Consider the following 72,089-nt stretch of genomic DNA (forward strand, 5'->3'; position numbering starts at 1 on the left):
CATGGATTAGATGTATATATGTGGAATTCTATGACAGGCATTTGAGGAGGATTTTAGGCTGAGAAATGTGAATTAAATTTATTTTAAGAGTCAGCTGCACATGTAGTCTCAAAATTCCTATTCACTCTCCATTAACTTAACAACAAATAACTCTCTGCCAATACTGACCTATTATTTACGGAAAGAAGAGGGGAAAATATTCATACACATTTTACCTGTGGACATGACAAATAAAGGAAAGTATAACCACAAGTTAGTGATCAAAGTATACTAACAATATCTGCTACTGGTGGTTGTAGAACTTTAACTGAACCAGCCAGCAGTTTGCTGTGACATTAGGGACTGTCACCTTGAATTGTGAGAATATGCAGAAAAGCTCCAGAGCAGGGATGTCAAAAGTACGGCCCATTTTTATAATATATTATTTATAGCCTGGATTATACTGTATGACTGGAAGATTTGACTTTTATGGTTGACATAACGAAGCATTTGAACCTTTAAGGACATAACTGCTGGTGTTATATATCTGTAGATGTGACACAATATATTACTTTCTGAATGATTTGGTTAAAGACAAGAGCAAGAATAGCAAGTTTTAAACTTAAATGTTAAGAGACTATTACTCATAATAAGCCATGTTTAAAATTAACATGAGGTTCAGATTTGTATCAACTTCATGCAAGTTTAACATATTCCATACAATTTATTCTGTTATCTGACTTCAGATGTGAAAGAAAGGAAGAACTGATTTTTAGATTTGTTCATACCTGATTGGCTTAGATTTGGTTACATTGTCATTAAAATAATAATAATAATTGTGACAATGAAAACAAATTTGTTACAGAACAGTGCATTTGTATGTAACTTTTATTGGTGATTTTTTCATTTTTAAAATGTTAGTGTTCACACTGTCAAATCTGGCCCTCTTGGGACACCCCATGTTCAGCTATTAAAGAGTTTGGCATTATATGCAAATTTAACAGTCAACATTCAACAGTTTAATCTTTTTAAGCTTACAATTTGAATAAACTTAAATAAATAAGAATTTACATCACTGTTATAGAGAACTATTTGTATAAAGTTTGTAAGAAAATTATATAAATAAAAAAATGTATATTATAAATGTATATAAATGTATAAACAAATAAATACATTTTGAAAATGAAAAAGACCACTTCTGTATTTCTACATTTGTTCATTTCTATATTTATTTCTGTATTTCTACATGTGATTCTCGATTTATTTATTTATCTATCTGTTTGTTTTTATTTTTCTATATTTATGCATTTCTACATGAATTTATTTTTGTATTATATTCTATATGTATGTATGTATTAGTTTATGTATTTACACATTAATTCATTAATAGATGTCTGTGTCTGTATGCCAATTGAGGAGGCAATTACACAAAGATGCATGTGAGACTCCAATTGCTGTTTAAGTTTGTTTTCTTGTTTTTATTAAAACAGGTGAATAAAATATATTTTTATTTAATTTATATTTAATTTTAGTTTATCGCCTTGTGCTGTATCAAATCTGTCTGCCCAGCACGTAAAAAGGCAATAATATTAGATACTGTAAGGAGTTAAACCAGTTTGTTATTAACTACTCAACCACTTTAATACTAAACCACATTTCCCACAATGCCTCCCTCCTGAGTGCACGTGTCAACCCTGCCAGCAAACCGGACTGAACGTCACATTCCTGCATTCCCTTTTTCCTCAGTCTGGGACGTCGGAGTTAGCTTCCAGTAGATAGTTAATCCTCTTCCCCGGTTGTCTTTTTGAGAAACGCACCCATGACACGGCGGATTTGATCTCAGGAGGTGATCCCGGGTTCCCAGTCTCACTTCGGGTGAGGATTTATCTCATTTTAAGCCGGTGAAGGTGTCTGTCGGTTGGAGTGCTATAACCGTGGTAACCAGATAACAGTTTTATTTGACGTGCTGGATGATTCGCGGCGACTTGTCGTTGTGAGTGACCCGGTTATGCCTTGACTTTAGCTGGCAGACCTGTTGAGGAAGCCCCAGCTGACGGCTGAGCGGCTCGGATGTGTAAAAGCTTGTGGCCTGTTGTTGTTTACGGTTGTACTTAAAGAGCTAGCTAACGTTAGCCGGCTGCTTAGCCGCAAAGCTTGCGTCACCATTGTTATACCGGGTGATACGCGGGCACCGGGGGTGTGGAGGCGCCTCCAGATGTGGCTTTGTTACTCTGACAGGGACACGGTGCTGAAGGGATTTGAACAACGCTGCTTTAAACGTACTGTCAAGATGAAAAAAAAAACAAAACAAACCAGGCTAACGAGTATACACAGTGCTAGCATCCCAGACGGCATGGGCGTGGTTATAGGTGTAAAACAGGCAAAGCTGTGGTCACGCTTGAATCCTTATGGTCACCGTTTACACTCAGTGTGCTTGTACTCGCAGGGCAGGAATGACAGGACTGGCTGTTGGGGATGTTAAGTGTGTGTTTGTGTGGGAAGGAGCTGAGCTTGCTGCAGCCTGTCTCAGCTGTTGACCCCAACAACAAAGACTGGATCACAGCTACTGATGGTCTGTGGCACAGCAGAGGGAAAGCATTGGTACTCATATAACATAGGATCTGACAAACTCGAACCGCGTTGAATGCTGGAATAAACACATTTATATAGGCTGAAAGTTTACAAACTTTCAGAACTTAAGTGGTGCATCCTACAGGAGTCCTGACTGCTCTTCAGTGTGCTTGTAACATTCCTGAGATTCCCGCTGTTCAGAGCCTGAATGGATCAGAGTGACTTCAGTGAGGGAATGTTTGCGTGCCACCACAAGTCACACACACACACACACAACAGAGGCCCTCCTGACTTGATTAAGAGGATTTTCCGATTTTTTTGCAGACCGAATTTGCATGATTTCTCTTAGGCAGGCAGCTTTTTCACTAGACAATGCGTCAATAGGATTGATAATTGAATGCATTCAATCATGCTGACAGGAAACTGTCTTCCTTGAGTGAAAGGATATCGTCACAAATGTGTGATCCTTTCCCAAGTCGCCCGCCTGTCTCAAGTAGAGGCACATGCTAATTCATGCAGAGTTGCAAGTCAGGTTCAGCCAGTGTCTCATGCTGTATTCATTGTATTATCATTTAACTAGGTTAAGTCCCTGGTATCTAAAGTCTAAGCTCTTTTGTGAACATGGTGGCCACAGTCAAACATGTGTAGGTTAATTTAAATATCTATTATTTCTATGTTAAATGTCAGCAGACGGAATGTAAACATGACCCTATTTGTGATCCTACATGGGCCTAGACATACGTATGTGTGTATGACGTGGGCAATCACATTGTTTGTGAGTAAGTAAGTGCTTGAACATAGGCCTAGACTTGCAGGATTTTTCAGGGTATTTATATAGGTGCCTGTATGGGTATAAGTATGAAAGGAACCACTAAACTCATAGGTTTCCAATTGGTGGTAGAGTTAAACAACCATCAACTAACTCATCTTAAAAGGAAAAAAAAAACCCTTGTGAGATTGTACAATCAACAAACTGATAACAGAAAGCAAAGATGTGACATGTGCTCAGTGGCATGACAAGGCATTATTACAGTCAGGTAATATTTGGTATAAACATTAAGACGTACTACTGTCTCATACAGCTTCACCGAGGTTATCCGCTGAAATACTGCTTTGTAACGATTTGCTAAGATTGTTGTCCGCGTATAAATGAATCATAGGTTTTATCTAAACCTTGTGCCTGATGACTGACGGTCTACTCTGTGATTTAATCTGTGACATGGCTGGTGGTTGATCAATAGGTTGATCAATAGCCTTTTATTTTTAGGAGCTCATCTGACTATATTGGCAATCAAAAGTCCAGTTTACTCTCGTAAGTTAACTAGTGAGCAAAGAAACACAAAAACGACGATGGCCTCGTCAGTGTAATAGAAAAACCAGTGTTGCTGATGTCTAAACATCTTTAGATGTTAGTGCACTGTCATCACCCCTGTGATCTGCGGTCTCAGCACATATGTGTGCCGGATTGATGTGACGAATTGATGAATGAATGAGGCCGTGAACTCTGAACAGAGGTCAAATGGTGACGGGGAAATAAAACAGTGATCCCAGAGAGTAACGATGTAACAGGGTAACAAGTAACGATGCCAGGGCTCATTTGAGTAGCACCATGTAACTCTTACCTCCCTTGTGTTTTTTGCGCTGTGACGCATACCCAGTTCTACGCATGCATGCAGTGTTTTGAAGAATGTGGAGGAGGAGCGCACACAGCTGCATGTTACGGAGAGAGCGCGAGTAGCCTGCAGAAAACTGGAACACCCTGAGTCAGCCTGCGTAGCAGAAATCTCGCCTCTTTTCAGTGGGAACCGCTGCTGCTCATTACGGTGCCTGGAGTGTGTATGGATGAGTGAGCCGGAGAGAGAGATCACGCGGGTTTGTGATTGAAGAAAAGCATACGATAGCTTCGAAGAGAGGAGAGATATCAGGTGATGGCCTAGAACATAAGGCCTTTTAGCTCGGTGCAGGAATGCAGGGGAGTTCTCTAGCAAATCACACAGCCTGTATTTTCTGGAAACAAGCAATTGCAGGACTATTGTCACAGATGTGGTCTTTCTACGGCCGACCTTTTGTTCTCACACTTACTTGTTTTGTCATCATCTTGCGTGTTCAACCCTAACCAATAATGGCCACAGCTCTGATGCAGACCAACCTTTTGTTGCCTCTCCTTTCACTTTTTGTTGCCGTTCAGCTTTGAGGCCTCAGAACTACCTACACTCCAAACATATTGTGAAGCCCGTGAGCTGAATTACACACACTCACTTGTTTGCCAGGATTCTGTATTTGTGTGTGTGGATGTGGACAGAATAGCATTGTTGTACCACAGTACTGCACATGCCCAATCCTCTCCTATTAGGTCACTACAGGGGCATAGAGGGGACAATGGGGCTATTGTTTTAAGTGTGCACACACACACATACACATACACATGCACGTACCCTTGGACCTCCTCTGTGGTATGTACAGGCCGTCTTCTACTGATGTGTTGCTCATAGATCGAGGCCCGCTCAGCTCACGCTGTATGAGTAAACACATTTACTCACGGCAGCATGTTTCAATGAATGGGCGGCAGGAAACTACAGCAGACTGCTTTTGAAGTTGGTGTAGTAATTTTAACTCTACACACACACACAAATTGTACATTTTCTAGTTTAGTGCTTTGCATCGTGTATGTGTACCACCCGAGTCTCTGCATGCTTTTAAAGAGGATGAAGGGAACCTCAATGACACTCTGGATGTGGGAAACAGAGTTGAAAACTTTGCCAGTATTTTAGCAACATTTTTGAGGCACAGCTTCTTTGTCACCTGCTCATATAATATGATCACGTTCATGCATCCTTATGTATACATGGCATATAGTTTTTTCTGTTTGCTGTGTGCATCGTGCAGCAAAATAAAACTCAGTATGTCAACATATATCATAGTAATTAGACTCAAACACACCATGCCGCTTTTCTGCTCTCCGATATAGATTACTCCAAATTATATAAACCAAGTGTGAGTTTGTTAAGCCAGTCAGTAGTAGACCAGATTAAATCAAATCAATTTTATTTGTATAGCCCAAAGTCACAAAGTATATTTGCCTCCGAGGGCTTTACAATCTGTACAGGGAGTGACACCCTCTGTCCTTAGACCCTCGGTTCGAGTGAGGAAAAACTTTAGACGTATTAGACGTAGATTAGACGTATTAGCAGCTCTCGCTGCATGGGGTGGGAACATTGGCTTGTATAGACTGCGTCTCATGTCGTGCTCTGTTTGGGTTGTAACTATAGCTTGTTTTAGTTTGTGTATGATGTATATTGTGTGGTTTTTACTACGCCATGATACAGCCAGTGTGGTTTGTCAGGAGACTTCAGGTGTCTTCTCTTGTGGTAGTCTTTGAACCCCAGGTGTTACGGTTTACACGGTTGTTATGCTTTATGTTGCCTTGATTTTTTTTAGGCATGAAACTTGAGAGTAGAAATGCATCTCATTTTTTTAGAAACACAGCACATACTTCGACTATAACATTTCTGACCTTGCTTAAAGGGAAAGGAGGAAAAAGTTGCCGTACCTAGCCCCATTGTCCCCTCTGTACCTACCTAGTTGAAGACTCAACATGAACTTGTCTTCTGAACTGCCTACTGTGTGTCATGCAGAAATAAAAGTAAAGATTACTGCAGTATTTAAAAGTCATGTCCACCCCCCCCATTTGCAATCAATCTTCTGTCTGCTGTTTTGGCGATTTTTCCTATCATGATTTGCCTCTCAGACAAAGAAACAGTGTGCTGTCCAGTGCCATGCTGTGTCTGTCTGGCCAGTTTTAGTATCCGCCTGGATGGCGCTGGGCTTCGGGCACACTCTTCAGCTCGGTTATACTGTAGTACATGCTGCTTTGCATTTTACAGTCTTGATCTATCCCTGCTGGCCTGTAGTGTCACTGGCTGTCAATGGTTTCCCAGCTCCTAGTTTTAGTGCACCATTCAGTCGACTTAATAACCTACTCTGTATATTCTTAGCCTGGTTTCCAGACCTGTGAATCATTGCTCACATCTCTGGAATAGTTCAGTGGCTCAGATACACACAGCTGCCAGCACAGATAGGCCAAACTAAATCTAAAAGTAATGCAGTTTAACACAGCAACCCTGCAATAAGTTCTACCTTCGTTAAGTTTACGTTCAGTCTTTGTTAAAACTTGTTTGTTTTTAATCATCATTTTGTCTGCTACAGTTACAGCACTGCCGAATGATACTACATTTCAGTGTTTCTTATAATTTCACCCTATTTATATCCGTAAGGTAGACTTGAGCTAGAAACAGCACTCAATATAAGACAGTACACCTAAACAGCACTGTTTCTAATGTAGCCAGTTGTACCTAATAAACCTTGTCAGCCTAACAACCAGCCTACTTACGACAACATACATAACAATGTTTGAGCAAGCACACTAGTCCATTTAATGACCCTAGGGGAGATTTACGATGTTGTCCGAGCGAGATATTTTCAAAAGGGTAAAAGTCAACTTTGATGTCCACAAGCGCTGGATACTGATATGCCACTTCTTCTTCTACAGGACAACAATGAAACTGGCCGCGACGGTGTGGCCAGCAGGTCTTTGTTAGAACAGCTGGTAGAACTGAGGGAGAAGGGAGCGAAAAGGGTGGAGACAGGAAGGAGCAGGGGAGGAGTTGTGAGCTGTGTGGGAAGGAGGACTGAAACATGTGGTTTGAGAAGGGAAAGGAGAGAGAAAGACAAAGGCCTAATGCTACAACCCACAGACAGCCCACATGAAAATGTTCACAGCGTGATGACCACTGCAGCAAATTGCTTCATCAGACCATGACTATTGTCTGTCCGACTGACTCCGTCTTGGTCTGCGGTTTGTTTTAGGCTTTGGTTCTCACTCCAGTCCTGTGACAATTAGTTAATTAAATGAATAACCAATCGACAGAAAATAGTAAGTATTTTGATCATTTAAGCCGTTTCCTTAGTCGTGAATATGTTTTATTATTTTTTCTTTGTCTTCTGTGACATTAAATCAGGTATCTTTGTGTTTTAGACTGATGGTGCGACAACCCGGTATGTCACAATAGGCTTTGAGAAATCATGATGAGCGTTTCTTTGTGTTTCCTGACATTTAATAGTCCAAACAACCTGATTTAGCACCTGTATAAGATCGCAGGCCTCAGAATGGCCAGTTAAAAACGGAACCAGTCACATCATCTCGTTTTCTTCCGCGCATTCATCTTCTTTGTCCCAAACTTGGTCCCCACATTACCCACAATGCAGCTTGACTGCAGACAGTTTTGTCAGAGATTCAGGTCTGTTATGCTAGTAGCAGCCTCAAGCCTCTAGGCTGAAACAGAGATGAGGAACTTTTTTTTCAGAAATCAAGTTCAAACAATGCAGAAGGTAATAATCTCAAAACACATAAGACAACTGTATGACGGTAAATAGGAAAAAATAAAGACCATACTAAAGATTAAGACACTCACTCTGACCACACCAGTCGGCAGCATATCGTTGCGTATAAATCTTGCTGTCATATCGGAGACACCATTTTTTTATCAGCTTCTGGCAAACTGCTCGCTGAAGCTGAGTGTGCAGCATAGCAGGCAGTCAGACTAGGATGTACGCTTGCCGTTGCTCAGCTCATCTGTCCTTCCTCCGCTGCCTCATGCAAGGGTGGGTATTTCTGGACTTCCACAACGTCTCAGATGCCTCGTTAACTGTCCACTTAGGACGACTTGTGTCTTCCACCTTTGTGGCAAACAACATAACATTACTAGCTTAGTATACTGATAATAGGTTAATAGGGCATGGAATAAGTCAAGCTGATAGTGGAGCACTTTCTACAGGAGTACAATTATACATTATAGACTGTAAAACGTAGAATTTTAACAGGTCTTCATATTTTGAATATTAACCATGTTTGAGCAAATGTTTGAATTTCCAATAAAAAATTTAGTTTATGGATATAATTGTTACTTGCAGCCTTAAGTCATTCTGCCTTTCTGTTTTGAGCTTGGAGGGAAAGGCCTAGCGGAATTAAATGCAAACAGCATCATCGTTTGTGTCATCATTTGCATCAGTATCTTGTAATTTGAGAGCCCATATTGCTTTTTCTTAAAGTGTGTGTGTATCGGCAAGACGAGAGTTATGTTTGGTAGCTGTGAGATCCCTTGTGATGCTATTTGTGCTCCTGACCTTGCAGAGTCTGTTACTCTGTTTAGTCACAGCCTGCTGTCCTTACTTGTGTTTGTTTCCCACCATGTACACTTAATACAGTAGCCTTTTCTTTGTCTGGGCCAGATGAAATCCTTGCTTTAGTTCCAGCCCCAACCTCTCTGCTTGTCTCTTGCAGCCTCCGGGGGATGATGGTAGTTTGGGTTGTTGACTCTCACAACCCAAATATGTGCCTCCCTGGAACATCAAGCTGTTATAAAGGAAGGCAAATATCTTTCACCTGCATCAGATGAGCACTGATGTTACTGTGAGAAGCAGAGATAAACCCACAGTGTGAAAGCAAAGCAAACGTAACCACCAGATAACTTCTTTCAAAGAGCACTGCAGGTTTGAAGCGATGTGTTATGAAACACAGCAGATAGGACTTTGAGTCAGGTCTGCGATAAAAACACAGAAGCAGTGTTTACTTTGGGTATTGACGATGATGTTATTAGGGGTGACTATAATGCATGAACATGCCTGGTTTGGATCTAAAAGGCTGAAATAAAAAATAAAAATCCTCAACACTAAGACAAAAAGATAGAGAACTCGATGGGTTGCATTAATTGATGGGTCAATAGCTGTTGGCAGAAGTTTCCCCTCCGGCAGTAATTCTACACTACATGTCAAGGACAACAGTAGGACATCCAACTGAGCTGCAACCACTACCAGTATGCATCAATGTGTTGTAAACATCCAGACTACTATTACTGACTGCTTCTCCATTCATTTAAACTGTGTTGTAATTAATGGAGCTTAAGGGCCATGCAGTGTTATCAATGTTTCTATAATAAAAACCTCTCCGAGATTTAGTGCAGGGCTTTTGCATTGAAGTGTATTACAGTGTAAAGGGGTATATCCTAAACCGGTAACATTTGTGTGTGAGTTTCCACATGTTCTTGGTGGAGATTTGTTTGCCTGCTGACTGTACACAGATCTGTCAGGAGGCCTTTTCCATACACGTGCTAGCTTGTTATGACTCGGTTTGACTTGGCACGTCAGGCCCAGCACACCGGGTGTTTGCATCTCCATTACATCTCTGTTTGTCTTTAACTGATGACATGCTTGTCTTGAGTCAGTGATTCTTAAAGGGCAGTTTGTAGGATCGGGATAGAATTATAGTGCACGAATGTTTAAAAACAATCACAAAATAAAGTACTAATTATCAACAGAATATGAAGGGGTAACTGCAACAATGTTATGTCAAAGTCTCAGTAGTATGCTGCAGAAATCTTTACTGAAATGAACATAATAAATTGCTGCTGGTGGGCAGCTGCTAAAGCTGTGGTTCCCAGCCCCCTATTTTTTTTTTTTTTTTTAGCATGTGGCCAGTAATTAGAAGTAGTGCGCTCTATTGCACTGTGCAATAGTTGTTGGTAGCCAGCTACTTATTACAGATTTTCAGTCTGTTGTTACGAAGTATCTGCTACACACAGCCGATTTAAACAAGTCATTGAATCATCACTGGAAGCTCATCCATTGTCACTGCAACCTGCTTGTAGGCGGGTCGGGCCGAGCTTTGACTTCGACTCCAGAGATCCTCTTCAAACTGGTGACAGAAACGCAAATAAAACAGCATAGTTTGACACGGTGCAACCCTTTTTAGTGGTGATCCTAAGACCACTTAATCGCTCCCGACAAAGATAAATGAATCAAGTGATATTTACTGGCAATTCGGTCTGATAAGCAGGCTTGCTGTACTGGAGAGTGGCCTCACTTGAATGATTGGACAAGATCTCTCTTTTTATTTTTATTTCTTTCTTTTTGAAGCCGAGCTGGGGCAGCGGTTGGTGTTGTGACATGAATGGTCTGATTTTTTTGGGGCAGCACATGATCCAGGAGGAACAGGAAACAAAAACTAGGCCAGTTGAATGTTGTCTTCTGCTCTCAAATTTCTATTAACCCTTAAGTGCAATTTTTAAATTTGTCTTCAAGTGTAACAACAGGAAGAACAAGTAATGAATTAAATGAATAAAGGAGACACATCTAAACTTTAATACAAATAAATTAGTACACAGTATAATAATGCTTTTTACATGTGTAATTACTTGTGATTATTCTGCATCACATGTTCTATTTGTTGTGTTTTCCTGAGGGTAAAGTATGTCTACAAAGCAGCTAGTGTGAGCGCTGATGCGCTGTAAATCACCAGGCTAATCAAAGCCCCAGCATCAATGGATGGATGGATAGATTATACTACTAATACTACAGGAGGTCAGATTAGGACATGTTGACCCCACTACGTAGTATGCAGAGATTAAAGCATTAGTCATAAATGTAAACAAAGAAAAGCAGCAAGGTAGTGAAAGGTAGCAAGGTTCTGATGTGCTAAAATATCCTTGAACAAGAGGTTCAGGTTCCAGTCTCAACATGGTGCTGTCCTGTGGCTGACCCTGAGGTCTGATCTTCCGGTCGAGCATTAGTATTGAGGGTATTAAAAACGGACTATAGATAATTTTTTTCTGTGGAAATAGTTGGTGTGATCTCAATATTTTTTAAGAAAGTCCCTCATGTCCTAAACCAAAACAGAGGGTTTGAAGTGCCCAACTTGCTGGCTGCAAATGCACCGGGCTCCCCAGCAAGTCCCCAAGGCTCAGCAGATACCATTCTGCGTGCTCCAGGGCCATAAATCCTCTTTGCATGGCTGGTAATCAAGCCATGATGTAAAGGAGCTTAGTAGCAATAGACAGACAGACAGGAAGCTGCTTCCCTGTTGGCCGGGGGGGGATCAGGTGATCTTACACACAAACTACACTGACAGGAGAGAGATAGACTGCAGGGAAGAGGTGGAAAAACAAAAGAGGTAAATGGATGAATGGTGACACCAGAGGGAGTTTGAACAGATAAATTAGCAGAGATGAGTCAGAGGTTATTTCAAAAGATGGATTGGATGTCTTATGTGAGTGTTTTTTGACAGCATAAAGACCACTGTCATAACTATTTTAGCAATATAAAATGTAAACAATCTCATCTTGGTTAGCCTTAGGTCTGTTTGACAAATTGTTACTTTAATGTTGGAGATCTTACTGTAAACATAGTCCAGCTCTCTGTTCACAGGAGAAAATGCTCAAACATGGATACTCCTTGTCACTCACTCTTCTCCCTTTGTCGTTCTCTTCCTTCCCGCACAGGTCACTTTCCTCCCTCCCTTCCCCTCCGCCTCCCCCTTCCACCCATATCTGCGCCGGTTGCTATGGAGAACTCTTCGGTGGCGTCCGCATCGTCTGAAGCAGGCAGCACACGCTCCCAGGAGATAGAAGAGCTGGAGCGCTTCATCGACAGCTACGTGCTGGAGTACCAGGTGCAGGGGCTTCTGGGAGACAAGGCAGATGGGGACTTGGAATTGGACAATGGTAGCAAGGTGCCGCAGGTCAGAGCCTTGTTACTTAAACGGATGCTTTCATTAGTCCCATATCTGTTAGCAGCAGTGGTTGTGTTTGGTATAGGCTTGCGGGGCACAGCCTGAATTAGACACTACTGTTGTTGTGATGTACATGTAAACCAACACAAATTTAGAGGATCCACCAACACTGCAGCTATATAAACAACTGTGCACTGAACATTTTTTAAATCGCAAAGAAAAAAAAACAGAGAAACTTGCTGTGTTACTTACTGTTACTTACACCTTACCTACACCTTACCTACACCTTCTCCCTACATTTGTCTCCTCCAGTGGACGGATGACTGCAACAACAAGAAAGATGGCAGCTGGACATCTTCACGGGGGAGAGGCTCATTCAAGCCAGTGAGTGTCGGCGTTGTGCCTATTTCACAGCTTTTTAGGTTTATCTTAATTAATGAATTGAATATCCATCAATCCAAGTAGGTCTAGTTCGCAGAGCACAGTCATGATTCCGCGCAAGGGCTGTAGTGGGGGGAGAAAAGATTGGGAGATAGACCTTTCAGTCTCTAACTCAGAAATGTTTTTTGAATGAAATGCAGTCTTTATTTAAGATAAATGTTTGCACAATAACCGTAGTGAAAGATGGAACATTGGTTTGTTGCATTGTACACAAACACATTTGACATGTAGATCAGCGTTTTATGTTTCACAGCTGATCATGTGCTTATAAGTAGAGAACCTGGCTGCACTCTATAGCACACTATTGCACCGTGCAATGCTTGTTGGTAGCCAGCTACTTAATGCAGTTTTTAACATTGCTTACCGATGTAAGCAATCCGACATGATCATCTTTCTGATCATCCTACATTATCAGAAAATAATAATTGAAATCATGTCGTTCCTAGTCCTCTGCATTAAATCGTGTCAGTCATTTTATAGCAGGTTCCAGTTTTGTGTTTTGAACTTATTTGGATTATGGCTTAAAAACTTACTTAGCTAACTCAACTTAGTTAACATGGGCGCTGGAGCCAAAACATGTACATATAGTTTGCGCTGTTTATTTGTTTAGATCGCACATGTTTTGTAGGTCACTTTTACTTCCGGTAATTTGCACAGGTGGTATGGTTGTAGATGTATCTTACCTGTGCATTGGTGTGGGGAGTTTGGACAAAGAGGGTGACAGGCTCCGGTATTATCTATTGACCGCATCACTATGGATTATCATGCTTCACTTATTATCATGTCATATTGTATAGTTTCGTCTAATAGTTACATTATGTCCATTTAAATTCGTTGTTTTCTTTGGTTAATAAACATAATACCTACAACGTGGACTTTTCTTTGGACTGTTAAAACAACACTAGTATAAATCAGACTTAAGCGCAATTATAGCTAGCTTTTTTGACAGATATATTTGCACATTTCAGACCATGTCCATCCTCTAAAGTCAGGTTCATTCATCTAACCCATGAAAGCAGCTCCTGTCTCCTCACTAGCCTCAGCATGGAGAGTTTTGGTTGGTTTTAGGATATACATCTCACAAATTGGTGGTTACTGGTGTGCAGACACTGATGAAGACGCTCTTCTTGTTTGCTTGTGTGGACCCCTCTGGTCACTGGAGCATCACATTCATTAAAACTAAAGCGAACGTTTGCTCTGCTCTCAGTTCTGTATGTTCAGATTAGTCTTTTCCACTCCATCAGCTGCTCAAGTGTATGATTAGAAGAGACTATAACACCAGCCTGAAGCAATTCACAGTTCATCTGCTTGCTTGTGATAGCTGCAGACAAAGTATGTTCTTAATGACTGACATGGGATGCTGTCAGAATATATTCAGTAATTGAATAACCCTAAATGAATTATCAGTCAGTCTGCTAAATATCAGTGTGTGTGTGCTGCTCTGCTCTCTTATGACCCCACGGTCTGCAGCAATTTCGACTGATAGCTCCTGAGAGATTTACTGGTATGATTCGCCAGGAAGTCAGAGTGAGTGTTGAGGGAGAAACAGTATGTGTGAGAGGTTCAAAGAGAAGAGTGATCCAAAATATGAAAGAAGAAAGAAAGAGACTAGACTTGAAATGTCATTATTTATATCAATACATAAAGTTCATTTTCAGTGCAGCAGAATGAGCTTTTTTTTTTTTAAACATTCAGCTTCTGAAACTATGGTATTCAGCCTGTGGCAACGAAACAAGCATTGTGATTGTGATTGTGACAATTCAGCTATAACAGAAACAAAACTTGGTGCTATTATCTCAGCTCAACAACCACGGTGTTCACCAGATTATGAACAATACAGGTTGTTGTTACACTTAATATGCACACAAAATAAGTCTAAAAGAAGGAGAAATGGCACCCTAGCCGTTGGTTAAAGTGGGTTGAACATGGTTTGTAACATTATTAATATCAGCTAATGTGATAGATAAACACCATGAACACACACTTCAATTTAGACCACCCAGTTTTACTCAAAGATTAAGTGTTGGAGACCTCTTTAGTTGTAGCTGTGGTTTCCTCTGTTAATAACCAGACAGAAAATAAAACGCATAAAATTCTGAATAAAACAGACTCTGTCCTTTTCTTGTATCCCCTCTCTCAACTCTGCAGGATGAGTGGGAACACAGCAGTAACGGCAGTACAGGTTCCAGGCCCAGCTCGGGGTCTAGACCAGGATCTGGCTCACGCTCTGGCAGCAGAGGCAGAAACAACCAGTTCAAAGGCCCTGCCAAGGTAAAGATGCATCTCTGTGTGTACTTGTCTGCTGGCTTGATCATCTCTCAAAGAAATGAAAGGGAACATCTTGGTAGACTTTGATGGACTAATGCTATGGCTATGTCACGCTCAGTGTATTGTTCACTTGGGAATCTTCAGCACAAATCAGATCTTCACCATCATCATGAGCAGCACTACTCAGTCTGTGAACAGTTAACAGTATAATGTCTTCTGTGGCTTTGGAAGGTGCTTAAAAAAACTCTCCAATGATTCTGTAGTGATGTCATAGTGTAGTCATCAGGGAAAGATGTGTGTATTCACCAGGGAAGAATGTCTGACAGACACTATTGGGTTGCATTATGGGAAGTGTAGGATCTATTTATTTATTTTTTTTACTTTTTCACTCACTGGTTTCTGGAAGTGCGGTTGTCACATACTAAAGAGCTATGGTACTCGTCATCATCACAATTGCTAAATCTAAATCTGCTAGAAACCTACTGTTTTCTTTTCATTTCTTTCGAGCTTACTTACTTATTCTCCAAAATACTACATACAAAGCAGTTCCAGTAGTGTGGCTGTTTATAGATTTTAAATACAAGCTAAGTGAGCTTAGATGATGGTTCTGTAAGAGTTGTTTTCAAGTCGAACTGAAATGTTCTGTCTTATTCTTTGTGTGCGGTCTAGAATGGGAACAGAGATGGCTCCTTTGACATCCTGGGAACAGACATATGGGCTGCCAACACAATGGACTCACACGGGTAGGTGCCTTGCTGTTATATAAATCTAATATGTTGTACAGTCTAGTGGGTCTGAATTCCAACCATAGTTTCTGGAGGGTCATAAGACTGATTTAGAGACACATTGAGTCTTAGTCTTTGCCTCCTGCTCTCATACTTTGTAATAGTCCTTTTTGTTTGTCTTCAGTTGCTCTTCTTACTGTCTTTACTTTTCTTAGATAGGTTAGCCTAAATATACCAACATGAAATACAGTTAGAGACATTAAAATAAAATATCCTTCAGCAAGTTGGCTCAGCCAGCTCTGTATCTTCATCCCGAAAGTTAATCAAGAAGCTGAACTGTTGAACTGTGGAGTTGCCAAGTGATGAAAAGTGTTCTGTTTCAGTCTTTTACAACAGCCACGTTAATATTAACTCCACACAGAGCCTCCATGCTTGAAACCTTGTTGGGCTTATGCAAGTGAGGTCTGTGTCAACATCCTAAAAAAAAACATCCCTGTGACAAAGTGACTTCTCAAACAAACGTTTGACCTCAAAGTTAGAGGTGGGGAAGAAAGAAAAAAAAAAAAGGAAATGAGTGAGACATAAATCAGTTACACTGGAGGAAGAATGGGTTGCCATGGTAACAGCCGCACAGCAGCTTCAGCTACCTAAGATCCGGCCACGTTGGCACATCCAAGCACACACAGTGAAGCAGCCGGCACAGTAGGATGATGTAAGCACCGTAACTGTGCCTGCATGCAGGCGGATGTGAAGTTTAGTATGAATTGCATATTGAATCAACAGGGTGTTAATGAGGAGTCATTTCTGCCATTCTGGTTAAAATGGGTGTGAAAGCAATGGCCCTTACAATTGAAAGCTTTGCTGAGTCTCAAAAAAGAAAGTGTTATGCATTGGACCAGTTTTAACTCAGTTGGCTGAGGTTGTAGAGTCAGCCACTTAATGTAGGGTTAGTGGCTTGATGGACAGCTCTGCTGAAGTGTCCTTGAGCACGACATTGGATCATATATATTCTTTTATTTATTGCAGTGAATGAGGCAAGTGTCTCGTCAACCAACCTCATCTAGCTGTGACTCAAGTCTATTGTTGCCTCGTGTGGTCAGTGATTGATAGAGCCTTTTATTAAATGTAGCTGCCGCCCACACATCACCACCTCCCAGACCCAACTTGGCACGCGTTTGATGTAATTTAAAGCCAACAAGTAAAAAAGAACAAATTCCATGATCGATGGTTATCCTCCGCCGCTCAGACACACAATTACATGCACTCTGATGTAATACAAGATGACTGAGATGGCTAGCAACTCACATGCATTTTCTATTTTGGACATCAGCTAGAAAGACGAGACAAAGACCAGCGTGTGACGTTCTCTCCTTCAGTATTCAGATGTTGAAAATGGAAGACACTGAAACCTATTTTCTCAATCAGCTTCTACACACTATGTGTGTTTTTATGTGTGGTTATCTCAGTAGTTTGAAGTGATCCCCGTCCAGTAACAACCAGTCAAATTAAATTTGAAATGGGATTGTTTAGTCATGTAAAATGTGGAAGCTGTTGTTGAGGCCGTCGCTGTGTTTCTTATTTGTAAGCTTGGATGCTTGCTCTAACCTCTAATCTGTCTTGTTGTCTCTTTGTTGTAGAGGTGCAGGTTGGGACGTGCAGCCAGAGAAGCTGGACTTCAGCCACTTCCACAGGAAACACCTAAGAGGAATGCCAAAACACCTGCCCCACATCGACAGAGAGGGGTAAGATCTGGGCTTTGGGTCTTGAGTTTTTAATCTACAGTATGCAGTTCTACTGATGCTGTCCTGCTCTGTTTCAGTATTGTTTTGATTATCCTATACTGTCTCAGTTATAGCTTAAGAATCGCCACTTATTAATACACTTGCTCTCTTTCTCTCTGGCTTCTTCTCTTTCAGCATGAGCAAAAACAAGTTTGAGGAAGATGACGGCATAGACATGAACGACATAGAGAGGTTCCTACCCCATCTGCGCTCTGTAAGTCACAGATTTTTCTCTTTCGGTGAAACTAAATGCTTCTGTGTAGATTATTTGACCAATTTAACTCTGCAGATGAAAAGCCTCTCTCACCTGAACAGCAACCCTATCATTTATTAGTTGTTAGACAGCGACACCTATTGGTGTACTAGAAGAAAAACAAGTTCAGTGTACAGAGTGTGGGTGCTGTAGTGAGGTTCAGAGAAAAAAAAAGAGCTTTCCTGCTGTCCTTAGAATATATATATGTATATAATATAGGTTATATATATATATATATTTTTTTAAAGAACAACAAATACATATGAGATCAGCCTGTATAGATTACATTTATGTTAGAAATTAAACTGGTTGTTTATAAATGAACCTTTGGTGACACCTAGAGGTGAGATGTTGAAGTTGTCACACTCAAGAGAACACAAAATGTATAAAATAAAGTTATACTGACTCCTGGTGGTCAAATGTATGTACAACAATAACAGATTCGGCATGTGAAGCAAAGTGATTTAAAGTTATTTCTAAGGCTGTTTCTTAGTTTCAAACTTCAGCTGCTTTTAAGCTCAACTTAAAAGATAGGTCCATTTTTTTAAATTTAAGTATATCCTAAAACAATACTCATGTCCCTATGTGTACTTGCAGAGTTGTTAGTTGCTGTAATAATGTTTTCCCCTCTAAGAGGGCTGTGAACAGAACCCTACCTAACAGGACATAAAGGATGAATTTTGTACTATAAAGAGTGTAACTTAGTTAAATGTCCATTTGATCTGACTAACTCTAGGAGTGTAGTTCAAGGATTGAAGGTGCAGAGTGCTTCTGTAGTGAGGATATATATAAATATATATGCTGTTACTTCTGCATATGATGTGTCTGGGGTCAATGAAAGGGGGGAAAAATCTGTAGATTCATTTTACAGCTGTGTCTGCCATTGCAGGCGACAAGACATTCTGCATTGTGTTCTCCAAGGTGATTTGTGATTCATTAGGGTGACAGAGTTCACTCTAGGTCACTGATGTTACCCTCCTCTCTTCCTTCCCTGCTTTCTGAGCCAAAATGTCTTCCATCTTTCATAGTGTTTGAGTCACAGTGTCTTCCTCTTTCCTTCCCCTCTTTGCTTTTCAGCCATGCTTGCGTTTCACCTCTCGTAGTGTTTCAGCTAAGATTGGGCCTTGTTGCACTATCCAAGATGGCTTCCTCATTGTATAGTTTCTGAGCCAAGAGTTGCTGTTTCCGTTCATTCAGTTAGGGCCAACAGAAAGATGGGGTCAACTGCGTTTGTCTGGTGTGCTTGGGATCGGATACGTGTTGGCACTGGGACACAGTAAGGTCAGAGACACAGAGCTGCGGAGTGATTGCCACAGTTTCTGTCTTTGTCTTCATCACATCCCTTAGCCGTTTCTGACTTCAGTTATCCTCATGTGGTCAGCCACCATAGTTTCTCCTACACACTTGATTGAGTCAAGGGGTTCCAGTTTTTTCTTTGGGTCTACTACAATCTACTTTGAGGTTAGATTAAACAGGTTTAAATTGTACTTCGTCAGTTCATAGTGATCCAATTGTATTCCTGTTAATTCCAGCCATCCCTGCCTTTCTTTAAATGTTAAGCGTTGAATTTTTTTTTTTACCAATAACTGGTGATTTCTTCGTTTAAGCTTTGCTCATCCTTGTTTCTCTGAGCCCTTTCAGTTGTCAGTCTGGCTGAACCATTGAGAACAAAACATTGTATTATTTGTAAAGATGAATTTCTACAACCTAAAATCATGAAACACGAGAGTACTCCCCTCAGCCATCTTACTGTACCGAATCAAGCTGGTACATTCAAAACTTTCAAACGGTGGTGTATCCCAAAGTGCTGCCAGACAGAGTCATGCAGCAGTGATGCCAGGCCACTGATGCCCAGTTGTTTCTTGGTCTAATGAGGCCATCCACTAACAATACCCTCCTCGGTCTGGGATAGCCCCCGAGACAACTGGCAGGGCACTTAAATTACCATTTTCCACTTTCAGGGCCAGTGGTTTTTAAGAGAGACCACACTGTAACATAAAACACTCAAACCACAATCACTGCAAACTTCAGTTGAACTGAAGTAGAGTGGTTCGCAATCAAGAGTATGGACGACCTCCAGAACTTATTTTTTGACTTATGTCAAATGTTCGAAGGTAATCATTAACAAGTATCAATATCAAATGGATAAAACATAAATTGCATTTTAAGTCATTCACAAATTTTGGGGTCTACTGTTCCTGATTTATTTATTTATTTATTTATTTATTAAGAGTGCACTCTGCAGCAGTGTTATATAGAAAAGCATTAGTATTGGATTGGGACGTACTCTGTGGCCAAAATCGCATGCACATCATGCCAGTACAGAATATCCCATCTCTGGATGTGTTTGTGTGTGTGTGCGTGAGTGAGTGTGTGAGAGACTTGATGCGAAGTGTGCTGGTTGTGTATATTTGGCTGTAAGGATCTCTCCTTTGTGCTGGCACTTTCAGTTCTGTAGCCAGTACAATAATGTATGTGGCAGGGGATTTTTATTTGTTCCTAATAAAACACATGACTGGCTGTCATGTTTCACTTGTTAGCTCGTGGCAGTGTTTAGAGTGTACATTTACTCGAAGTTCATTTTTATTTTCAATTTATGCTACTTCCAACTTCCATACCACTACACTTTCTATTCCGCTACATTTATCTGACCCCATTAGTTTGTGGTTACTTTGTTTATTACAATTTTACATAACGAAATATATGATAAGATCATAAAATACAACACATGGTAAAGATGTAAACTGTTTAAGGCCTTAAGATGTCAAATCTGTCTATAGATATCAAATACTTGACCAAAAAACATCAACAGCAGTAAAATGTTTTGTCATTTACATATTGATGCATCTGCATTAACAATCAAATCATGTCAAATATAATATTATCAGTCACAGGTGACACTTTACTGCTGAACCACTACTTCTAATACTTTTATACTGAGTATAATTTTCTACACTACCTTTTACGACTTACTTGTAATAAAGTATTATTATATTGTTGTACTGATACTTTGACTTAAGTAAAGGATATGAGTGCTTCCTCTACCGTTGGCTTGTCTTCAAAGCTTTATTGTGCATTGTGGATGTTTACTGTTTCTCAGGCGATCATATTTATCATAACAATTACCATCCCACGTTCATACATTCATAATACTTGCATCCAAGCAAAAACAATAACATGTCTCTTTTTCCCAGTCATCACCTCCAGCTACTGTACGGCAGGGCTGCATAATCCAAAATCCCCGGCTACGTTCCACACGTCCAGCCAACATTCACTTCCCCTTTCCAGGAGCCAGAATAGTCTTACAAATAGCCCTGGGATGTGGAAAACATCTCGTTTGTGTGTGTGGGTGTGTGAGCCACACGGTGAGAAAGGGCTTCCTTTTCTTGCCCTCAGATTCTGCTGCACCTCTACTGGCCTCTCTGGAATGTCAACCTGCGCATACAATAACCCCGCTGTCACGTCTAGTGTCAGGTTGTAATGACAGAGGCATTCAGTGGTCAGAGGACAAGTATTTCATCTGTGGATTCATGCCAGGTATCGCATGGATTCTAGATAACCTCAAGTGCTCATCGAGTACACAATTAGTTAATTAGTAATAATTAGCTTTATTTGTTTACTACTTTTTTAAACTAATGTTACAAAGTAAGTCACACAAAACAACCAATATATAATAATATAACAATAGGCCAGTCAATGACGGTGAATTTTAGGAGTTTAACTCTATGGTTTATTTAATTTGAATTAAAAATGTAATTTGAACACCCTTTGCTGAACATAAAATGCATCCTAGACATCATCCTCACAATTAAGTAATTGTCATTTGTAGTTTGATAAACCCAAACACCATCAAGAAATGGAGTATTATTTATATTTTGTCCCAAAAAAAAAAGAACACATAACACATAAACAATAGTTAATTTAACTTAATAATACACTTTGAACTTGAAGTTTTTCCAGGAAGTAAAAATTTAAAGATTAAATGTATCCTGAAGAGAGATGATAATACCAGCTATTGATTTGACAATATAGACTAAGGTTGGATCAACTAAAAATATAAATATTTATTTTTAGTCATGTAGAGAATCTATCTAAATGTTCATTCGATTTGCTGTTCTGCCTGGAAAAACAACAAATCTCAACAGTTTTCCTCAAGAGGAGCTTTGTATACCCCCGCCACCATTCCTCTGTCATGACACATACTGTACTGTAGCATGGACACTCAATCTCACTCACATGCTGTTTGGCTCATCAACATGATCGTGTCAGCGTGATCCTTGGTGTTGTGACAGCCACAACTCGTGTGTGTGTGTGTGTATATGCGCGGGTTCTCAATGCCTACTATGTCTGAAATATTGCCAGCAAACGTTTGCATATCCACACATCAACAGCTTTGTGTGAGTACGTGTGAAAGGCATGACATTTATTTTGACGAAAACATATCTAAATCATGTTTGGGACAAATATGTTACCAGCTGATGGTGCGCACACATCTTTCTTCTTTCACCACATCTTTCTAGACCCAACTTTAGTCAAAGTTTGTATTTCACCATAATGCTGTCACCTGTGGGAGTCAGAAACCGAGTGGGTGCTTCTACTTCTGGTATGACCGTTATGACCTGATGTTCTTTCCCATGAGGTAATGTATTTCCTTCCAACCTCAGTGGTGATCTCACAATTGGAGACAACTTCAAATGTCTTTTGTCTGACCAACAGTCGCAACCACAAAATGATTCAGTTTACTGACCTTTTACGCATGGAAAGGCAGCAAGTGTTCGCATATGTAAGCCTGAAACCGTTAATGTTTTCACATGAAAAATGACTTCTTCATGACCGTCACCTTAAATGAGCTTAATAACAATATTATTAGTATATGGTATGTTCGAGGAGTAGTTCAACATTTTGGGAAATGGGGTCATAATAATTTGATGACAAGATAGATACCACACGTAACTCTCATGAGTACAATAAATATGAAGCTACGGCAAACATCTGGTTAGCCTTCCAAGTCAAAAGGTAAGCGTGTTCAGTGAGTTTTTGTACAGATATAAACAACAATTAGTAACCGGTTAATTAGTGTGCTTTAGAGGTGCTGGTAGGTGTATTTTTTTTTAAATCTTCGGATAGAGAAAAGCTAGCTTTTCATCCCTGCTTCCCATCGTTACAGTCGTCTCATCTTAAGTCTGAGCTAGAAAGTGAAATTTCCCAAAATGTCAGTTCCTTTAAAGCATGGCCACAGTAAATTAGTTTTATCTGTGATATAGTGTATATTGTGTATATATATATACCATGTGTTTTGATGATATGCTGCCAGTGACAAAATGTAAAATTTGGAGACTGGAGGGCACCAGAGAAGAAACACATCGGGGAAGGGTTAGACCACATAGAGAGGGAGAAAGCGGCTAGTCATTTAGGACATCCGGTCTCTGGTCTGTGAACAAAGCCGTCCAGCAGGGGAACAAAGCAGGAGTCTGGAGCTGAGATATTACAGACTGGTTGGCCCCTCTGTCTGGAAGTGTACGTGCCGCAGAGCAGGACTCCGGTTGTGAAGGGACGTTGGGGGTGGAGTGGGCTTTTTTGGCTGTCTGTCTGTCTGTCTGTCTGTCCGTCCGTCAGCTGTCAGTTTGTGTGCATTCCACTCATAGTATTTACTCACACACATTTACTGTTCCTGCATATTTCTGCTCACCCTCAAACACACTTGTTTGTCTTCTGCAGCTCGTTTCTATCATCTTTTAGCTTGTCTCCCTTTGCTTCTTCCTATTTGCTGTTTCCTTTTTCCTATTCTCCTCTGACCACCGTCATTATGCTCCATCCTCCTCCCCCTCCTCGTCTCATGTCGTCCTTCACTCCTCCCCTCCATCCTTCAAATGTTGGTGGGCAGCAGAACAATAACCAGGGGGTCATGGCGACCGACAACCCCCTCCCTGCGGTCTCTTCCTGCTATTGTCCCTGGTCCTACTGCTGCTTGGCTCCTGCACTCTATTAACCGCACACATACTGTCTTAATCACCACGGCACACAGTTCTGCTCTGGCTTCAATCATGGGAGAAACACTGGAGACTTGAGTACATGCAGGAAGGCAGGATACCTTGGGAAATTTGTGACTTATTCCATAGAGGTATTAATAATAATAGTTCATGAGTGACCTGTCACATCTGTATGACAGCCAGAATATGCAAATATATACAGACTAAACAGGATTAAGCAAATTTATTCTACTACAAATATCTAATAATGAAATGCGCATTGTAAAACAGTTTAGAACTTGATTTTATGCCACCTTTTTCCCTTTTTCCTCCACTTTAATTATTGAAGTGATTTATATACAGTACTTGGCACATTACTGATGCTGAATCCCAAGAAATGAGGTAACCTCAAGCTTGTCGCATGATTGAATTCATTTTCTCTCCCTAGTATGTTCATGATAGGTTGACTGCTCCCCACAGTGTCAATTTATGGTGATAATAAGATAGTAAAATCAAGCTTGTTTTACTGTAAAGAGCAGACAAAATGTCCTCATAAGAATACCGGTCATTAAATGGTCGGCCTTCATAAATATAAGGTAAACCAGACCCCACACAAGCACGCATGCACAAAGCACCAGGCTTGATCCTGAAGAGAAGATAAGGTGACTGCTAATGTAATGTAACACAGAGAGCACATAGTGCCTTTTTCATCATTCAGAGATGACTCGAACAGAGCTGTAAACACATGAAACCTGCTGCAGCAGCAGTGGATGTCACGATTATGTTTCTATAGGATCCTACAGGTTTTTCCTTTGACACTTTGATCCCACAATGGCTCCATCTCCTCCTGTAGTTAGAACCCAGAGTTCTTTGATGTACCTGTCTATCTGTCGCTGCTCTGCTGTGGCCCAGCCTCAGATCGCTTATTAAATGAGACACTGATGTCAGGACCTCACATCTTTGCCTTAAATCTCATCTTTTGGCATTCGCCGCAAAGTAAGTCACATGAAAGGCCTAAAGAAGGGATCATGAAACATTGGAGTTAATGCTTTACTACGGGGGATTTGACAGAGTAACTATGTGAGGAAGTAAATACAAATGTTAACTTGATTTCTGATACGAGAGAGATAGACACATCCAAGTTAGCAGCATGACAGCAGCATGTCAGAGCCGATGTCGAATGGTGTAGCACTTCCTGTCACTTCATCCTCAGGGAAAAACAGACCTCATTACAGCTCCCCGCAGTGCTTATGAATCCTAAAACGTAGTTTTTTAATGATTTTGAATTCAACACAGTGAGCACAAAGGACATTTTAAATGAGATGCTATCGGGCACAAAAGAGAGCGTAACTTCAAGGTAAATTCCACTACAGCTACGCAACCAAAAATATTTTGTAGCAGACTGAGTTGGCAATTTATTTAGATGAACATGGAAAATCTCTGCTCTAATGTTTTTATGCATCAGGTTGTCTTTCATTTATATGAAGCCATCTCTAACAAAACAAAACCAAGAACAGGTAGACCTAAGGCTTAAAGCTGGACACAGGAAAAAAAAGAGAATTACAGATCTTAGGCCACATAAATACCACATTATTCATTTTCGGTTTGGTAAGTGGGCAAAATGTCCAAATTATCTCAGCCAGTGTTTCTGCTTCCCTCTCAGTATTTTATGTGCTTGCTATCTTGTATTTACAGTCTCTCTCAGTGTCATACTTGCTCTTTCTCTCCTCTGCTCTCAACAACCTGTCCTGTAATGCCACCCCTGGGTCAGTTTTAAATTTATTGCTTTTGGCTAAGGGCCCTCGCAACATAAATAAGCCGAGAGAAACAATGGACTGACTGAATGAGCATCATACCAGAATTGTTATATACTAGAAGGGACAGGAAGACGTGTGCCGCGCTTTCTATGCTACTGCAGAGAAAGTTCTGTAATTGTTATGCCTCATTTCTGTTCTTCACATTTCCATCCCCGTTCGCCTTTCTCATTTCCTTACTTTCTTTCCTTTATACTTCTACCCTTTTCACACTAAAGCAGCGTCATTGTTATGAATGGATCAACAATGGTATCTGACCCAGGTCAATGACCCTTCTGGTAAAACCATTTGGAAAAATAAAACCTTATTTAGATACTACCCGGGGATAGGTTGTAAGATTGGCAGTTTGGTAGTCAGGGTCAAACCATCAAAAGCTAAATCATGCATTATGTGCTAAGATGTTGTTGCTGCTTGGGAGCTACGTGGCTACGTGGAGTGGCTGTAAAAAAGGACACATCCTCTCTGTTAGCATCCCAGGTAGCCTCTCCCAGTGACCTGTGATTTTTCACTGGAATGCTGCAGGGTATGTCAACTTCCTTTCAAGGCCGTTGTGCACACCCAAGCACGTAATACAATGCAGACACAAGCACACACCTCAGTCAGGGCTGTAATATTTGAACTTGGCAGCAAATCGATTTGTTTTTTGGTTGTCGGGTGAGCTGAACTGAGGCAAGTTATTGAAACACATTTGTTGTTGTTATCCGTGTCAAAAATGTATCTCTACATTAAAACTGTCATCTTTTAGGATAGGCTTTGGTTAAAACAATTTCTTTTTAGTCTTACCACCTGCTCCATCGTCTTTATCTCAAAGATATAACAACCTGGATGAAAACATTTTCTGACAGTCAATTGTCATGAATCTGATGTCATCATTATCGGTCTTCAGTCCCTCGACAAGCACATTCAAAGCTTTTCCCTCTGTGTTGACAGTTTCAGTCGTTTTCTTCGTGCATTCTGATTCTCTTCTTTCCTTCAAACCTCACATGAATCACATTGTCAAAACTGTCTTCTTTTTTTTTTTTTTTTTTTCCCCCGGTGAAAAAAAAAACTCTACATCCATTTCATCCTTTTCCTTTTCTGCTCCCACAACTTTCATCTTCTCATTAATCTCCTCTGTGGTCTTTCTTCCGGATCTCCTCCAGAATCCTGCCTCAGCGATGGCCAACCGAATGCGTGCAAAAACACACGTCGATGGTAGATTGCTTTGTAGCATTAATGGGGTAATTTTAGTGTTTGGCTTGTGATTGGCGAGATGGAGGATAAATGATGACTGTGATAATTTTCCAGCTTTATAAAATCCTGTCAGCGTTATTAAAACTGCGCAGTGTTTTTGTGTGATTTTATATTCTCATCCTGCAGCCACACATCAGTGCCATCTTTTTGAATACCACTTTTGCATTTTGGACCCAGCCTCTTCACAATCTTTTTAGTCTTTACTCTTTGTGCTCATCCTGCAAACCTACAAATATAAACAAAACCCACGGACAACAGCTCCCTCTTTTTCTATTTCTACACTCAGTCACACTCCTCGCTTACACAACCAGCCCCCCTCGCCATCCTTGTCACGTCCACAGGGCTCGAGCTGCCTGCCGCGAGGTGAGAGGTCCTCTGGCTGGGGACCAGGACAGCACACGCCTCTCTTTGATCTATTCCGTGTTGGCTGCTACCTGCAGATAGCATATTCACACACACACAGCGCTCCCTTTCAGCCACAAAGGCAGTTCTACATCTCTCGCTTCCTCCCTCTCCAGTTCTGCATTACAAACTGTGCGTGCGGTTGCAGGTCTATGACTTTTCGCTGATGAGCTGCTGCTGTTCAAAATGTTTTTTTTGGGTTTTTTTTTTTTCGGATGTAGATTTGAGACTCAAAGGGCCAATTTTTCATTACAGCAAAAATATCTGATGCTTTAATGCAATCTGAAATAGTGGTGGAAAAATACAACAACTTAAAGGGTTTGGGTGTAAGTGTGTAATGTGCATTGCTTGACCCTTGTGTGTGTATGTGTGTGTGTGTGTGTTCTTGTTTGCGCGCATGTGTGTGCGTTCACTGTCATCTGGTTACCATTTGAAGGCAGAATTACAGCTAATGATATCCTAGAGGAAAACTACAGTAGCTAAACATGCAACAGTTCCTCCGTTTCTTTCTTTTTCTTTCTCCACCTACTTTTTCTCCCTGTCAGATGCAAGTAGTTGAAGTCTGGAGGGGGAAAAAAAGGAGCTGCATTTTTACAGATATTAAAAGTTTTGGGTGTATATGTGAAGTGTTTTTAATCGCTCTGTTCAGAGTAAAGCTTTGTCCTAATAGACAGTTTAAGCGTGCGTCTGCCTTTTTTGGATATTACTGTGCCACACGAATACAGTGCCCCCCCCATCCAACTCATCACCCCACATACACACACTTTCTGCCTCACATCTGGATTCAATCAGAACCCAACGATCCCCCAGCAGCCTCTCTTAGAGAGAAGTAGGTTAGAGCAGCAGTGTCAAATATCAGGCTCTCTCTCAAACTCATTAGAATATCTACAGTGTTTCTGGAAGTCTGAATATACAATGTGTTTGTGCAAAAGAGAAAAATCACAGAAATCCATAGGCACTTGCTGCAAACAAAAAATATTTGCAGCATTTTTACTCCAGTGCTGTGCAAGTATGGTGTATAGTCTCTATGTACACACAAATGCTGCCCTTGTGGATTAGTAAAAGACTGCCGTAAGCCAAAGCAGCACTACAGAACAGTTTACAATCATTTTCTTCTTTCTCTTTCTTTCCTATATTTAACTGTAAACCACAGTGAAAAAAAACAGACTTTCTTGTGACTGTACAAAATCCACCGCAAGCTCTTGTTACTTCTCAACCAATGGAAACCAAAAATACAAGCGAAAAAAAGCAAAACAAAAGCACTTTCTGATTAAAGAGCAAATAAGAAAAGAGCGTTGCGTGGGTATAAAAAGATTTGCATTGGGACCGTGGCTTCCAGATCCACTAAAGATGCACTTTAGATTAAACTCTTGTTTAAGTTGTCTGTTTTTTTGTTTTTGTTTTTTTGTTAGACATTTATGAAGAAAACAAAAAAAGGGAAGGAGTGAATGATCCTGTACCAAGAGCAAACAGCCCACAGAGCCCCACCTCCCTCTCACAGACTGTGGTCACCTTCTTGCACAATGCATTTGGTTGAGAGTTTGGGGAAATTTGGGTTTCTTTTTGTTTTGCATCAGCCTGCAACTATTCGCTGCACAACACACACACACACACACACACACACACACACACACACACACACACACACACACACGCATTCCTGATCACAACTTGACATTGATGCTAACCGACTTTGGTTGTTGCTGAGGCAGGTGGGCGCTTATGCTGTGCAGAGCGTCTGCTTCTAACACAGTGTAAACCCAATGCACGGCACTTCGACAACACGTACATAGTCACACACATTTATATACCATTGCTGTATGTATATAAAACAATGATGGTCCTAGGGCACCTATAACCATGGTAACAGCAGCACATAGTGATGCTGAGCAAAGAGGGGGGGGCTGTTTGATTGACAGGGCTGATGTTTAATGGATGACAGATGGTGTTATTCCCTTTTCATGGCAATGGAAGTGGTGATACCTGACAAGCTGCGCGTTCCATGAAAATCTCATAGATCACAGCCACATGCCAACAAAATGCCATATGTAACCAAATTGTTTATTTACTGCAATTGCTCGTTTTGATCTCACTTGTCTATTTCTTGTCATTAAATATGGTTCCTGTACCCAAGAGTGCCTGTCACTTGGGTTGCTAGGCAATATCAAATTAAACAGGAAGGAGTATGTTTCAGTTCCAAGAGTTTAAATTAACGTTTAAATCAGGAGAGAAAAATATTTAACTGATTCCCTGAAGTCTTGAACATACACAGCCTACATCCTGCTACATAAGCTAAAAAACATTTTCTGATTTCATCTTCTCAAATGTGAAAAAACACGCTGCTTTTTAATGGTAAAAATAAATTTGGGTTTTAAATAGTTGGTTAAATAAAACAAGCAATTAAAGAAACCATCTCTCGGAAATTATGTATAGTTTCTTTTACAGACTAATCAACAGTTTTATTAAATACAATCCTACTCTCCCTTTTGCATTCCTGCAACTTCTCTTAATCTCTAAGACTGCGTCCAAAATCACTACCGGCCGCCACATTTGAGGCCCTATTTTCATGCAGTGCAAGCAGTGCTCTGACTGTTTTGGTGAGAATTTGTTAATTCCTTAAAATTTGCTTTGCCCGTCAATGTAGTATTTTGGTTCCCAGCACAGCATCCACAAGGGGAGGGTATAAACAGGTGGGAGGTTCATTAAAGTACAAACTTGATTACTTGATGACCAAAAGAAAAAAAATACTTTTAACATTCTCTAAACTGTAGATGTGTCTAAATCTGCATCAAATTACATTTAATGGTTAAACTAGGATTTCTGGTAAATTCTAAATTTCTCTTACAGTATTTATTCTGTGCAGCTGCTTCAGACTGTATGGAAACCTTCTCCGATCTTAAGGCAGCAAGGCAGATGTTGATAAATCTGCAGCTTCTAATTTGAGAAGCTCCATTACGCTGTCCACTGTGTTTACCTTGATTAAATCGTGTATAAATGACATCAGGTTACTATAAAATAATCCCACACAATAATCTACACACATCAGACTGTATTTTGTTGTTTATTTGCTGTGAGATGCATCATCATAAATGGTTTCGTCAGCATTTTTTTATTGCTCGTTTCCGTCATCATTGTACAAATCGAATCAAAAATGTCACACCACGTGCCTTTGGCTGCAGACTTACGGTGTGTTATTGTTGTATTGCTTCACTGTGATCGATGTGATTGAAACACAGCTGTTTCAGAGCTATTAGACCAGAAATGTGTGTGACTGAGAGTGCACGTATTACTCACCACACCCTCTCAGATTCATATTCCACTTCACCCAGCTCATTTGCGCTTTGCGCTGCTGCACCTTCATGAACAAAAACAGCAGGTGTGCTCAGAGCTGCACCCACACAGTCTGCGCACCCAAGACCACCACGGTTCACTTGTCATTGCACTCGCACAGTGAAAACAGAGTCCTGGAGTTTGTAAATACTACATCAGTGGTTCTCAACTCACTAAAATTAGTAGGTTGTTGTTAACGTGTTAAAAACAGGGTATTCAGACTATAGTACATAGTGATTTTTAGTTCAGTTCTTTTCCTGTAACCCCCGGTTTAAAACTACTGCACTGTATAGTCCCCTCAAAAGTTTCTGTACTGTAATAAAAAAACACTGTCATGGTATCAATAGTACTTTTTGCAACATTTTAGAAATGTAAAAAAATATATAATTTTGGCCAAACGTCTACATAACAGTTCTCTGGTTGCTAAATGTTAATTAAGACCTGCCAGCCAATCAGAAAAGAGACTCAGTGGCCATGGTAAAAGTGCAGTCATGGAACAGTTTTACATGGTCGTTAAGGACCTTTCTAATAGTAAATTGTAATGCAAATGTACATACTGTACATATCAACGTACAACATCGTCATCGCTGTGGACGATAAGAGGAGGAAAGCATTCATACACAAAGCACATAGCAGATATTTTTGAATATATGCAAGAACACTGCTGATTTTAAGTCTTAACTTGGTATGTAGCTTGTTTGTTTGTGCAAATAATACATGGCACCGTAAAGTGCTTCCTCAAGAAAAATGCTAGAATTTGTCTGTCACTAGAAGCAAGCTCTCCACTTTTTTATTGCGTTAAAGCATTCTATAGAAACTTTCCACAGAGTGATTTATATTGCTGGTCTTGACAGCAGCTGTCTCTTAATCTATGATTTGTCTCCTACAGGTCTTCCCACCCCTTCCTAACGAAGCTGAGATCGCACACACCAAAAAGCTCTTCCGACGCAGGAGGAATGACCGACGGTAATTACACATGCATCTTGCACGCGTGCACACACACGCACGCACGCACACACACACACACGCACACGAACACACACACACATACCTACCACAGTGAGAGGGAATGTTTTTTTTTCTGTTGATGTCAGATGTCAGTGCACAGCCAGTCCTATAGCCTTAACATCTCTCCCCAGCCAAAGCAATGTCAAGACAGGAATGCAGGCTCCACACTTCATTGCAGACAGGAAAAAGAAAAAACACTTGAGGAGACATTCAAGGTTTTTTCATGTTTAATAGGTCACTCAACAAAATTAATCTAGTTATTCAGTCACCCTTGTTTGTCTACAATAGTCGATCTTTTTTCCGATCAAGGATTTTCTTGCCGTGTTTTGCAATATTTAACCTATCGCCCTTTCCCAAAACCCCCAACTCTGCCACTCTGGCACTACATTTTGTACTGGCACATCTGCTCCAATTGTACACACTCCGAAATCTAATTTCGCCCAAGTCTGACTTCATTGAAACCAGGTCCTTAAGAGAAAGAAAAAACATCTCTCCCTCTCTCGTTCTCTCGCTCCCTGCCCTGATGTCACTGGAAAACTGCTCTTCAGTTGCTAAGAGACAGGCAAAGAGAAAATATTTGGGCTGTATTTGTAGTTGAAAAGAGGAAAATTTAGCTATACCAAATGGACAAAAGCACTTTCATCCTTGTTTTTAAGTACAGGGAATAATTGGTTCTGTCCAAAGCTATTGTGTTTATGTGCAATGGGCGCAGTGCAGGCCTGGCAAAAAGAAAAGAACAAATATATAAACTTGGACCAACAGCAGTTTGCTTAGGTTTCAGTCCATTTGTTTTGTGAACTGGAAATATTAACAAGAGACCATCCTGTAGCTTCCAAGCACACTTTATCACTTTTTTACTTCGTATTAAACGGCGTGTGTATGTCTGGTTATGAGCTAAAAGGTCCAAGGCTGCTACCAAGAACTGCTTTATCCCTTTTGAACTTTGACTCGACACCAACAGTCAAACCGAGTGGTGCAAATATTCATGTAGATGCTTCACTTATGTCAGAGTTGCACATGATCAGCTACACATTGACTAAAGATTTAGTCCACTCTGTTTGAGAGAGGCATGGCTTGCATCAAAGCATACCAGGCTAATTTGGAGTCCAGGGACACGCAATTTTAAAAGGAAGTACTGTCTTGCATGACTTTCCCTCCACAGACACTCCAGCCTGTTCCTTTTTCTGTCATTAGGAATGGTTGAAAGGGAAAGATTTGTAACATACTATAGCATAACAAGACACTGGATAGGATTCTCAGGCAGTGCAGGAGAATAACTAATACCAGGACTTCAACCTGTGATTAATGTACATCATATAGTTTCTTCTTAATTACTTCTTTGTTGTGGACTTTTAAATAGTTGTACTGGAGATGTCTTTCCCAATCTTCTGCTAATGTTAAATCTGTTCCAGTGGTGAATGAATACCGTTCAGGATTATGGCTCAGGCTACAATATGAACCCAACATGAGCATTGTATTAGCATTCATCTCTTATATGGTTATGTTAAGATGCAGCCTTGGAAAGCATATTAACCTCATACCGCCTTTTTTAAAAGATAGTTTTCCTAGGGTGTCATTTAGCTCAGTTGGTAGAGCAGCCGCCCCACGTACGCAGGCTCAGTCCTTGCCGCAGCAGCCCAGGGTTCGAATCGGACCTGTGGCTCTTTCCCGCATGTCATTGAAAAATAAAGCTTGAAAAGGCCAATCTTTAAAAATAGTTTGTCCAAATGTATTTGCACTGCGGAGATGGAGAAAGCAGCATGAGGAGGAGATGTAGAGGATAAAAAGACTAATCTGACCTGAAAAGGTGGTCAGTGCAACTCTATAAGCAGACTTTTAAAAAGAAATGAAGCCATGCCTGTTATTCCAATGCAGATGTCGACAACTGGCTAAATCATTAATCAAACAGATCTCTTACAATAAGCAACAATTACAAAGAAGTGAGGGCAGTAGAAATTAGAATACATCTTTATTTTTTTATGGCAGATCATTAAAACCTTAAACATTCATACACATAAAACCGCCTCTGGCAGAGTTTAAATTGTTTCTTTCAGAGTTGGCATCGTGTCTCAGGCTACAGAGAAGTCGGCACCAGAGTACCAGTGTTTAGTTTTAAGTTCAAGTTTAATTATCACCTATAATCATGAAGGTCCAATCACAGTGAAATGTCTTTACATAACCTCCTATTTGTTCAATAAATATCAAATAATGACAGAATAGTAATTCAAACTAATGCATATTTCAAAGAACCAAGGTAAAATATAAATGTGATGTCAAAGATTCATCGCTACTCTCCAACCTGGACAAAGGAACTTGCTACACAGCAAAGTATATAAAAGACTTGTTATGAAAGCCTGGAAACAAGTTAATGTAGTAGAGAGATGGTACAAAGAAAATGGCCTTCACACTGTTCTTCACATTGAAACTTAGCATGTTTGCTCATAAAATATATTAAATCCAGACTATTTTAACTTAAAATAACTTCTTGATGCTACACTGACGTGTAACAGAGAGACTGGTGCCTCTGTCATTCCCACTCTGCATCCCAAATGCATCTTCTCCCACCATGTAACTTGGGTACGATCTCCTTTTTACAGCACTTTGTTAGACAACACTAACTACGGGTCTTAGCCTATGGTCTTGGCTCGGTATTTTCAGTGCAGACATCATGGCAGGGGCAAAGATGACGCTGGAAGCTAAAGAGAAAGAGCAAGATTTACAAAAGTAAAGCTCATACCCGGATATGTTTGTCTATCAAACATACTAATCCTCTTACGTCTATGTCAATAAATACTCACTGTAATGAGCAACCACACAGATAATGTTATACTTTGTGTAGTATTGTATGTAATGCAGCAACACGGCTGGGTGAAGAAAAGAAAAATCTTTAAGTAAGCTTGTTGGAAGATAAGTCATGATATATGGGAATAAATATTGATCGTTCGACTGTATGTGCAAAGCTTGAGTTTGTATTGAATAAGGCACAAGAAAGAGAAATGCTGTGAGACTGAGAAATTGAGTAAAGGAAAAGTGTAGGCTGGCTGTGGCAGGAAGGAAAAGAAAGGGGAGGTAGTGCATGTGTTTCTACTTTAGTATGCACGTCAAGCAGGGCTGAAATTAGTTGTGATTTACTGGAATGTGCTGCTTACCGCTGCTCCGCTCCAAAACAGAAAAGGGGCAAAGAAGGCGCTAATATGCTCCTTCATCGTCCCTTTCTTTTCTTTTCTTTTCTTTTCTTTTCTTTTTTGCTCTTTATAAATAAAGATCTGTCAGTTACTGAGTAGCTTTTGTACAGCTAGACTTGATGACTCGCGTCTTGCAATTGAAGAAAGGTGATTTTAATACAACACATTAAGCCTACCTGCCTGGTTTAAGCATCCACTTTCCACACATTGTTGTTATAAACTAATAAGCTGAACGAACAAGTACTTAAATATGATTGATTTGAGAGGGATAGTGCCACACAGACTCTTTAAGAAAAAAAAGAAAAAAAGGACTAACTGCCACCACATGGAGCGTCAAATCTGTTTTATGATCAAGATGACGTCTGCTGTGTGTATGTGTGTGTGTGTTTGTGTGTGTACAAATGCACTTGAGGAAAAGCACACAGCAGGTCTGCTTGTTTTTCTGCACCTACATTGAACCGCCTGGTTTTCTGCTCATATCCTCTGACTACGATGACTCGAAGTTGTTGACTTGTAATCTCCAATTTGTACATGCACACACATTCAGTGAGTTCCTGAGTTTTGAAAACTTGTAGAGGGGAAAAAGTCTCCACACAGTCCATTAAACCAGTGTGTTGTGTGAAGCTCTGGCAGTGTTATTGACTGTCTAGCCTGAAGGCATCTCTTCCCCCCGGGCCAATTGATCTGCTAGTCTGGGTCAACCAATGGTCCATTGAGTCCATGAGTTCTCCATCCAAATACATGCACATCCACAGCAACAGCCATGATCGATCACCTAGTATCCTGCCTCCTGTCACGATCATACCTGCCAATTCATTTCATCTTTTCAGTTCCTGTAGTTCTGTGCATGTTGTTTGATTGACATAGTTATCAACCTATAGTTTTTTTTTGTTTCCCTCTTTGCTTCCCTGCTTATTTCCTCCTTTTATATTCTATAATGTCCCATCTCCTCCTTCATGTTATCTACAAAAAATTACGTGATATTTCCTACAAATTGTTCTATCCCTTCGTCTTCTCCATCCTTTCCAATCGTCTGCATTGTGGCACACCCTCCTCTCCTGCTTGTAGAGTGGTTGATCAGTTCACCCGAGACCAGTTAACCGTACTTCTGCCTACTGGCCCTGGGGGAAAGCGACAAGTCTCAGCCAGGTTAGTAACAACGTAAGCCAGACCCTGAGCACAAAATGGGACTGGAAGACATTTTGGACATGTGACACAGATTTGGTTTATTCTATTATTTGGTATTTACTGAATAAAATATTTCCTTTGTTCTTGTTTCGCCAAATATTACAGTAACGGACCATCACATTGGCTAATAGCTGAAAATAATAAGTAGGTAAGATGCAAATGGGGAGATTTAAATAAAGAAAGAAAGAAAGAAAGAAAGAAAGAAAGAAAGAAAAGAAAAGAGGACTCAGCCAGGCAACGTCAAACACTAATTTAAATATGATTAATGCCACATTGTTATCAGATTTATCACCTCAACCAAAACCAAAAAAACAGTTTCTCATTTGATTACGTGATTGATCGTGCCAGAGACGATTGAATGAAATTTCATCAGCGGCCCCATCATTTATCCTCGATGCAAACCTCTCCCTGGATGGTCAATCCAAGCAACACTCAAGCTACTGCAGAGCTCGCAGTCATTAAATATAATTAACATTTTATTACTGTCTCACTTTCACCTCTCCGCATCATCAGTAGATCAGGGGATGGGCTTATTAGAGCTGAGCCTAAACTAACAGCTAGTGTAGAGATCAAATTAATCATCAGATGAGTGAATGTGTGTTTGAAGAGAGAGAGAGAGACGCAGTGTGTCTCTGAGCAGTCTGCAGCTTTGCAGAAGATTATGAAATCTCATCCTGCATTCCTATTAAATGAGATCTAACGATTTCTGTCAGTCAACGTTAAGCTATTATACTTTATTATTAAACACTGGTTAAAAATGTGAAACCTTGATAAGCAGCTATGCAGTAATTAAATGTTTGCTGTAGAAATGAACAGATACTGAAGGATGCTGATCGGAGTTGCCTGACATAAAGGTGTTCTTTAATCGTTGTGTCCTACAGAAGCGCCGACTATAGACATGTGATTAAAGACTTGTGTCTGACAGATGAGAAAGATGCTGAGAATATTTCCACTGAGTTGGAGGCAAGCTGTTGGATAGAGTACATACTGAGAAGATGAACTGTCTCTCAGACTCCCCAAGAGAGTGGAGGAGAGGGGCCAGGCGACACATCAACCAAGGCACACACACACACATAAAGACTATATATACACTTGGACACATTCACTTTCTGTAATTGTGTAGGAGGGATGGAGCATTATTCCTCCAAAAGATAGACTTTTCTTTAAAGTAGTGTTTTGATAACGTTGGTGGAGAGAGATGTCTAACTAGCCTGATTATCAGACTGAACTGTCGTTTCTTTTCGCTTCATTCCTTTAGTCTGGCAGTGTGTTTATGTCTCGTTGGGGTCTTTCTATTTTACAGACATGTTGGATTTAGAGTTATTTATCTGCCATTATGCCCAAGGTCACATTATCAAATATCCTGTTTTGTGCAACCAGCAATCCAAATCCCAAAGATATCCAAATCACTCCAAAGACAAGCATTTTGGACTGAAACAATTCTCCAATTATCCAAATACTTCAGATTAATTTTCTGGAACAACAGCAGAATTTACTTTTGAATTGCTGAAGAAATCAGAGATATGAACAGTTTAGGGGTCTGGGAGCAAATTAAAAATATTTCCTCCTGCAAGAGAGCACTCTCTTTTCTTGTATTGATTTATAGTGACCAACTTGACCCAGATGTTCCTGAGAAAATCCCTCCTTCAGTGTGTTGTATTGGAATGCTTTATATTGTAAATTAAACCTATGGCCTTAAAACTTCACTTTTTAAATATTTATTTTTTTGACAATAAAAACCATTATCTTTGCCATCTCACAGTGCCATAGTCTAAATTCTGATCATCGTTAATATATTTGACTTCTTTTAAGCTTGAAGAACATTTCCAAGGTTGTTCTTACCTAACTTTGCAGATTAACTTTTGCCACACAGTCCTCTTTCACAAGGTAGAACAGTTTCTATGCTTTTGTGATGCCGCCTCGAAAAATATCTGCCGCACAAATTAATTTTTCATATTGTTGTCTAAAAAAGAATCAAGCATTTGAAGGCTGTTTAATTAAAAAAGTGCAAGGAAACGTTTTGTGTGGAAGGATGAAGCCCACATTTGCAGTCTTGCCACTGATGAACTTGTACTCATTTTGACTTTCTTTGGACGTCAATCCAGCCTCCAAAACCCAGTAGATGTCGCAGGTTTTGCTTTTGTGTTGTTACCTCTATTATTCAAAGAGGGACCAAAGCTTGAATGCAAGAAGCATTTTGTACTGTTTAACATACAAAGTCTCACTCACTGCATTGCCACTGAGTGCATTTGCAAACAGAACGAACCTGGGCACAGACACATTCTCTGATTTACTGCTTATTATGCTTTTAAATGGTTTATTGATTAGTCAACGTTTGTACATTTTCTCTCAACTGTGAACTTGTGTCCAAGGTGATGCACATTGCGTGTGGTTGGAAACGCGTGTGTGCGTTTATGCACTAATGTCTTGTTTCTACGTCCAGTCGAAGTGTTCAGGGCTAATTCTCATGGTCAGTAGCTGACTACTGATTTCAAACTTAACAGTTGGATTTTTTATCTCCAGGTTTTGATAGTTCGTGTATCATGTAATTCAGAAATAGTGGCTTAACCAATTATCTGTCTGTCAACATGCACTGCGACTCCTTGTAAGCATTTATATCACGAGTTATAGGCCAGTAGTGTCTTTTTTGTTGGTCTGTTTCATTGAATACATTTGTCTGGGACCTTGTAAAAAAAACAAAAAAACACAGCATGTCAAGCAAAGAGAGGAGATGCTTTTTTAGCAACTAGCTATTTTCCATCTGCTGCCCCTGTCAGGTGAAATGAAGTGGATAAAGTTGGTGGTGAACTACAGTATCTGGCTAAATAAAAGTGTGCTAGCTGCTGCTAGTCGAGTTTTTTTGCGAGTTCACAGGCTCAGGCAGATAATAGGTTGCCTCCTAGGTGCCAGGGTGACTAATCCCCTGGACCATATGTCAGTGGCTTGTCAAGCCCAGAGCCAGTGCAGCAGCAGGACACAGCTATGCAGGACAGGAAAACACAGACACACTGTGCATCCACATGTAAGCAGTCATCGGGCTTTTGATTTTTTTTTATAGCTGCTTAAAGATTGTGTCAGTAGATGATAGGTTAGAGTATGTGTCTGGTTGTGAATTGTCATAGTCATATTTGCAAAACAGCATTGAGACAGTTGAAGAAGAAATACAAATGGTATATTTTAAATGATCTAACAATGAATTAAAGGGAGATTTTTAGGTGGTACACAGGGGCAGGAGGAGGATGTAGAACATCATGGTGCCATGTGGGGTGGTCAAAGTGGACCAGAGCAGTTTATGGTCAAATCCAGCTGCTGCTGCTGCTGCTACATCACAATAAACTGAAACCTGTCCTCATTCCAGGAAACAGCAGCGGCCTCAGGGAGGAGGAGGTGGTGTTGGAGGGAAGAACCAACCTCAGATGATACAACAACAGTCACCACAACGCCAGAGGGATCAAAGCCAACAACAGTCTCCAAACCAACAGCATCAAAGTTTAACAGAACTAGGAGATAACAGAAACAGTAGTGCCGGTCAGCCGCCTCGTCAGTATCAAGGAGGACATGGGCAGCGCCAAGGAGGACCACAACACCACGGATACAGCCAGAACCGGCGTTGGCACCACAATCAGAAAGGTCAGGGGCATGGACAGACAAACGCTACAGGTGATAAAGGAATGCCCCCAAGAACAACCAAAGACAGAGAGACTGAGAATGTAAAACCAGGCAATGACCACATCAGACCACCTCATGACTTCGGCAGCAAGATTCCCAACGAATCACCCCGGCCCGAGTCAATATCCAACACGAATGCTTTCCCAGATCTGACAGTCAAGGAATCTGTCAACACACCAGGAAGTGGAAAGGCAAGCGAGGGCCAGTCGGAGCAGCCCAAAATCAGCTTGCTGCAGTCGTCAAAGGAGAGGCTGAGGAGGAGACTAAAGGACAAGGTACTGAAAAGCTGCTTAGTGCCTGTCAGTTTGTATTATGGGAAGCAGGACTAATGTCTATGTGTACACACACGCTACCATTTTAGCCTCATAATTACTTTCGTTATGTTCAAACACGTACAGTCATTAATATGTAGACACACTTAGATATTTAGCATTCAGAGTGACACACCGAGACTGGCGGGGGGGGGGGGTGGGGGGGGCTTCATGTTCTCACTGAGGAGGTGAAGAAACTAACGCGGCATTAGCTTAACAGTTTTTGATGTTTTCCACTGTGTGCATTAAACTGACGAGTCAGCCAACTGTGTCGCTTCTCTCAGCTCTGTCTTTCTACAGCTAAGTCATTACCACCAGGGAAGGTTTGATTTGACAGCACAGGACCCCAGCAAGGCCGCAAGGCAGGAATTAATAAACATATCCTCAGTGACACCAGTGAATCAATAGATCCGGTCTTAGAGCTAGCGCTTGCTTGATTAGGATGTACTACATACGAGAGAAAAAAAACATGATTCTCAAAAATAAATTTCCACATACAGTGAGTCAGCACTAACAGCTGAACATGAAACAATGAAACCTTGTTAGTAAATTTGGCAGAGAAATTGACAATCTAATGGATAAATGGTTGAAATAGTTAGTAAGAGTAATGGATAAACTATTGAAAATTACTGAAACAATACACACTTTTATGTAATTAACAGTGCTAAACATCCTCCAGTTGAAAATGTATTCAAATGAACACATTTGGAACATGATGGGGGGTCTTGCTGAAAGGTAGAGTGTAAATAAATTAAATTTCAACAACACATTAAACAGATAATAGCCTTTAATCGTTCTATCTACTGTATTTATCCATATTTTTCTAACTAGAGCAACTGTGAAATGGACGTTTTCTAAATTTTATTGGGCCTAATTGACTTGCTCCATTGTAATATTTGTGACAAATTAGCCTAGCATTCATTTTTCCTTCATTGAAATTACTTCCTGAGTTGTGTTCAAATTGCTTACTCTTGCCTACCACTCATGTCTCGTCTCATCTCCCACCTCAGGAGGAGGCACGAGTGGCGGCGTCAGGCTCCGGATCACAGAGCATGGACCGACTGGTGGACCTTCTGAACAGCATGAGAAGCAACAGCAGCGGGGTGGAGCAGCAGCTGGCCTCTTTCATGGAGGAGGCTCAGAGTTCGGCGCGGTCCGAGGAGACCCTGGCTCAGGTGGTCAGCACGATCTACTCCAAAGCCGTGTCAGACAGAAGCTTCGCCGCCACAGCCGCCAAGCTCTGCGACAAGATGGCGCTGTTCATGGTGGAGGGGACCAAATTCAGATCGCTGCTCCTCAACATGCTGCAGGTGAGAGGGAATTATTGAGCTGCAGTCTTTACTGACTGGATTTCTTCTAAACTATAGAACATTGTTAGATGATGGTTTTATTTTGAGTTATGTGGCTGATTAGACCTGTTCAGATTACGCAAAGCTTTGCTGCTTTTACTTAAGCAATAGATCTGAGCACTTCTTCACACTGTAGGAGACTGCTTACTGATTGTGCAACAAGCTGCTGTCTTGATAATGAGCTGACAGAGCATCTACTGCGTGGTTAAAAAATGAACACACTGATATGACTGTCTCTACTTTTGTCTGTGCAAGCGCCACTGTTTTGAGTCTCAGTGGATCTTGTTAGCATCAGTTTTGAATTAGAAAAAGTGTTGTCTTCTTTGAATAATTTTCTGCACTGATTCTGATATATATATTTTTTTTTCTTTCTTTTTTTTATTCAGTCTGTGTTAGCTCCATTAGAGCTTGAAGTGGGATCTCTCTCACGGGACTTGTACTAGTCTGCAAGTATCTATCAGCAACAATTGATTTACAATTAAGTCACAATTAGTCCTGAAACGCTAAGTCAATCAACAGAAAATTATGTGCTAATTGGTATCGAAATGCTTTAAGTCATTTATCAAGGTCAGACGTGCTCTGTTGTTGCAGCTTCTTTGCTGCTGAAAATAAAACAAGACTTTCAATTAAGACAAAAATTAAAAAAACATTTTAAAGATGATGACCCTGAAAGTGTTTCGTATCTTGCACTAAAGTCTGTTACTTTACTTTTTGAATCACTCCCTGTGTGACTTTCAGCTAAATAAGTTCCCAAAGAAATACATTTTAAAGCATTTTTTTTATAATGTATGTTGTATGTATGTATCTCAGAGGTTTCATTCAACCTTAGTTTTATGAGGAAGCACTTTCAGGTGTAATCCAAGTCTGTGTGTGAAGTTGTACAGTAAATGTCAGCGCACAGAGTAGCTAATCTAAGCACCCAAGGGAGAGCGACCCCCTCCCTCCCTTAACTTAGCAGCATAGTTCCAGTCTTGCACCTGTGATGAAAACATCCTCTAAGCCATATATTTCACTGCATCTCTCACCTTCTTCTCCCTCATGAACTCTCTATTACCATGTCCCCCCCCACCCCCCACCCTGACTTATCGCCTCCCCTCACCCAGAACGACATGGGCCAGTGCCTCGCCACTTCTCCCTGCGCACTTCCTCCTCTTTCTCTCTCCCTCGCTCTCTAACCATGCTCCTCCCTTTAACCCCTCGCTCTATCCTGAGAGTCAGACAATTTCGCCAGAGCGTCAGGCAGTCTAGATGAAGGCAAACAAGACATGCACGCTGTCTTGAGATGGCATTCAAAGTCTAAATGTTAACCCACCTGCTGCCTGGCCATGTCTTTCTTTTCCCTCCCTTCACTCCTACTCCTGTTTCCTTGTCCTGCAGATGCTCTTTTAGACTACACTCCTACACTTTTCTTTTTTTTTCCTCCTCCCTTCTGTTTTTGTGTTTTTCCACTGAAACACCTCTCTCTTTAGATGTTGATATTTTTATCCTGGATCCAGCAGGAGTGAATCCTTCCTTGATCCTTAAACCCCCCCCCCCTTGCTTTTTATGTATCCCCCTCTTTTTCACAGCCGTGTGGTCCCTCCTCCTCCTCTTTTTTATTTCTCACTTTTAATTCCCACTTCCCAGCCAGCACGGACCCCCTCCTTGTCTCTGACATTTTGGCTTTTCTCTTTAAAACGTTTTAAATGTCATAAGTAGGCCCATGAAGGCTGTCATTACCGATCGTTGCTTCCAGACCCCTGGATCTCAATGTGGGGGCAATTAGTCTGTGACCGCTCAGCTTATTAAAAGAGAGGCATCTGGGTTTGTTGTTGCTTTGATTAAAAGTAGCCAGGCTGTTACCTATGAAAGATGCTGTTTATTAAGCATGGCTAAGAAGAGCATGTGGCCTCGCTAATGCAGTTGGCAGCTTCCTCATCATCCTCCTTTATCAAATAAGCTCGTCCTCTCTGTTGCTAACGCTTCAGTCCTCTTTCTTGTCTGCTTTTCTTGTTGTTTTTGAGTGTGCGTGGTATGTTTGTTTTTGTCAGCGTGAGTGAGTTTTTCTTTTCTTTTTTTGTTGTTGGATCCATTCAAGGCTGAATATTCTCTGTATCCAGGTGAAAGCAGGCCTTTACTGTACGAGTGTGTGAGAATATAAGCCGCCTGTGTTTTCAGTGCACTTCAGTCCACAGTAACAGGCAGGAAAAAAAATGACAAGCAGAGCGATTCAACGTGACTGTTAATAAAGTTTCAGTTTAACCTGCCGTATAACATCTTTACAAGTGCGCATTAAGCATTAACCCTTATTAACCCCAACACTTTTACGGCACCGACACAGTTCACTACCCTTCACTTTCAAAGCAAATTAACATATTCTCCTCTACTTCTGGCAGATAAAAGAAATTCATGAATTTGTTTAATGTGTTTTTCAGCTGCTTTTTAGCTTTAAGTACATTAAGTAGCGAGGTTAATACATGTCCCACCTACAAAAACTCTCATCAGAGAGATAGCAAGGATGATAATGTTGATTACCACCACTGCTGATGAACCCGTGAAACGCTTAAATACCCTCTTCTCTGCCGCCTACCTAGAACTTCTATTACACATGAAATCTGGATAAGCTGTAGTGTTTGAGTGTGTTTTCCAAAATTTAATCTGTATGCATCTTCTTTTTTTTTCCTTTCTCCACCTCCACACAGAGGGACTTCTCCCGTCGAGAGGAGCACCAGCAGTCAGATGTAGAGAGGTGGTTAGGTTTCATCACCTTCTTATGCGAGGTGTTTGGTACCATGAGGAGCAGCTCTGGGGAGCCGTTTAGAGTGCTGGTGTGTCCCATCTACACCTGCCTACGAGAGGTCTGTATTCATTCATTCTTTTTTTTTTTTTAAATCAATAACTATGTCAATAACAGATCGATTGAACCCGTCCATGTGTTCCAGTGAGAGGAGTGTCCAGCTGAGTCTGTATATCTTGTCTGTTCAGATCAATACGTGCACCAAGCCAGAGTTTCCTGTTTTTGGTCAGACCTAGTCTAGACTCCAGACACCACACTGAGGTTTGGTTAGTGGTGCAACCAGTCAGGACACCATCCGTTCCAGGAAAATGCGTGACCCCTGGTTCATTTTTCATCGGCTGGTCATGCTCTATTACACGCAAACTTCCATGATCACCATGGAAACCATATACGCTAGCCACAGCAGAGACACCACGATACAGAAGTACGACAGATGGGATATTGAAAGGGGAAGCGAGTGACGGTGGAAGGGGGTGAGAGAGAAGAGGTGAGAGGAAGCAGATGAGACTGTGGTCAGGTTGACAGTTAGTGCTGAGGAAGTTTACTCATAGCATATCAGGTAGAAGAGAGAAGGGACAGGGAGACGACAGAATCTGGGAGTGAAAACTGTTTTTAATGTGCAGTTGGTGAGGTAGAGAAGAAGAAATAATAGCCGTGTTGAGGCACGTGCAAGGTAGTTTTACCGCCCACACACCCCTGCCGGTCTGGCACTCAACACACACCCTGCGTCTCGCAAACGAGCACAACAATCAACACGCAACTAATGCCATCCACGCCCTGTCTGAGCGTATTCCCAGGGCACCATCTCAGCAGACGGCCCGGCAGCATGTCCATGGGTGTGGACGCACGGTGTACTCAGTCAGAAATAAACACAAACACACCTCCGTAATACAGCATCAGCAGTGTCACATTTAGCCCGACGATGCTTGAGGTCAGAATACACCTGGGAACAATGTCAAAATATTTGTGTAATTATGTGTGCGTGTGTGTGTGCGCGCGCGTGCTTGTGGTTGCACGGCCATAATGTGCATATTCAACAGAGCCCATTGTTCCTGATTTTTATCCATCTGCTGTTTTGTCTATCCTGTTGTAACACGTAGTTTTGGGTTCCAGCTACAAGATTTGTGCGATAACGTGCACTTGTCTGTGTTATGTGTATGCGTGTGTGCGTGGAAGTCTTCTGTGTTCATAGCCCGCAGAACAGGATTAGGTAACAACTGAGGTGTGTTAGGAAGTGTGTTTGGGATACACGTGCTATTAATATATATAGAGAATGAGTTAATGAGCTGTGATCGCAACCAATCATGAGTCACACAACCCAACAGTGTTTTTTTAAAATGCCACAATCGACATAGATGCAGCATGTTTAATCATCCTCCACTCATCTGCATTAATGCGCACCTTATAACAGGTAACACACCACGCTCCGTTGCCAGAAATGTCAAACTTACTCTCAATCTGTAAACTAACACATTATCACCTTTTCCTGAAGAAACAGATACTATTTTACACAACCAGAAGTTACAGAGCAACATTAGCGTTCATTTCTGGTCACCTGATGAATGGAAGACCAATAATTACTCAAGTTTTAGTTCCATTTCTGCTTACCACTATCTTTAGTAACTAAAGTCTCATCTGCTGTGTACAGTACGGTGAGTTTATCCAAATTTTTTCTCAGAAAACAGCTGCCTGCTGCGTCTAGGAACTAAACGAACCAAATGAACCAAAACAGTGATGACAGTTGCTGGTCAGACAGCTGAACAATGAGCGGAAATTCACTGTCACGATACATTATTATTTAAAACATAGCGATTATAGTTACTTTTAATAATGCACATAGATGAAGTAGATTAGGTATTCATCATCTATGTGCACACTGAAGCACAGTTTAAATTTAAACTTCTTTATTAAATGTTTCTGGATCACCATCTAAAATTGGTTTATTGGGCTTGCTACTGTCTCAGCACGTTACTGTGGTTACGTACTGCAGGTTGTTAAGAAACTTTGTGGTGAGTGTGTAATTTTAGAACAGTGATTGAGCCAAACAACATGTGCATTAAACAGGTGAAATGCACCCACTCAAAGTTGAAATGAATGTTTATCCAGACCAAAGTTTAAAAAGTAATAAGTAACAACATAGCAGGCAACATGAAAAAAGCAGATTGTTATTACAATACCAAAAAAAACCAGATAAAATCCACCTGCATATGGTCCAAATAGGCCTTCATCAGGATATTGGTTTGCACTTGGACACTGCAGACTGCATGTGCACACACTGTCTCTGGTAGTGACCTCAGGAGCTATTTATATTGTGCTTAGGTATCCCTCTTTGATAGTCAGTATGGACCCTTGGAGTTGATGACAAGCGACTCAAAAATATGTGTGCTTTTAAAATCTGTATTTTGAATATTTTTAGCATCAAATGATTGAAAGTTAGTAAAGTACAGCACTGCTACGATAGAAATAGAGTAATATTATGTAACGTAACTAAGGGAAGTGCTGGTCCTGACGCTAGACCTGCTGTTGCTATGCAACTATTGGAAACCCAGTAAAAGTTGAAGTAGTCATAATTTTAACTTTGAGCACTCTGTGTGTCTTTAGTATCCTGATGAAACATGCTTGTCTCTCAGCGCTCGCACATCCTTTCTTTTTTCCGTAGCCAGCGGTATGATGACAGCTTTTCATCTTATACAAACACGCGCGTTTGAGAAGTGATGTCAGACTGAAAGACAGATGAAGCCTCAGCAGAAGACTTGACAGACATGGATGGGGATATTTTTCTAGTTGACTTAATTGAGACACTCAAGGCATTGTTCCAGTATGTTCTTCCATTCTGTGCTGCAAGAGGATCACAGCTGTCCTAGTTTTGTTGCTTTTTATGTTACTGATCAAAATGTCTTTTGAGTGAAAATACTGTAAATTGAGTATAAGGCTTCCCAGCACAGCAAGCTTTGTTTCTTTAACCAACAAGAGATCTGGCTGGCTTTAGCTTCAGCAGAGACTCTGTGTGTTACGTAGTTTCACAGAAAGCGTTTTTCTGCATATTATGGTGTAGGAATGACGGAGGAGAGCTTCCACACTGGAAAACAGAGAGAGAAAGAGAAGCTATTGCAGTTGATAGGAGATCTGATTATAGATGAGTATAGATTATAACGTTTTAAACGTACTAAGCAAAAACTTCTCCCCAAGCTCCCCAGAGAACTCATTATGCGCTAATCCTGCTTGTCACATAGCTCTCCAACTCCGGGAACGACGAGACTTGAGTTCCCACATCAAACGGCCACCCTGTCACCACACCCGTCGTAAGCATACTGAGGAGCTGACGTCTGCGCAACTGCTGGGCCTGAATGATAGGTGGAATACCATTAAGCTTACAGTGTGGAAATAACAGGCCAGCTTATACTGAATGTGCGCCTTAGGATCAGATGGTTGTTTCTATGTCAGTTATGAAGATTCAGGTGTTTCTCTTTCTTAAAGCTAGTGTTTAAGCATACTTCAGTCTGTGTCTGTCTGTCTGTCTGTCTGTCTACTGCTCTATGCATGGAGGCTCCTGTTTGCTGAAGCCCCTCTATATCATGCCAACCGAAAAAACTAAAACGCTCGCCATTATTCCGTTTAATCCTCTTGATTTAAACCTGCAATAACTGTTTTTTATTGGCTACTCGGTTGCAGCAGGGACAAGTTGTGAACCGAGAATTTAATCATTTACACATAACAACTGTATATAATAATAACTCTGTAACAGTAGTTACGACATTTTAACAACATGAATTCTCATGCTGGGCATCCATAAAATGTGGATGGTTTCTGTCCACCTGCAGCTCTGTTTTTGGTCTCTACCAACTAACTCCTAAGGGAAATATTTGGCACTTAATCTTATTTGGCTAGATACTCCACTATGTTCACCAGCTAGTTTCAGGTAGTGTACAATGGGTTTTTAAAGCTTTTTCACTATAAATAGCAGCTAAAAAGCTAAAAAGGAACTCTGTGAGAGCAGAACAGTATAGCGGTGGGACCGGGACAGCTAAACAATGAGCTGAAAGCTGCATGACGTCGAGGGAAGCTGCACATTCTGGTGATAATTCTCTGTAGCTTCATCAACAAGACTGACTAGTCTTTAAAAGTTCCAGTGTGTAAGATTTAGGGGATTATTTACAGAATGTCAGAAATTATATAATATGATAAAAGTCATCATAAAAGTGTTTTCATTGGTGTATAAACATCTGAAAATAAGATTTCTTGTGTGTTGTTACCTTAGAATGAGCCTTTTATATCTATAGACACTGTTTCTACAGTATCACAGAATGGACAAACCAGACTCTAGAGCCTTCACCCATGGAAGGAGAAGGTGAAGCAAGGGGGTTGCAATCCACAACTACACTGCGAGATGCCACTAAATCCTGCTTCGAATGTATTCTCTCCATAATCCAAGTTGTTGTTTTTTTTCCCATGATTGTGTGCCTGTACTCTGTATTTATACTTCATTTTACTCATTGTGCATCAGGTCTATGCCTCCAAGGATTAATTACACATCACTCCAGCATTTAACCCTCCCTGTTACTTCCTTTACCTCCTTCAGATTAATCAAAGTAGTACTCTAGAAACAGCCTCTGAGCTGGAAAAGGGGTATTTAACCAGATTCTTTCTTAAATTCCTTTCAGCTAGCATGTTTACCAGCTCCACGGTTTGTTTTTAGCTATACTGTGTGTTTGTATGGGGATATACAGTGTGTATAAAGCACGCCTTGATGTGTGATGGTTAGAAAGCTTGCCAGGATGAAAGCCGGGCGTGTTGACTTCCAAGATTTGAAATGTTAATGTTGAAAATATTTACAATAGGGATTAGCTCTTTTTTCCCCCCTACTCTTGTGAACTGATTTACACAAACACAAACACTTGCATTTGCCTAATCTCCCCACCCGCGTGGCCTATATCCAAATATACATTTATTTGTTTGTGCAAGCCTTGCTGGGTTTTGCTCACTCACGACGCTGAACTTCCCGTTACAACATTTATATTTCTCTTGCCTTTATTTTGTGCAGCTCTTTGATTTGCAGTGTATTCACACACTGTCTCTTCTTGTCCATTTTAGCTGTTGGAGTCCACGGACATTAAAGAAGATGCAGTCCTCTGCTGTTCCATGGAGGTATGGACCTCTCTCTCTCTGACACACACACACACACACCGTTAATGCTTGTGTTTTTAAGATTTGTGTAAGAGCCAAGCAACAAAATTAAAAAGCATAAAACATCGGAACAAATGTACCATAACCCATAAAGCCTATGTTTTATTTTAATGCACAGCATGTACTGTAAGACACACATCTTTGATATTCTAAAGTAGTCTCTTGGCAGTTATGAATAATAAAGCAGGGCAGATGAATTTAAGGAGAGTTATGGTTTAAATGAGACGGACTTCAGTCGTTGTACGGGAGCAATAAGCTCAGAGAGGTAAAACCACATAAGACAGGTGAGATCTGGTTGTCAAACAGTTCCCAGATGCTCGCAAACAGAACCACATCCTCTCGATGCACTTTTGATTACTTACCAGCAGGCTTTCACACACACACACACACACACACACTCAGCTCTATGGCCAGAGGGTGTGTGAACCACTGCTGTCTGACTGTATCCACAGTAACAAGGTGCCAGACGTGTTTTGCTCTCGGTAAGAGAACACCTTCTCTGACCTCCTCCCTCCCTCTTCTCCCTCCTCCAGTTGCAGAGCATGGGGCGTCTCCTTGAAGAGCAGCTCCCAGAGATGATGATCGAGCTCCTAGCAGCCGTCAGAGACAAGATGCTTTGCCCGGCCGAATCTCCACTGACCCGCTCCCTCCTCATGGAGGTCATCGAGCTGCATGCACACCGCTGGAGCCCCCTGGAGGCTCTCACCACCCAATACTACAACCGTACCATCCAAAAGCTCACCACTACTGCCTAGGTGCCAGCTGCACCAGGAGGAGAGGAGACAACCCCCACCCACCCAACCCCGACGCCCAGTGGAAACTCTAATCAGTTGAGCATCAATCCGCTCTCCTAGTTTTACCAAAACACAGGAATTTCTCTTACGTAAATAAACACATGCTTTACATGGTTGTTTAACTGTATATTTCCGTAATTTCTGCACGATAGGCGACCACTGCCACAAACAAACCACACACTATCCACAGGTATCCTCGAGCCATCAAGGCAACACTACATGTGGCGTTCAAACAATGAAAAGCATATTTGACACACATTTTGAGAAAATGGTAGCGTATAGACGGCCAGCAGGGGCGTGCTCGGCCTCACAGAGTGCGGGCGGCTCGCCTGGCTGTGGCTGCTGAGGGGATAAAGGAGGGAACAGACGAGAGGGGTCACATAGGGGAGAGGAGGAGAGGGCAGCAGCCTGTCCGTAGGGAATATAGAGATCCGTACCAAAAGATGAATGGAGAGGGGGGCGGAGAGTCAGGGTAGTCCGTGTCAGTCTCTTCATTGTGTTCATTTTGCCCACCACCCCCTGCTCTCTGTCTCCTTTCTCCTCCCCCTCTCTCTGTCTCTCCGTCAGCCCCTGGGGTCTGTGTGGCTGATAAAAGAGAGAGAAGGAGGAGGCGGCACGGAGCAGACACGATGCTGTCTGTCTGGGCCGTCTGCCCTGCCGGGCCAGGGACCAGGTCAAAGGGCCTCGCTGTGGAGCTCCCCAGCTCCCACAGCTCCTCCCTGCCTTTGTCTCCCCAGCTCCCCACCACCACACAACCCCCAGCAGGAAGCCTTTTTGTGGGGATGAGACAGCGGGCCTGCTGGGCCAGGCTGGACTGAGGATAAGGATCAGGCTGGCTAGAGTAGGGGTGGCAGATGGCTGCTTGAGCCCATGTGAGACGACACACTCCTAACACACCCCTCTGGCACCCCGGCTCCCTGCTCCCCGAGCTCGGGCCGGAGTCACAACAGAAGCAGTGGAAATACTGCAGCTGTGAGGGGGGGGCAGCATTAGAAAAGCATTCAAACTGAACCTGCTGTCTGATAATTCTTTTGTTTTTGTCCTACAGGGGAATGTCTCTTCTCCTCTGTTAAGCCGTGCATGTCCATGCTTTGTTAACCACATTGTTGATATATTATTTTTGTAATCATTTAGTGTTTTTATTGCTGTCGTTTCATTTTGAAGTCTCGTTTTTATGATAAAATGTATGTATGAGGTATTAGTAATAGGCCTTATTGCACAGGTTTGATTTGTTTTGCACTGTTTTGAGGCGATTTGCTTTCAAATTTGAAAAAGAAAAAAAAGAAAAAGCAAAAAAGTTTGAATTTGGATCAGTGCTTGAGGATTAATATTTAAAAAAAAGAAATCCCAGTAGTGAGAGAAATGGGTTGAGCATAGTGAGGAACTTTAGGATGTTTTAATGGACTGGTGGCCTTGTCAATTATCCATTTTTATAGGAGCTCTCTTGTTTTGAGGGCCTGAGGGCAAACTGAGGACTGAACAGTTGGACTCATTCATATCTTTCTTTTACTGAAGAAGAAAGAAAAAAAAACACACACACATCTGAAGAGGAAAAACACGATGTGACAACAACAAAAAAAAAAAAGCATGGCACACTGAGAAACCGAAGTGAAGTGCTTCTTTAAAAAAGTTCTCCTACTCAAGCCATTCTTTGCAGTGGACATTTTGCAAGTGTTTAGTATCGACTGTATTTGATCTTGCTTTTGTTTTTTGAGGAAGAAAAAAAAAAAGACAACTATTAACCTGTGTATTTGAAGATGACAATGATGAAAAGAAGAAATCTTATCTTGTATGACCTCATTAGCTAGTCATGTGACCCTTATTCCAGCTAACGTGTGAACTATGATATTGACGTACCAAGCCAATCATGTACCATTTGTAAATGGGCTCTCTCTCTCTATATATATATAATCTGCATTCAGTATATTTACAAGTATTTAAAAGAAAAACATTGAAATAGGAGGGGGGGTGATAGTGCAACAGAGATGTTAGACACAGGACAAACTGTGCTTGTGTGGCTTGATGTTGGCCTTCCCATGCATTTCTGTCAGGAACTAGCTCATTGTTTGGGAGTCGTCACACACGCGAACGCGCATACATGCACGTATGCGTACGCATACTTAGTTCCCATTGAAACTCCGTTGGCAGTTTTAAGTGTTTTTATATTATTTTCTCTGTCTTGCATCAAGAAAAAAGATCCTGTGTGGTAGAAACACAACCCAGAAGATTAGTTAGATAAGAAGGGTGAAGGGTTTAAAAGCTCACAAATGTTTTCGGCGGTGCAGCCTAACTGTCTGTAAGTGTGTCTGCTTAAGAAGTGATTTTTTTTTTTTTTGTTTTGTTGTTTTATTTTTTTGTCTTTTTGTTGTCTTTATTTTATTTCTAGGTTTCTATTTAAATTATATTTAGCTCATTTATATATATTTTTTTCCCCGTCTGGTGGGTTTCCAAGACATCTGAAACAGTTGTGATACCTAGCTTGCTGGCAAGTGTGTAAGTGTGGTATTACTGTGTTTTAGTTTATGAAATAGAAAAAAAAGAAAAAGAAAAACCCATCAGTGAGTTTCCATTATGCAAAGAGCGAGTCGCTCTCACAGCAGATGGGGGCAGGGGGGAGTCCCCCCCCCCCCCCCTCGTCTGTGGCACTGGAGCCTCCTTTCCTACCCCCCGCCGCACCCCCCGTGCCCTTAGACCCCTCTGCTCGGGTCACATGACTCACCCGACGATTGAATGAGACGCACCTTCATTTGCATATTCTCATAAATTTGGAAATAAAACGAGGCTCCGGTCGGCGCACAGACAAAGCTGTAGGTTTGGTTATTAGTGGGTCATCTGTGAGCTCTTGTTTGTTTTGTTTTTCTAAGCAACTGAAAAATAAACTAACAGGAAAAAAAAAAAAAAAAAGGATGTGACGGAACAAACTATGGTGTGTTTTTTTTTTTTCTTTCTGTCTTCTCGCTTTACATCCCAGTCGCATGGAAGTCAGGGTGGCAACGTGAAGATATTCAGACATCACAAAAGGAAACAATGGCGCACACAGTTTCCTCTGCCATTACCAGATAGACTGCGTAACTAATCTCAGCACCACAGTAGGTCATTATGCTAACAACTCCTACATGTGCACACTGGAACTACTCATCTACATGTCCTCGCATTTACATCGTCACACATTAAACAGACCACACTTCAGAATCTTAACAACTGTGTGTGTGTGTGTGCGTAGCACGTCCTTGGCCAGTGATTTGACACATGCCTGGGGCTTCCTGACTGTGGGCGTCCCAACGGGAGTTCTCAGTGCTGGGGTTGCCTCCCCGCTGAGGACCCCGTCTCTAGAACCTATAGGACGTCCTTCAGCACTCGTCCACATCAATCGGCATAATCTCATGTGTCAGAATATTTAAATCCATTTTTGAAAGTGCGAAACACATTTTTAAATTTGCCATCCATACCATGAGAAGCTTTGTTTACTTTGACAGATATGGACTTAATCGACCAAGTCATGCAACAAAAGCAGTGCAGAGAAAGAAATCCTTTCAGCTTCTGTAGTGGAAGAAGAGAAGGGAGAAAAGAAGTGGAAAGAATTGGTGACAGACAGAAATAAATGTAGGAGGAGATGAAGTGAGGAAATGTATAGATATATATAGAAATGACTGAATCTCTGGACAGCATGCGTGAGCATGAGCAATAAATGCAAATGCTGGAAGAAAGAAAGAGACAGCCTCGGCTGGCAATTAGCATCACGGTTAATTTGGCTCTGTGCAGTGAAAACAGACAGTTGAACAGGCATGTTACTGGGCCCTGAGGGATAATTTCTCGCTGTCTGACTATGCCGCTGGAGCCCGAAACTGGTAAGATACAGTAGCTGCGTCTCCAATTTAGGATCAGATCACATTACAACAAGATGGTGTTATTTGTCTGCACGCAAAGTGACACAATGAGGGAAGAATTAAGAGACTTAAAGACGAGGAAAAGAAAGAGAGGAGGCTGTGTGGATTGATGTGGGCTGTGGACACTTTTCAAATCAAAATCTTTGCAAAGGTTGATGATGTGGACTAGACCTGAAACGATGAGTCAGACTAGACTATTTTAGCAAAAAAAAAAAAGCCAAATATTCACTGCCTTCCACATCTCAAATGTAAGAATAGGTTACTTTTCTTTGTTATACAGCAGTAAAAGGTGAGTTTGGACTTCTTTAATGTTACTTCATAGACACACAGGACTCTTCTGGGTAATGCAGCATACGATCATCTCACCAGTTTTAATGATTTCAACTTTGTTTCTGATAAATCAGGTTTTGCCTTTTGTCATTTTTGCAACGTGCGCAGGTCTACATACTACAACACCCATGAGCCTCAGCTGATGAGGCCAGATAAAGGCTTGAATCATTGCGGTAGTGTGTTCAAAAGCGTATCATTGAATTTGTGACTAAAACACACTGCCGTAGTTGCCAAAATCATCTAAAATTGACTGAACTGGATCAGATTGTATTACATGTTTTCTCAATATAGTCATTAAGCTTCAGCTCACTGTTTGCAGTGCATGTAACAGTAGTTATTGGATGTTTCTTCCCAAAATACAGCTTCTGATCTGATTTTTCTTATGTACTCGGACTTATACCTTCAGTCTTTTAATCTAAGAACCAGATATTTTCTAACCAAGTTTTTATCTTTTTTGTAATAGAAATGTTTCACAGTTTTCATAGACTAAACAAGATTTATCGATAATGAAAATAACCATTAGTTGTAGGATTAAATTTAATCATGTACATCATGGCAACATATCATGACTTGAGCTTTGCCTGCTTTCACTGTTGGCATTGATAGATGAATGGTTTGTGTGTGTGTGTGCGTGCGTGTGTGCAAAGTGACTCACGGCAGTACCGTCCATTGTTTGAGCCAGACAAAAGCAGGCTGCATCTCAGCTGGCCTTGATGACGAACCAAAGACGAGGAGGGAGGACACTAAGATAACTGCTTACACACTCTCCTACAAACTTAAACAGCACAAGCGCTGGCAGATCACAGATCATGTGTTCACGTATCTCCTTGTGGATGTGTCTCGTATCGTCAGTTGTCTGATGGCTCACACATTGTGGTTTTTTAGACCTTTTTTTGTGTGTATGTGTGTGTGCGTGCCCTCTCGTCTGCAGTGTTTGATCAGCGCACAAACAAACTAGAGAAGAGTACTGCGGAATCTATTCTGTTTGGTCAGAGGGATACAGGGGCCACATATTGTGTAGAACAAAGTAGAGTTAAAACACAGAAGCATCCCCAGATGTTTTCCTACAGTACGCTTTGCTGTGGGAGAAATCAATATCTGTGGGCTACGGAGTGGTTTTAGCTCGCTCTCTTGACCTTTCCATCTCAGAATCAGCTACTGCGCGCTGTAGTTTATTCCACTGCCCAAAAAACAGATTCAAGCTCGACTATATTTGGATTCAGACATTTTAGTTGGCTATAATGTACTGAATCTGAAGTCTAATGTGGATCTCTGGCGTGCATTTATTTATTAATAGCATTTTTAGTACCACTATTTCTTTATGGATGCTTCCAAATTAAATCTGTGTGTCATTTCCACCTTTAGACCTTAACATTATTACTTTTTTTATTGTCTTATCGTTCCAAACTGAGCCTGATATAAATTGTTGTCCTGGCTAATGTAAGAGGAAATTAAAAGTAATATGTAAATATGTTGATAAAATCTGTAAAGTTCCAGATTGTTTGGAAGGATTTGGGTTGTATCTCTCAGTATCTTTAACTTGGTGCGTTGTTTATTGCCCTCACCCTCGAACAATAAAATTCTAAGTAAAAAAAACAACAATTAAAGACTAGAAGTAGGAAGTGCATAACATGAATAAAACACCAGAATATAAAGAAGTGGTACTAACTGAAAAATACCATATATAGCAGCCAACACATACACACACACAAACACACACACTTTGCATCAAAATTGAAGTTTTTCGAGGAAAAGTGAAAGATGATTTCAACCAGAGCGGAAACTGGAAAGTATTCCTGCTTCCTGGACTGACAGTAGAGGAAATGATGTCATGACCTGCTCACTTCCTGAATGAACTGTTTCAGAGGCCCATTTTGGTGAAGGACCTGCTGAGTCAGTAAATCAACAAAACCATTGGTTTCTGGTGCCTGTGAATGGATCGCCATCACCATTCTTTTATACCATCAGACACTTGGTGGATCTATTTGAACCTAATAGGGATTATCAGTCTGCACCTCCATTCAAAAATATCATGAGCAAAAACCAAGGCACAGTAATTTGCCAACAGTTTCAATAGAAACAGAAGAATCTAGTTTTCTTGAGTTAATCTGCATAGAGCAAGTTGAACTCTTCTATCTGTACTTGAGATTCATTTTATTTGTAATAAAACAAGCCTGACCTCTAAAGTGCACCGGGCATGGCTCTGTGAGATCGGAGCTGTGACACTGTTTTGGTCTGTCCTCTATGTGGTTTCACATCCCACCAGGGATTTTGCCGGCCAGACTTGTCTATTTGGTCATCTCTCGGTTTATGTATATGTTTATTTCCACCACGAGTAAGTAGGCTACATAGTTTCAAACAGTTTCCCTTTAGTCTGTTCTTACTATCTGAAGAAGGTGATCGCAGCTGGTCGTGGCATCCATCAAAAACAAAACAGTTGTGTATTCTGCGCTGTTATTTTCAAAGCCACTTTTGGGACGCTTTTGAAACACACCCTGGGTGGAATCACAATCATTGTCTAGAACAACCGCAATCAGCTCCGCAACAGGAAGGTGTTGCAGCAATGCCCGGTGGAATCAAGCAGTGTGAGCATGCTGACATTTGGTAAGTACGGCTGAAGACAATGGGAATATCTTTAGTTTAGCAGGTATTTCATCATAAACCAAATTGTTGGATACATTTGATGGCGTTAGATCAAAAGTCACAACAAATCAGTAGGCTTTATCTTCTAGGGACTATAAATGCCTGTTTCATGGAAATCCATCCAATAGATGTTGAGATAACTGAGTCTGGAGCAAAGTAGTGGACTGAGTAGTGCATGGTGTAAAACCTGTAATGCACACAGATAGAAAATAGCCCTGCATTAGTGCAGCAAAAAAACAAATGAAGGTCAAAGTGACTCCAGGATGTGTTCTTGTTAAAGGTGATATAATGAACATAGTATATGGAATATTTTTCGGGCAGACGTGAATCGCACACTGTTGTGTGTGCCAGTGACAGGTCATAAAACAGCTTGCTTTTAGGTGAGGAAACATGTCTTTGTCGCTGAGGAGCATGTGTGCCCTTACGGTGGCCTGGATGAGAAGTGTGCTGCAGAAGGGTACTCTCACTTTGTTGCTGCCAGCAGCAACACACACGCTGCCAGCATCAACAGACAGGTCTTTGTCCAGGCAGAGGAGGGAGAATGAAGGTGGAGGAGAGAGGGAACAAAAAAAAAAGAATAAACAGACACAAACAAGAGAGAGGGAGTTCACAGAGAGGAACGGGTAGTGTACAAAGAAAACAAACTGAAGGGAATCACTGGGTTTCATGCAGGAAAATGACAACGGCTCTCTTATTTGTGTTCACATACACAAGCCACAATTTCCTATTTTGTTTGTTCACAAAATAATTCGGCATGGTGGTGCAGTGGTTAGCACTGTAGCCTCACAACAAGAAGGTTTCTGTTTCAAACCTCAGCTGGGGCTTTTTTGTGTGGAGTTTGTTCTCGCTGTTCTCTCCTCCCACCGTCTAAAGACAGGCACATAACAGGTTGACTCTAAGTTGTATGTCTGTAGTTCTATGTGCCAAGCTGGTGACTTGTCCAGAGTGTTCCCAACTCTTGCCCAAAGTCAGCTGGGGGATGAGGATAAGAGGTTACAAACAATGGATGGATGGAGAATGATTCAATGCAATTACTTGAATATGGAATTGACATGCCGAGCAATCTCATAAATGTCCAAGATGTTGCTTGGGAAGCAAACAAGATAAAACAGAATCAAAAAACTTCTTATAGTCCATAAATTGTTTTTCCAATGTAGGGAAACAGCTTTAAAATTGAGGAACACACACAAAAAAAAGTACATTATGTACTTTAGAGTAATTATAATGATTGGATTATTACATTTTGGACTAAAGATATACTGATGGTCCATTGATCGAAACCCTTGGATGATAATAGTGTTCATCTTCTGAATGGCTTTGGCAGGTGGTACGGACAGATCTAGTTGATGAGGCGGATGAATCACTGCTGAGCCATACCAGATCACCAAGGAAGAGCACTGCTTTTAGATTCATGCAATGCTCGTCTTCTTGCAGCCTTTTTTTGGTAGTATCTCTCCAACTCTTGGACATGTGCCAGAGTATTAGCACACAGAACATTTGCCCTTATATAGTGTTTCAGGGGGCGTTACAAATTTATGGATTTATGATCAAGTGGGATTCATCATTCAGCATACCTATGCAGGAGCAGATTTAGATGGTTAATAATGTTCAGTGCATCTGAGTTGACTTCTCTTATTTTTGAAGAGAACATAGCTGCATGAGACCCATTGTGTCTCTCTCTCTCTCTGCCTTGATCTCTCTTACAAGGTTGATCTCAGCTAAATGCTTTAATTGATGATGAATGGCGTGTGAGCGTGCGCGCACGTGTGTGTGTGTGTGTGTGTCATTTCCAAGCCTGACCAGACCAGCCACCCAGAAGTGTGTGTTCCTTTGTGGCTGACAAGCTGGCGTGAGCAAAGCTTCCGCTGTGAGCTGCACTCAGTGACTGATCAGTCAAGCAGAAATCAACATACAAATACACACACATATAGACACACACACACACACACACACACACACCATAATTAGAGATGGGAAAGGGACATGGGTAACATCAGCACAGCCTCTGCTGATCACTGGAGCAGAAGTGAACACACACACACACATACACACACACACATACACACACACACTCTGCAGCTGTTGGAGGTCGACGGAAGTGTCCGCAGACAAGCAGTGGGAAGTAACACCTGATGTCTTTGTTGCCAGGCTCCCGCCTAGCGACTGTCATTGTGGCAACCTGCTGCGACAAGCACGACCTTGTTGCTAGGCAACCTGAACTTCTGTGACAGATAGTGAGAAAGTTCTGTGGCAAGAGCGAAACTGAAAGACAGAAAAGGAGAGAAGTACAAAGTACAGGAGGACAGGATTCAGACCTTTATGAAAGGCAAAAAAAAAAAGCAAAAAAAAAAACATGAAGGTCTGTGGACAGCTTATCAAAGAAAGCACTGAAGCACAAAAACAGCAAGGACTGACATTTCAACCTGAATGTGTCTTCACTGAAACTGCTGCATCTGTCTGATTTCTCCTGCTCTTTACAGACACACTAACCCTGCGTGCCAGCAGTCCTTTGATTTGTGAGGTGGCACGTTGTGCAAGGCGTGTTCCCGGTATACTGTGTGTGTAAACAGACACATAAAAGAGCTCAGCGCACGGCCAGTGGATCACATGGACTCTTTGTACAAGACACTGCTTTGTCTGGGGACATGTAGACTCTCCCACAGCAACTGATGGTGGTGACTTGGTACACACTCACACACTCACACACACACAGACACACTGAACACACACTAACACAAACTGAATACACTTCATCTACACAGCCTGTTGTGTCAAGTGCGCGTGCCTCCCTGTTGCTCCCTATTTTACAGCGACATAACTAGTTGCAGTACAACTCGCACGGCTACTGTATGTCCACAATAACTCAGTCTCAATATCAAAAATGATCTGTATATATCCATGCTGCAAATACTCAAGCGTGTTAAATGTCAAGAATGATTAAAAATTGGAGTCACGTTACCGAATCCCAAAGTGATATCTTCTGTGTGAAAAAGATCAGATCAAATGTTGTAAATACTAATGTAAGTAACCGTATAGAATTAATTAATTGTTTGATATATGAAACATTAGAAAGTGAAAAAGCAGTTCCCAATATCCTACAGCCGGCTGTGACTTCCTCAGATGTCTTGTTTTGTCTGACCAACAGTGCAAAGCCCAAAAATATTGAATTTACTGAAATGTTAAACCTCAAATTCTTCTATATTTTTGACTGAATTACAGTAGTTGAGAATTAAAGGTCCAGTGTGTAGGATTAGGTGGGACACTAGCAGTGATTGCAACCAAACGAATACTCTCCCACGTCTCACCCTCTCCTTCCATGTATGTAGGAAAAGCTCTGGCTGTGAAATTCACATAAAAAGCAAAAGGCCATATCTAGATCAGTGTTTGGTTTGTGTGTTCTGGACTACCATACAAAAATGGCTCTTCAAAACTCCATGACAGAGGACCTCCTCTCACTGCAGGGCTCGTTTTAAGGCAACGAAAACATAATGATTCTTATTTTCAGGCAATTATACACAAGTGAAAACATACTTATGGATATTATATTCCATTCCTGCAAAGACATACTCCTAAATCTTACACACTGGACCTTTAATTTTCTTGATAAACTCATTAATTAACTGTGTATTTGATCAAATGATCAATTCATCATTTCAGCAGAACTGTATTTTAGCTTCTAAAATAAAAAATAATGATATTCAAGCCAAGAATTTTTCATACGAGTGTGCATCATTTTTATTTTTGAGCCTTCAGGATCAATAAGGAGCTCACACATCGCTCAAATGACCTGATGGACCTCAAAGTATCCAAATCCAGCAAATTCCTGCATCTACTAAGAACGACCTTTCTCTGCTTTGCCTTCTTTTGTCTAGCTGCCAAAGCATTCGCCAGAATCTCCTCACATCTCCTCAGTAAAACAAGAGTTTTACCTCTACAGATAACTCATCTTAAAATGTTCTTGCTTTCATTTATATTATTTATTTCGCTGGCGCTCCCTTCGTTGTCATAAAGCTCCACAAGGCCGTCAACTGCAGTGCTAAACTCACTTTTCATGGGAATCTGGGAGGTCATTACAGTCAAACCTTTCTTTCACAATATTTAGAGCAGCATGGTGAGCTGGTTTAAGTCTCTTCTGAGAATGGGAGACGACCACCCACAAGCCAAGGATAGACTACATCTCCCAGCTGAGATAGGAGCTCTTGGTGATCCACTAGGAGGAACCATTTTAGTAAAAAAATAATAATGTCTGGATCATTTTGCTCAGGCAGTGATTGAAACAGACGCACATTTTATATCCACAAATTAAATAACACATTTTTTTATTCTATATAACACCATAAAAACATTTGTACATTGTATATTTGAATGTGCTGAAGGCCTGGAGCTGCAGTGATCATTTTACATATGCAGAGCCGTGTTTATACAATATAGTGGTAGATAGTCACTCACATTTAGAGCTAAAGCAATATGTTGAATGTATAGTACAGTACAACATGAAATGACTTAATGTCTGGGGATGATTCAGATGGTTAGGTGATGGCAACGCTACACCTAAATATAACTGTTAGAGTCCAAACTGGATTAGTAGTGGCACTGTGTGAATACTTGTAATGCGTGAGTCAGGGTGATTTTGACTGGTGAGTGTCATACGCCCACAATTTCCGGGCATCATTGTAGGCTCTCTGTTGAAATAATGCTGCATTACAGGGTGGTGTACTACACAATCCACGATCAGTAAAGACGGATGGATGGATCCTCAAACAATTCTTAACAGATTATGCGCAACCAGACGTCCCTGAAATGTCCAGGTTTTCAACATTCACTAAGATATTGTTCACATTTTTACCACAAAGCCCCCACACATTAAAATGTCCAATGTTCACAGCAGAAATAAACATGTTTACAGACAGTTTTGGTCTCTATAGAGATAGATAGTCATCCATTCTTTATACTGTCAGTGGCTAGCACTAGACTAGATACAGTTCTCCAACAGGGCGATACATTTACAGTTCATGAACCATGTTTTTTTTGTGTGCAGCAGTCTGTACTATGACAGAGGTTAAATACAAGTGGATGGTGCTGCACAGATAATAAGCTACAGTAGCAGTTTGTCCCCTCGAAAGGTTAGCACTCTCATGTGTCCCAATTTTAGGTGTGAAAGTTTACTCAAGCCAAACATGAGACCTTCATGCAAATGTAGTTCAGCACCATGACAGAATCCAAAGACAGTGCTAATTTCTTTAAAATGGTACAGGCAACTTTAACTGTTAGAAAGAATATGTTGGTATTTCATTAAAATTCATTTTTTTGTATGTTGGAAAACGTGTTTTTCTTACTGTACTGCATCTAAAAAAAAGAGAGAGATCCAACCATGGTGGGAACATTTCTATATCTGCTTATTCCAGTTTCTTGTAGAAGGCTGTAGCCTGTCACAGCATGCAGGGCCACAACCTGGACAGGTTGCTAGTCCATCACAGCATTCATACAAGTAAACACAGAACAAGGCACTTGATCTTCTGGTCTTTGGGACTCACATCAAGATCACTGTCTGACCTTTTTCTACCCAGTTTTGTCTTTCACGATTTTATTTTATTTAACCATAAGTGACTCTGTTAACTTCAGAGACTTTGTAAAACATAATAGGGATATCCAACAACACAGAGAGTGTTAATGAATGTGCTGTAGCTCAAAGCCAGTAGAAAGAAAACAAGCACTTTAGTTACACTGAGCTGAGAGCTCGGTTCATTTTTCTAATTAAGAGTATTGTTGCAAGCGTATCAGTTCGCCACAACATTTTCTGGATTACTTGTACTAGCTGAGCTTTGAAGTCTGCTAACAAAAGAACAGTAAAAAGTGAATTAATAAAACACAAAACAATTGGCCAGTGTGTGAATTATTCACAATGTCTTCATTATTTTTGTCTTTTTCTACTCGAGCAGGTTAACAGCTCTGAAGTCTTTTATCTTACAGTAGATCCAACACCGAAAGAGCTGTTCTCTTCTTGTTTTTTCTCCCTTCATCTTCTCCCCACCCCCTCCCTTTCTCTTCCCATTCCTGTTCCTCTTTTACTCGTACATAACAATAACATGCCCACTTGGCACCTACAAGCACAAACGCACACCACACATACAAACACAAAAGGCATGCATAGATATTAGTACAGTAGGCGTCTTTACACGTGTAGGCTTCTGGTTTCCTAGTAACCAAAGTTGGTGCTGCAGTAAAAGCAGCTGTCTGCTGTTTTATTAGCTGTCGTCTGTCTGTCTGTCTGTCTGTCTGTCTGTCTGTCTGTCTGTCTGAGACCACGACCACATTAGTGTGAATACATTTACACACAGCTCTTTCGAAACAAGGCTAATACGATCATGTGGCAAAGCACCCACAAACATGACTCACAAATACAAAATGCAGATACTTCCACGCGTAAGGAGTCTCGGAATGAGTTTGAGGAGTCTGAAAATGAGGCGATCACGTGTTATAGTGTCACAGATCTCAACCCAGTCAAACATTAGTGGGAAATCTGGACTGACATGTTAGACAGCGCTCTCAAACACCAACAAAACAGTCAATTCGTTCAATGTTTATACATTCAGGAGTGGTGGAGTCCGCCATTCCCCTGCTCGAATCAGATTGCCTAATTAAGGACGATACATTCACAGAAAAGCAATGCGTGCATACACAATTTCTAGCCCATTGACAACAGCCTCACTCTTTACAGCAGAATTCATGAAAGCTGTTTTTTCACATTAAAAGTGGGAAATCACAAGGCGGATGTTATTGTGAAGCAAACAAATAAAATGACGAAGATCACTGTTGAAATGGAAGATTTCTACCTTTCTGCAACACATCAGAGTGCCTGCATTTTCTACAAGTGTAGACAGTTTTTGGATGTGAGCGCTCCATCCTTCGTTTTTGTTTTATTATGAAGCAGCCACAGGAAATACAATGCGTTCATATCCACTGTCAGTGCTGATCAATTCTGCATCAACAAAACAACACATTGGTTATTTTCTACTTTTTTCTGTCAGCGGATCATTTTGTAACGGTGTAATGGAATAAAAGAGCAGCCACTTCACCTCAGCAAGTTAACCAGTGCCAAACCATGGTTGCAGTTAATCACAACAACACACTGATCCACCAGTTGCACTTCTGATGTATTTCTCTCAAAGTCAATGGTCGAGCAGTGTCTGCTTTATTAAATCTGTTACCACAGTCACTACAAGTGTCACCAAATCAACCAGAGCTGAAATCTTAAGGATTAAAACTTTAATAATTCTGTTTTTACCATCACGTTTCATAATATCATGGGGGTATTCAGACGTGTATGTATAAGAGGCTTAGGCTTTTTTAGACAGCAAAGATTACAGCTTAAATTACAGCAGAAGACAGTAGGTGGTGGACATCGTGGATATCAAAGAAACCCAGTTCCTATTACCTAAACACACACCCTGTCTAATGGCAAATATTTATGTTTTTATATTCATATTTTTATTTGTGTTGTACCCTGACAAATCAATCTATCCTCACAAAAGGTTTCATCTTCTAAGACCAGTCGTAGATGCGCATTTATCCCATTTCTAGCAACACATTTAATTTTTCCAGAAAGACAGATGAAAGAATTGCTCAATAACAGAGTGCGCTGGAAAAGGAAGTAGAAGTAGGGAGTTACGTCAAAGCTTTGGCTCTCTACTAGTCTTCCATCCCTCCAGTAGATGTTTTAAAAGTCTATGACAAGGAGCTTTGAAGATGTTCCGGTGGCCTCATTAAGATACTTTATGTGTTTGTTACATTAGAATGAACTTTTAATATCTACAGATGCCGACGATCTTCAACGTCTACATCTAAGTCCACCATGTTGAACTGCAATGTAGCCCATGAAGGACAAGCTAAATACTGGCTTTAGATAAGGACTTATGTGTTTTTGTGTATTTCATGGCCACAGTGGTTTCTCCTTCACAACAGGAAAAGAGGGTGAATTGAAGTGGTTGCAATCAACAACTAGTCGAAAAGAGGGTGAATTGAAGTGGTTGCAATCAACAACTAGTCCGCTAGAAGCCCTTTTCTGGTCGCTTCCTAATCTCTCTGTCCAATCTAATTTAGATTTTTCATTATACATATATAAATATATATATGCTCTGTGGTCAAAGCGCTGATCAAATACCATTTTATCCACCCCTGATACATAAATGATTTGACATTCAGTATAAAAGATCTATCAATGAGAACATAAAACCGTACAGGTGTTTCTTTTTCCTCTGGTTTCTATGCCATCATCTGCGATTCCCTGAGGCTTTCTGCTGACATTTTGATCCTCTCCTTGTGAGGAGAGATGTCTTTTTGGAAACCTAGACAATGCTGGCTGTCCAAAATCTATCTGACTTTCGTCTGACTGGCTCTGTTTCATGTCCTCCTACACACACACACAGTTCCCAGGAGCCCAGCGGGTTGAAGCTCACCTGTCACACACTCAGTATAGGGAGCGCTCACGGAAGCCACACTCAGACACACATTTCGACTGCCACGCGGTGGTCAGTGGGTTACCCTGTCATGTGGTGCCCGAACCGCAACCAGTCCAAGGGGCAGCAGGCGGGCGACAGCTATCTTGCTATGCTGCTTTCAGACAATGAATGCTCCATTGTATCGATAAAACAATTTGTGCCTAGATAGCCTGAGATATCCACAACACACAAAGTTGTTTGTGTTCTGCGTTTTCTCTGCATCTCCGTGCATGAATTCCTTCATTTCTGTCCAAAGCGAGAAACAAAATAAAGCTTTTTTTTTTCTGTCTGTCTCTCTCTCTGTATGAAAGAAAACATTTCACTGTACTGTATCTCTTTTCATCTTGATGCTTTCAGCACAAGGGCACTTGGTGCCGATAGGTGGTGATGAACAAATTAAATTTGGTTAAGCTGCAGGAAAATAACAGCATATTTAAAAAAAAAAAAAAAACAAGAATTGCATTTCATTCTCAACCTGGTAACGGCCCTCCACAAAACCGGTGTTAAAAAATGAGATTTGTAGTGAAGCGTTGAATTTCCATTAAAGCGTATTTATTACTTCCTGACGTAACGATGTATATTACTGCTCCTTTATGACAATAATAACATGCTCAATGAGATCAGATATGATATGCACTCTATATGGCCTAGTACTCTTCACCAAAGCTTTTCATTAAATATGCACCTTTTTTTGACATTGAGCCATGAGTGAAATGCCAATACAATATATATGATAATTACAATGTGTGGGCTGGAGCATCTCTCACCTCTTTTAAGTCATTCATTATACATCTCCCCAGGTCTCGTATCAGTGCATTTATGTGTGTTTGTGTGTGTGTGTGTGTGTCAAAGCCACCATGACTGCACTTCAGACTTGAGGCCTGCAGACAAAGGACCATTCATCGCTCCATTCAGGCGATCGCGAAGCCTCACTTGGAGACACAGGGGCTGACGCCGAGAGTGGCGGCACCAGGCGCAACAATAGTGACATTATTTGGTGTCAGCACAACTACGCCACGCTTGTCGGAAGAATGACTCGAGGCTCCAGCTCCAAAAACTGGAAACACACACACAAAAATGTGCACAAGTGTAGGAGCGTGCATGATACAAACTCGTAGAAACAAAGTAGGACATTGGCATTTGGAAAGTGTTCAGCAGTCGTGATGCTTGTTTCTCTTCCCAGGAGCAGTAGGTATTTAGAGGCATGTTGTCTTGGTAACAGCATATTTCCCATCTTACTCAAGGTGATCGGCTTGGTTCTCACCCCTCTTCGTCTTACAAACACTCATTCTTATTTATTTATGGCCTGCAGGTGAGGAGCACATGGTTCAACTCCCTAGTCATCCACAGTTTGTGTTGCGTGTCAATATGCTTACAAAAAACTGCAACTCTCTGTGGATTATTTTCATTATTTATTCATCTGTTGTTCATTTTCGTGATCAATCGATTAGTTGTTTGGTCCAAAAAATGGCACCCAAAGCCAAATGTGACTTCCTCAAATGTCTTGTTCAATCCACAACCCAAAGGTATTCAACCTACTGTCACAGAGATAGACTAAAGAATTTGAAAACTGAAATGAGGGAATTTGGATATTTTTTCTTAAAATAACTTAAAACTATTAATTCATTCTCAGAATAATTGCAGATTAATAAAATAATTGACATCTAAATCAATTAATCCACTAATTGACCCTGATAGTACTATGTCATCCCAAAATGCTGCTGTGAAAAAGGTCTAACGTAAGACAACCAATATACGAAGTGACCGTGTAGGAGTGTCGCAGACAGCACAATCTAATTAGCTTGGAACTGCTTTAGGAAACATATTGACTATCTTCCCTTTTTGTCAAACAATTTGTTCTGTAAAACCTCACCTTAATCACTGATATGATGAATATCTCCACTAAAATCAGCTTCATTGACAAACCCTTTAGCCCATGATTGATTTTTTAAAACCAATTTGTGCATTATTGATACAGTCATGTTGTGCTAGTTATGGTGAGACATTATTGAACTTGATTGCACATCATCAATTTGTGCCTCTCCCAGACCCATCGATTCAGTTATTGATAGGTCACTATAGAACACGACCATTGTGGCTAACATCTCCTCTGGCATGTGTTTTGTCTTCTTATAATGGATGATGCTATTGATCTAAATTATTAATAAAGCACACGCCTTACACATGGGCAATTTAAAGCAAAGATCGAGGGATGCGGTGAGATCGGGGGGGAGCGATGGCAGAGGAGGCATAAAGGTGAGGAATGACCAGAGGGAGTGCAGGGTGAAGAAATGGAAAACGGGGGAATAGCAGACAGGTCAGACACATGAATTATTTCACTCCTGATCTCCATGAGTCAGAGAAGGAGAGATGGGCCAGAAAGTTAGATCTGTTAACTTTCATCCAAGTGATACCTGAATCCACCTTTTCCTCTGCGTGTATTTACAGCGCAGCCTAACGTGTGTAGGGAGTGACTGCCTGGCTAGTAATTAAACTCCAGTTTGTCTTAACACTCACCTCAGAGCCAAAGGAAACACCAAAGTGTTAGAATTAACACACAGGTGTAAAAACCTGTTCGGCCCTCTCAACCACAGACTTGGCTGATATATCCATGTCAACACACATATCTTAAACTCCAGGCTAACTAACAGAGGCTGAGGTGTATTTTTTATATGAGTATGCATTTAGAAACCTTTTAAAGTAAGCTGACTGAGAGGTGACCTTAAATCAAAAGGCAAACATTCAAATACCAGATGCAGGAGCAGGTAAATCAAGTGCTACTATTTTCTTTTCTTTGTAAAAATACTGGTGGTTTTAGCTCATTAACTTAAAAAAATGTGTTTACCTTACATTGCTGCCAACCATTTTCAAAGGCATCTCGAGTTTTTAAGGCTGGTTTTCTACATTTTAGGCAGCCCCTTGTTTGTATTCCTGCACACTGAAAATTGACTTGATATTTTATGTTTTGTTGATTTGTCATCCATCTCCATAGCCAACTTTGCAAAGGCTCTTCAGAAACCTTTAGGCAATGTCACAGATATACAGTTTATTTACACTGTAAACTAAAATAAACTAAATATTTTGACTGTTGGTCTGACAAAGGAAGACATCTGAAGACATCTTGCACAACTGTGATGGAATTCTCACAGCTTTATAAACCAAATAATGAATCAATGAATTGAGAAACCACTCAGCGGTCCTCAAGCAGGACACAAATGCCAGCAAGTTGATTTTTATTGTGCACTGAGCACATTTATCTTTCTTAGAATTTATCATTTATCTTTACTGTAAGTCTTTTCAATTAAAAATTGAGTTGGAGGTTTTTAACATGGCACAAAAGTTTGTTCAGTAGGAATTCTTTAACATTATGAAACTGACAAAGTTTGACATGGAACATTTTTGAAGTTCAACTTTCCTTTTAGATTAGTTAAGACTTGTAAACTTTTTGTATCTGCTTGTATCAAATAAACACAAATGTGATCACAGAGTGCAAAGATAGCAGCAATCAGATGAGAATTGGGGAGAAACAAAGTCAGACTAATGGCGGGGGATCTGTTTACAACGTTGTTGATGAGCTTAGAGATGCTGCTTTTTGGAGGTTAGGTTTCAGCTAGTTATGAGGTTAAAAGGAGACCAGATGAGGGAGGAGGTGGCGAGAGGAGGGAAGATTGAATTTATGAGAAGTTAAGTGTGCAACGTTAGATTTAGATAAGGGAGATTTTTTTCCCCCTTAATGACAGAGACAGACATGATGGAGAAAGTGGAGACAACTGGAGACGTCCTCAGTCAGTTAGTTGATATACACCTCAGCCGCACCTGAGACACCTCTTCACGCCTTTTTTTTCCCCACAAACACGCTCTGTCTATCACCCTCGTAAACACGCACACAGCAGTGAAACCCAAAACAATAGTGCTACATGTACGAGAAGTCGGGGATGGCTCTCTTTGACGCTTACAAGTGCATGTGTGTGTGTGTGTTTCTGGCTGTCTCTCTGCATTATCACCCCTCTACTACACCGTGGGCTTCCTGTTGACGAGCAAAGAAAGGCATAAAATTACTGTGAAGCAGAATGTGAGAGACACGCTGGATGAGCTGTTAACTTCTTCAACCCACCCCCATCCGGCTCACACATGCACACACTCTTGCTCTTTGTCCCAGCTCTCTCTCTCTCCCATCTTCTTCTCTATTTCAACCACCACCCCCCCATCACTCACCCCTCGCTCTCTCTCGTCCCCTCTATTCAGCCTCTTTCCTCTCAGTCACTGCCTTTGACCTCGGCACCAGTATAAAAGCTAACCTTACACGTCAGAGGAAGGTCATTTGCACACAGAGAGGTCAAGGAGAGGTTGCGTTCGTGCCCTGGGGCGCTGCTTCTGCCTCAGAGGACTGTAGGCAGTGTGACAAGGACAAGGCGGGGGGGGTTCCCACTTGAACTGAGGAGCTGTATGCTTTCAAAGCGTGTTTTGTATTTATATTGACTCTATGCCAAATATGGATGTACCGTAAGATATTTCAGGTATTTAAAGCAAGAATGGCAGAAAATAAAGCTTCAGGTTTACAGTTTATTTGGATTTACAAAATCTAGACCCAAAAGTGAACGGTACTTTTTGCACACAGGGAGAGGATATTTCTTACAAGAGCTACATATCTACAGTCGTCATGAATGTTTTATATTTAGCATAGAAAAATCATTCTTGTTTTTCTCCATCCTATATATTTTCTCATTCTCCTTTTCCTTCCTCCTGTCCCTGGTGTGTGTGTGCGTGTGTGTGTGTGTGTGTGTGTGTGTGCATGTGTGTGCGTGCGTCCACTGATTGTCTGCCTCCTACAAACTGATCCGTCTTCCTCAGAGCAGGGTGACAGGTCCCTCTGTGTCTCACAATAGACAGACAACCCCCTCACGCACATGCACACACATACACACATACACACACACACACACACATGCACATGCATACACAAACACAGAGTCACACTTACCATACAGCCAGATGGGCTTGTGTCCCCCATCGCCAGACAAATTAAGTTTGGGCCCCCAGATTAATATTCAGGCAAAGCACTGGCTCTATATAATTGAATCATGGTGCCATGAGTGTACAACAGGGGCTACTTTAGATGCAGCCACCATGTGCACACACACACACACACAGACAGACACACACTAACATCAACACTTGGCTGCCAGCTGCGCTCGGTATCCTGTCTGCTAGAGGGGGGCAGGTCATGAATACAGAATCACACTTCTGTGAGCACCACACGTTGTTTTATGGTGGATTTTACCTGAAGTCTCTATATTTAACATTCTGACAAAAAAAAAAAAAGAGTATAAACATATGCGTCATTTCTTAACCATTTCCTGTGCCAGCCAAAAAAAAAAAAATCTAACCCAAAAGCAGTTGGTGCTGCTTATTAGAGCTAAAACAGAAATGCCACAGATTTTTTTTGGTATAGAAAACAGTGTCACTATATAGTTTATTTTTCAACTGTGAAATGTTCTTTTCAGCACATATTGTGAGACACAATTCTTGATGAGTTTCCTCAAAAATAAGGCCTTAAAAGTCTAAGTTTAATTTACAAAAATCATATTTTCACCCATCAATGTTAATTGATGACTAATGTTAATTATGGAGATGGATTGTTGTGACAGTAGATTGTGACCGTAGAAGGCTGTTCAATCCTCTCTACGGCCTTTCAGACTGCGCCATCACCACCAGACCTGCAGCAAACACTGTCATGACTGTTGGCTACAGTAGCTAATGAACTTAAAAAGAATTAATCATTTTTAATTGGTTAATCCATCCATCCATTTGATGCCACTCACCCATTTCGACGTAGCACTAATCTAATTTATTATATCATGAGGAATCATTGTTATAACCCGCTGTGAAATAATGAAAAATGTTATAATAAATAATTCTCTCCTGGTTTTCCCGTCAGACTTTGATACTTTAGATGGTACAATCATGATACGGGCATTAAAACTGCATTTTATGCGAAATTAAAAAGGTCTTTAAAAATTTAGATTTAACTTTGTGAACCCTGCAGAAATACTGGTTTATGGTTTTAAAAAAAAAAGACCAGCTGATATTTTTTAACTCTCAAATATCAATATCAGCAGCAGACACCAGCATTATTTTATATTCAATAATCTTGGCAGTGTTGTTTGTGAACAGGCTCCACTGTGTCCTCCCAGACGGCCTGGAGGGAGGTTTGAGAGCAGACTCAAGCCTCAGAAACACACAGAAGATGCCTTTTTTCTGTGGTGCGTGGTTACAATCTTATTTCTTGCCATGTTGTGGTTCAAAATATTCAGTTAGCTCATGCCACGATTGCTGCTGTTCATCTTTATTAGACAAGGAAGCAGCTGGCTAGGGGAACTCAAATTATAAGACTTGCAAGTTCACTTAATGTCCCCGCATTAATAATGCAACCGTGCTACCTTGCGTCAAAAAAAAAAATCCGAACTAAAATATTCCCTTGTATCTGTGATGCTGTGCACATACAGTATGCTGCATGTGGTAAGAATATGCTATACAGAAAAGAAATAAAATATTTAAGCCTCTTTTGATACACATTTCTTTTTGATTGAGGGTGCTTTTTGAGTGAAAGTTTTATGTTGGTTTTTGTCTAACATCCTTTAGCAAAAATGAGAAATGTTCTTAGAGCTGTAAACATCATTTGAAGATAAAAAATAAATTAATCTTTACTTCCGGGATTTTATATGAAGGAGTACAGTTTTTATTTTTAAAAAGCAAAACCCAAATTTTCTACATTTGACGCTTACAGATCTTTAAGAGAATAATCTCTCCCAACACTCAATGTGCCATTTTTGTACCAGAGTCATGTCCCATTAAAGCCAAGGCTCGAGAAGTTATTCACATACTTAATAGCTAGAAAGATCATCCTGCTTTGCTGAAAACAGTCTCCAACTTGCTTCA

General features: G+C 40.9%; 1 protein-coding gene across 3 annotated transcripts; it reads left to right on the plus strand.

The window, feature by feature from the left end:
- The first annotated feature begins 1,651 nt into the window (after nt 1–1,651).
- Nucleotides 1,652–52,709, plus strand: ctif (CBP80/20-dependent translation initiation factor). Of its 3 annotated transcripts, XM_010742569.3 has the most exons (14): nt 1,652–1,854; nt 11,883–12,121; nt 12,425–12,496; nt 14,702–14,824; nt 15,491–15,564; nt 17,184–17,288; nt 17,463–17,541; nt 31,218–31,294; nt 35,590–35,670; nt 39,068–39,653; nt 40,700–40,999; nt 43,720–43,875; nt 48,906–48,959; nt 49,532–52,709. In XM_010742569.3, exons 2-14 carry the CDS (start codon nt 11,945–11,947, stop codon nt 49,751–49,753), a joined length of 2,106 nt encoding a protein of 701 aa, XP_010740871.1. In that variant the 5' UTR covers nt 1,652–1,854; nt 11,883–11,944; the 3' UTR covers nt 49,754–52,709. The 3 variants fall into 3 exon arrangements, 2 of the variants coding, with proteins under 2 accessions (XP_010740871.1, XP_027137857.1); XR_003462860.1 differs by lacking the exons at nt 1,652–1,854; nt 49,532–52,709 and adding an exon at nt 44,003–44,301; XM_027282056.1 differs by lacking the exons at nt 1,652–1,854; nt 35,590–35,670.
- The last annotated feature ends 19,380 nt before the right edge of the window (nt 52,710–72,089 follow it).

Source organism: Larimichthys crocea, chromosome IX (genome assembly GCF_000972845.2).
Source record: "Larimichthys crocea isolate SSNF chromosome IX, L_crocea_2.0, whole genome shotgun sequence".
NCBI lineage: Eukaryota > Metazoa > Chordata > Actinopteri > Sciaenidae > Larimichthys > Larimichthys crocea.

Coding starts and splice junctions, on each gene's coding strand:
- ctif (XM_010742569.3), top strand. CDS start 11,945: ATGGAGAACTCTTCGGTGGCGTCCGCATCGTCTGAAGCAGGCAGCACA. Junction 12,122..12,424: donor ATGGTAGCAAGGTGCCGCAG/GTCAGAGCCTTG, acceptor TGTCTCCTCCAG/TGGACGGATGACTGCAACAA. Junction 17,289..17,462: donor CCCCACATCGACAGAGAGGG/GTAAGATCTGGG, acceptor CTTCTCTTTCAG/CATGAGCAAAAACAAGTTTG.